General features: G+C 44.6%; 2 protein-coding genes across 2 annotated transcripts in view; one reads left to right on the top strand and one right to left on the bottom strand.

The window, feature by feature from the left end:
- The first annotated feature begins 6439 nt into the window (after positions 1 to 6439).
- LOC106552065 (uncharacterized) lies at positions 6440 to 26135 on the top strand. The gene is made up of 3 exons (XM_014070255.2): positions 6440 to 6492; positions 10101 to 10946; positions 25378 to 26135. Exons 2-3 carry the CDS (start codon positions 10102 to 10104, stop codon positions 25517 to 25519), a joined length of 987 nt encoding a protein of 328 aa, XP_013925730.2. The 5' UTR covers positions 6440 to 6492; position 10101; the 3' UTR covers positions 25520 to 26135.
- A 31426-nt stretch (positions 26136 to 57561) lies between these two features.
- GDF15 (growth differentiation factor 15) overlaps positions 57562 to 60948 on the bottom strand; it is a 7228-nt gene continuing 3841 nt past the window's right edge. The window contains exon 2 of the mRNA XM_014070256.2: positions 57562 to 59802. Coding sequence (XP_013925731.2) covers positions 59021 to 59802 — 782 coding nt within the window. The 3' untranslated portion in view covers positions 57562 to 59020. The remainder of the gene's footprint in view (positions 59803 to 60948) is intronic.

Here is a 60948-nt window from a genome sequence, read left to right as displayed (position 1 = left end):
CATGTTTTTTTAACCACAGTTCAATTAATAATCATTCTTTAAATTCAAGTACAGCACCATATACTCTGGTGTTGTCAGTCCTTCAAAGGCAGTCGTCCCAGGATCTGTTTTCGCTGGCAGAGGAACCATGGGCTAGTCCAGGGGTGGGTTTCAACCGGTTCATGGCGGTCCCCACGAACCGGTTGGTCGGCGAACCCGGAAGTAAGTAACTTCCGGGAACGGTGAAGGGCCTGCCCACCCGCCCGCCCGCGCTCCTTACCGGTCTTTGAAGGCTTCTGCGCTTCCACGCAGGCGCATGGCACATACAGCGCCTGCGCGATTCTCCGCGAGCAGCTGGATGGCACATACAGCGCCTGCACGAGTCTCTGCGAGCAGCTGGAGCATCGCGCAGGCGCTAAGACGCATGCGTGAACTGCGCGCGTGCACGAGGACACTGCCGGCCTCGGTTGGAACGGGATTAGCAACCCACCCCTGGGTTAGTCCTTCACTTTTCGCTGGCAGAGGACTAGTAAAACAAACGGAAAAACAAGACAAAAGGAGAAATGTTTCCCCTTTTGCATTTCAGCATCCAGGAAGGGACAGGAAAGGAGAAAGGGAAAGAGGAAAGACAGAGAAGGAAAGATGGGAAGAGAGCAAGGAAGGAAAAAGAAGGAAAGAGGAGAAGGAAAAGAAAGAATGAAGAGGGAAGAAAAAGAAGAAAAGGAAGGAAGGAGATTATAATGAGAGGGAGGGTCCCGCCTTAGCACTTGATCACCACAGATGCCTCCGACACAAGTGATGTCAAGCTGGCCACGCCCAGCCCCCCCCCCCAGGTCAAACACAGCCCTGATGCAGCATTCAATGAAATCGAGTTTGACCCCCTTGCTCTAAGCCATAAACAAGAGAATTGCATTTGGGATTAATGATTGGTATGTCTACAGCCATTCTTTTATTCCCTTGCTATATCTTGTGGGATTTTTATTTTCCATTCAATTGTGTCCTAGTTTTGGAGAATGCCTGGATAAGTTCCTGAATTTCTCTTGGCAAAGTTTTTTGGAAGTGGTCTGCCATTGCCTCTTTCCTAGGGATGAGAGAAAGTGACTGGTGCAAGGTCACCCAGCTGGTTTCATGCCAAAGAAAGGACTAGAGCTGACTGTCTCCCAGTTTCTAACCTGATCTCTTAATCTCTTAACCATTGTATCTGTCCGCCCCGTGCCAGCTCAGTGAAGCGGTTGACATGATGTGTCAGTGCCTGGAGGATGTTAGGGTCTGCGATTGTGGGTACGCCTCGGTACACCCACCTTACACCTATCCTCCGCGAGCTGCACTGGCTGCCTATTGGTCTCCGGATATGCTTCAAGGTGCTAGTCGTCACTTATAAAGCCCTACATGGTATTGGACCTGGGTACTTGAGAGACCGCCTGCTGCCGATTACCTCCAACAGACCCATTAGATCCCACAGATTAGGCCTCCTCCGAATTCCATCTACCGGCCAATGCCAGCTGTCGACCACCCGGAGGAGGGCCTTCTCTGTGGCTGCTCCGGCCCTTTGGAACGATCTCCCCGTGGAGATTCGGACCCTCGCCACCCTTCAGGCTTTCCGTAAAGCCGTTAAGACCTGGCTGTCCCAGCAGGCCTGGGGCTGTTGAGTTCCACCCCTACTCGAATTGGTTGTGCTTGTTGTGATTTTTAAATTGTTTGTATTGTGGTCTTGTTTTTGTCTTACTTTTTTGTATTTGTTCCCCTCCCCTTGGCTTTTGTTCAGCCGCCCTGAGTCCCTTCGGGAATAGGGCGGCATACAAGTCGAATAAATCCAAATCCAAATCCAACCACTACACATTGTATCTTGTGGTAAGGTAAAAGATAAGGTAAAGGTTCCCCTCGCACATATGTGCTGGTTGTTCCCGACTCCAGGGGGCAGTGCTCATCTCCGTTTCAAAGCCGAAGAGCCAGCGCTATCCAACAACGTCTCCATGGTCATGTGGCTGGCATGACTAAACGCTGAAGATGCACTGGACGCTGTTACCTTCCCACCAAAGGTGGTTCCTATTTTTCCACTTGCATTTTTACGTGCTTTCGAACTGCTAGGTTGGCCGAAGCTGGGACAAGTAACGGGAGCTCACTCTGTTATGCAGCGCTAGGGATTCAAACCACCAAACTGATCTTTCTGATTAACAAGCTCAGGGTCTTAGCCACTGAGCCTCCGCGTCCCTTTATCTTGTGGTAGAACTCCCTAAATAATTTGAAGAATCTCTTCTGCCTGCTATGTAGTTCCCTCAAACTAGAAGTCTGGATAAAAATAGAGCTTAGCAACTCAGCTATGCCAAACGTAAGGGATAAACTGCTGTCTTGCAGAATAGCTCTACGGGGCCCAGAAAACATTACTAAACATGAATTCTTCCTCTCTCTTGCAATTCTGGAATTATGATGCACGCCTGTCTTTTCAGTTCCAGTTTGCATCTATTTCCTGTTGATCAACTGATGGGTACATGAAAGAGCAAACTCGGGCTTGTAAGATTTGGTCTACCTGGATTAAAAACATTGTAGAAAGCTAGCACCTGCCCCTCTCCCAGAAGAATGAAACCTTTTGAGAACTAGTAGAAAGGTAGACTATTATATTTCTCTAGATGAGAAATGGAGAAACACTCTCTTGGAAAGCAGCCCCCACCTTTCTTAATAATAGCCCCCAGCAGATATTGTTTGCCCATTAGGAAAGCGTGGGCCATCCTATATACAAAACAAAAGACCTTCAACTCCAGGTGAACAAAAGACCTTCAACTCCAGGTGAACTATTCTCCAAGGCACCTGAGGGTAGAACAAGAAGCAATGGGTGGAAACTAATCAAGGAGAGAAGCAACTTGGAACTGAGGAGAAATTTCCTGACAGTTAGAACAATTAATCAGTGGAACAGCTTGTCTCCAGAAGTTGTGAGGTCTTCTTAAAGACTTCCAAGATGTTGGATAGCCATTTGTCTGAAACGGTATAGGGTTTCCTGCCTAGGAAGGGATTTGGACTAGAAGACCTCCAAGGTCCCTTCCAACTCTGCTATTGTATTGCATTGTATGATGGGATTAAGACATGCCCCCCACCCAGGAGATAATAGGATTAACCCACTAGCAGCAGAGCTCACCACATTGCACAATCTCCTAAGGACAATGCATCATCCAGCAAACTTCAACCAAACCTGGGACAACCTATAGGAGTAACTATGATCCCTACCATAGCCAATAGAATACACATGTTCCTGACCAGGAACAGGAAGTTCCTGGTCAGGAACATATTTATTGTATATATTTATACCAAGAGATGGTATAAATATCCCTCACTTTCAACTCCATGAGGTCATCTACCCAGAATCACATGTGCTTGGTGGTTCTGCTTCACCATTAAACCATCTTTCCAATCAGCCTCCATGTTTCCACTGTCTTTCTCCCAGCTTGGAACTGAACCAGATGGATATTTCTTCCAACAGCAAACATATTTGTTTTTGATTTTCCCAGCATTTCTGTTGTGTCTGAGAAAGGCAAACTTCACTCTGAACTAGAACAACCTAGAACCTTGATGGCGAACCTATGGCGCAGGTGGCACGTGGAGCCCTCTCTGTGGGCATGCGAGCCATCACCCCAGTTCAGTTCCACTGCGCATACATGTGCGCCTCCCGCCAGCCAGCTGGTTTTTGGGCCTCTGCTGTGCATGAGCGAGGGGGGCACATATGGGAGATGTGCATGCATGTACGGGAGGGCAGGGGTCATGCGTGCATGAGGAGGCATGTGGTGGTAGAGTCATACGTGCATGCGTGGCGGGCGGGGGAAGCATGGGAGTCACATGTGCATGCACATGGGGCCAGGCCCATGCAGGGTCATCTGCGCATGCGTGGGACAGCAGGGTCCACGGGGGGGTGTGTGCGCACACATTGCATTATGGGGTGTGTGTGCATGCACTTTTGGCACGCAACAAAAAAAAAAGTTAGCCATCACTGACCTAGAACTAAGGAGAAGTTTCCTGACAGTGGAACCGGTTTCCTCCAGAAGCTGTGGGTGCTCTATCACTGGAGGCATTTAAGAAGAGATTTTCTGGAAAATGGGAAGTTACCTAGAAGAAGTGCTCCCTGGCTGCTTAAAAGCTTAGCCAAGGAGCAGGTGCTGAGCACGAAGGAGGAACCATCTCCACATTGTTCAAGGGAAGCTCTGAGGCATGCTAGGAAATAAAAATGGAAGCAACACGTCTACAGCATTCAGAGTTTCCACTTTTGCTTGGTCAGCAACCCCCAAAAAACAGGAAGCCATGCTTAAAATAGGTGACAGGTGTGGTGAGAGGTTGTGTATTGCAGCTGCAGAGAGATTCCTGCTTCATGGCAATATTGTACCAGAGGTGGGTTGATCCCGGTTTAGATTGGATCAGGCGAACCGGTAGTAGCAGAGGCGGGAGGCTCTGCCCGTGAGCGCACCCGAACCGGTAGTTAAAAAATTGACAACCCACCACTGTACTGTACCATCCTCTCCGTTACAGGTTGCCCTCAATTAGAGACCCTAATTGGGACTGGAAACTCCATGGCTAAGTGACAGAGTCGTAAAACAAAATACTCACCAGACCGTGTGGATTTGCAATGGCAATTCTGGCAGTTCCAGTTCCAGTCTTTAAGTGCATGGGTCACAGTCGTTAAGGGCCAGGTAATGACCGTGACTTGTGATTTCCTGTAGGCTTCCCCACTGACTTTGCTTGTCAGAAGCTGGCAGTGAGATCACAAATGGCAATCACATGGGATGCTGAATCTGTCGTAAACGCGATTTAGCCACCACGTGTCCAAATGGCAATCACTTTGTGACTATGGGGACACTGAGATGGTCACAACTTTGAGGACCAACTGTAAGTCTTTTTGTTCAGCACCATCATCACTTCAAATGGTCACAGAAGGAATGGCAACGACATGTATTAGGCTGATAACATTTTCAAAGATGGTATCAACTTCACAAGGGATCGGGCCTGTCGCAGCCATCTTTCTGTTTCTCAGGTTGCCGCACAGTATAGGAGGGCGGAGAGGCTGGAATGTAGACCAGGCAAAGCAATCTACTATCCCGTGAGAACCAAGGTCATCCCAACAGGTGCTGGCCAGAGACAGAAAGAGGCTGCCAATGAGACACCAGAACACCAAATTGGACAATGTGACATGTGACAATGAGGGAGGGAATTATCCATTATACCGAAAGCACAGGAAATAGCCAGAGGTGGTTTTGTTTTCAATCGTGCCGAAATGAGTCACTCAATAAAACAGTTCTTTGAGAAAGTAGGAAGGCTCAGAGTTGCTGAATTGGTGGGTTCATTAGTTGGAACCTTGACAGACGGGTTTAATGCCCATCTTTAGAAGAAAGCTAAAATTGTATTTAACAGTAACCACTTCAACAGCTGACTGGCAGGAGGAAATTCCCAAGTGCAGTGAGAGGGGGACTTACATGCATCATACAGTTTCCCCCCTACATATTCAGTGTTAGTCTCCCTGTAGATTGGGCCTGACAATGGACTGCCCCAAATTTGAGTGCATCTTGACCCCCACCCCCAATGTGTTCTGGCTGCATCCTCGCCTCTCATCTCTCAAGCTTCCATTCTTGTTTTTTTCCTGATTTCTGATCTGAAGCTGCTGTTCCGACCCAGGCTTCCCACGAGCGTGAAGCAACTCCTTGTCCTGAAAAAAAAAATCATTTTAATAATTGACTGTGAATTCTGCCCATTCACATCCAGTAAAGTCTTTCAAGGGAGGATTTACAGTCACAGACCTTATCTGGCTTGGAGAGCTGCCAGGCCGATATCTGCAAAACTTGGCAAGGAGTCTCGGAGGGTCACGAACCAATTAAGCGAACTAATTGCCTCCTGCAAACTCCACTCCCCTTTCTCTCCTCTTTTATTTCCTCTGGGAGGGGCCATTCATCATTCACCTGTGGCCTTACTCCCAAGTCGACCCCTGTTCTTTAGCTGTTCCCTTCATCTGGCAATTCTGCACATGCGCACACCGTGAACAGGCTCCAGCTGTTCGTCTGCCTCACTGATGCCTGACTCCGAAGGCAGCTGATAACTGGCACATGGCTCTGGCCCCCTCTCTGCCTCTGACACAGAGCCCTCATCAGAGCCTTCCCCAGACTCCAGGACTGGTCCATGTTCCTCCCCAACCTCCTCCCTGTCCGAATCTGCTGCCAGCTCTGCTGGCTGCTGGCGGGCCACAACAGCCGCTCACCTCCAAAGAACCAATTCATATTTTAGGAAACTTGTTTGCAAAGATGTGACCAAACCCCAAAATGTTAAGTTCAGCCCCTTGACAATGGCCGACACTTCTCTGTGCTGACTTTTCAGGAGGTTGAGTAACTGGGCCTTTCCCCCCCAGCACTTCCGTTTCTTTCCTCCCACCCTTCACAGATTTTTTTAAAGAAGGAACTTTTACTGCTTCCCTTTTTTTCCTCCCTTCACAAGCAATGCCAACAGCGCAAGAGAGCAAAGCTGACAAGACCTCTGGAAGACGTCAAGGTATGGTGTGAGCAGCGTTGGGGTGGGTGGATAAATAACTCCCATGTATCTTGTGGACTAGTGCCTTGAAAAGCCTTCCTCAGGTAGCAGCTGGAATAAACTACTGGGGGCAGAATGGGAGTGCAGTTACTGTACAATAGAAGAGGATGGGAAAGCAAAGCAACGGAACGGGTGGGTTGCAGTTTTAAAAGTTACACCGGATTAGATTCAACTCCGCTCTCAACCTTTCAAGCTTAATGAAAGGTGACTTGGGGTCCTTCACCATCTCTCAGATCAACCTGCTGTAATTGGTAGGATTGTTAAGAAGTTAAAACTACCACGATCACCTTGAGGTCTTAGAAGAAAAGTAGGATATAAAGTTGATTGCATATGTGTATAAATCATCTCTCAACCATCCAGTCTGTGGATGTTACTCCTTGACTCTATTTTCCCATAAAGAAGCTTCAACTTTATTTCCGCAACAAGGAAGGTTTGATGAGAGAAGTAGCCAGTGAGTTTCCATGGCTGAGGATGAGTTGAAGGTGTGTCTTCCTAGTCTGAGTTTAGATATTACGCACATTCCAGGCAGCTTATTTAATTAATTCCTCCCTCCTTTCCCCCTTCCCCCATATTATCCTTCAACCAACTTTGTGAGGTAGCATGTCTTACAGAAGTATTAACTGACACTAGTCAACTGTGATAGTTGTGGCTTAATAGGAACTTGGATCTTTCCGGTATTGGTCTAACGGTTAGACTCGAGAATGGGACTGTTCGCCTTGTTCGCCCCCAGGGTTCCACCCACAGGCATTAACCTCTACCATTTCTCCTCCGCTGAAAGGACCCTAGCTGTTCACCCTGGGCAATGGGACCCAACCTCTTCAGTCCCAGGCCCTTTGTCATGGGCCATTTGGCGAAATACTGCTCACCCCAGCCTTTTGGGCTCAGGAGCCAGTTCACCACCACCCAATTGGAGGAAGGGAAGGGAGAAAGAGAGAGAGGGAGGGAGAAAGTGTTACGTGTCGAGTTTCCTCGGGGGGTGGTGGGGGGGTTGCCAACCCTGGAGGCGAACAAGGGGTGGTGAAGTGTACGAAGTGAACAGTCCTAGACCCTTAAACTCTAACCCCTTGATCAGTAACCCTTTCCATTCTGTTCCTGAAGGCACAAATGCTTCTGTAAACAAAATAAAGTTGCTCGTTAGTAAATGGTTCACAGTAAAGGAGAGGCCAATGTATGTCTTTTGGACATGACTATAGAGGTGAGCAGGGATGGCTTTGTCAGTAGTAAAATTGTTAGTGAAACATGAATGCCCAGGAATGAAGAAAAGTGTGAGAAACACTCTCCAGATTGCCCTGCCTTGATTTTCTTTGGTATAAGATGGAGAGGTGACTTTCAAGATTCTACTATTATGATCTAGATTAGTAAAGTTTTAGTAAGAGAGTCAAGTGGAGTAGTTCTGGCTAAGATGCAAAGCCAGCTGGCTGACTTTGGGCCAGTCCCTCTCTCTCTCAGCCCCAGGAAGGAAGCAATAGTAAACTATTTCCAAGAATATGCCCAGATAATTGCCAGGAATCAAGACGGACTTGAGGGTGCAAATTTCATTTCAAAGTTCTAGTATGTGTTTCCTGACATTAATAGCAAAATGGAGTTTTTGTATTCAACAGCAACTGACTTTCCCTTTATGGCTTTTATTGGCCTCCTAAAGACATCTGATTGGCTTTCATTGGAATCTGAGGGCAGGGCTTAATGACTTGATCTAGATCTTTTTTCGAGCATGTTAGCTATGTGGGTCCACCTCAGGGGTGGGCTTCAAAAATTGCAGCAACGGGTTCACTGCTCTGTTGCTGGGTGGGCGTGGTCTAGTCGGCCTCCTGCACCACGGGGGGCAGGGTTCACCCTTCCCAGGCTCCGGAGGCTTTCCTTGAGCCTCTGGGAGGGCAAAAACTGCTTCCCCTGGGCTCCAGAGGCCTCCGGAGGCCGGAAACAGGCCCATTTCCAGATTTCCCAAACCTCCAGTAGGTCCATTTCCCCCCTCCCCGAGCCTCTGTGTAGGCCCTGCACTTACCTGGCATGATGAATGGGAGAGTCCTGGGAGGAGTGGGATGAGGTGGGCGTGGCCAGCCAGGGGTGACATTTGGGGGTTTGCCGAACTGGGCAGAATGCTAGCTAGAGGATCGCCTGAACCCATGCAAATCCTCCCACCCCTGATCCACCTTATTCCCAGGCAATCTATCTTTGAACGCCAATCATGTGCCAGACCATTTTTGGAAACGCACGAAAATGTGATTAATCGACCTTTGGTCTCATTCAGTTGGTCAGTCTTTACTTAGCCACTGTGTGGTTCCCCATATTCCATTTTCTTAAATCATGAATTTTTAGCACTCCAAATCTTACAGATGTGATATAAAAATCTAAATTTGTATTTCTGCCAAGAAATGGCCACATAAAGGTGGAATAAGCCTCTTCCTATTCTGCCCATAATAATGTCAGGGTTCCAAATAGCACCCAAAAGTGGAGGAGGAGCCAATGTCCCTACGGTACGGACGTGCGGTCTCGATGCTCTGAGACTGCAGCCGATACTTTTGACCACGTCTTGCTGATATCAGGGACAAAGCAAGTCTCTGATTGATACAAGAGAAGGACTTCAAGCTGGCGACAAAAGACAGCCTATAGGCTGATGAAGTGGGGACGGCTAAGGAACGGAAGGAAACAGAAAGAGAAAGTGTGAACATCTGGGGAATCCTTTCTGTTTTGAAAAAAAAAACCTGCCCAAATAGCATCCAAAAGTAAATCAGAGTCCAAGGCAAAGGATTCCTCAAAGTTCCAATTTATTAAGAGAGCCACGATGGCACATCTGGGAATCCTTTGCTATTTGGAACCCTGACAAATAGTGCTACCCACTGCATTTTTCACCACATAGAAATAATGATGATAATCCATGGAAAAGCAGCTTCAGCTGGAAAAGGCTTAGAAAAGCTTCCTCATTGCAACCAATTGTGCCATGTGAATACAGTTACAGGATCTCTTGTACACTTGGCTTAATTGTTGTAAGAATCCTTATAACATAATGAAAAAATAAAATAATGAAAATTGAGAAGGGCTCCTTGGCTGCCAAATCAAAACCATGATACAGAATGATCTAGCCTTTTTGCCATGTTATTGTTGAGGTTGGAAAGACATTTAGAAGGATTTAGATGCAAATTCATTTTTAATTTTTTTTAAACCAAAGCATGAAGTGACATTCAGATATCATTCAAAATGTGTATACTGTTTTTTATAAATATTGTGGCACTCTTTTCTTTAAAAAAAGTGAAAATTCATATAGTATAACCCGAAAAAGCATTATATTGGGAAATTCTTTTGTATGGGGTTGTGGGGAGGGAAATCTGCAAAAATTAGGCAAAATTGCAAAACTAACATACATACATTTTGAGATGCTGGGCAAAAAAACCAACATTGGGGTGCTGACTTTTGTAAAAGACCATCAGGTTTAGCAGAATTGCATAAATGAGAGAAAAAGAGAGGAAATTAGGACAGCAGATTTGTAAATCACGGGAATTAGGATGGATTAGAATTGACAGATTCACCCATTTGCCACATACATGCCTCCAATTTGCCTTTATGCACTGTAGGATGTGGGGACTTCTGGCCACTCTGCTGTTTTTCCCCCTTGGATGCCTCGTGGATGGTGCATGTCCCAGGACCGTTTTTAACCACTTCAATGAGACACCGTGCCTGAATTTGAGTATCCAGAACCCTTATCCCAAAGTTAATTTCACTATGTGGAAACTAGTGAAAGAGTTGGATCTATCCAACAACAACATCCCAGAGTTATCAGAATTGGAGTCTCCAAAAAAGCTGGAATCGTTGTTTCTTCACAATAACAAACTAAAGAAACTTCCTTCTGACTTCTTTGACAAAACTCCCAAGCTGAAGGTCCTGCATTTGGAGAAGAACCAACTTGGCTCTCTATCCATTGAAGTGTCCTATCACTGCCTGAAAAAGCTCCGTGTGGACTGTCACTGCATGGTGACCTATGGCATTTTGGATTATTGCCACAACTGCTCAAACCAAGGCACCCAATGCCAGTGCTTCACTTCTGGAAGACTGGATAATGTAACGGATTACCACAAGAATTCCTGCTTTGCTGGCACTGCTAGCACTCCGTATGGTCTCTATGTTGGCATCATCGTACCAATTTTGATTCTGCTCCTGTTGGCCATCCTGGCTTTCTTAGTAATCCGAAGGAAGAAAGGGGCCACCATCAACCAAGAAAAACGACCTTCCAGCGCATCTGAAGGCACTTCTGGACAATCGAGGTACATCAGCCGCTTACCTCAGCCCCGGGAGACATGCCAGGACGCGGAGTTCCAAAAAAACTATGAGAACGTCCTGAATGAACAATCCAAGGGCAAAGCGGGCAAAATGAAAAGCGGGCATGGCAACCACCCGAATCGGAAGCAGGCCAAAGCCAAAAGGTGAGCAACCGGGAGGCAACATGTCTTGGGAAAGCATATTACGTCAGCAACAAACTAAAAAAAAAAAACCCTCACTGCTTTGCTTGGTGCTTGCAAAGGGATGCCCCCCAAATAGGTGGGTGGGGGTTCATCATGGCCCATTTGGGGCCAGGTTTTAAGAGTTTTAAAGAGTGAAGTGGGTGCCTTAAGCAGCTTCAATGTATTTACTCTATTCTGGCTTGGCCAGACTGTATCTAGAATATTGTGTCCAGGTTTAGCCCCAAATTTTAGAAAGGACGCTGACAAACAAGAGCATGGCAAAGGACAACAAGCTGATAAGGGGATGGGAAGGCAAATGCATGAAAAATGGTTGCAATAGCAATAGCAATGGCAGTTAGACTTATATACCGCTTCATAGGGCTTTCAGCCCTCTCTAAGCGGTTTACAGAGTCAGCATATTGCCCCCAACAACAATCCGGGTCCTCATTTTACCCACCTTGGAAGGATGGAAGGCTGAGTCAACCTTGAGCCGGTGAGATTTGAACAGCCGAACTGCAGAACTGCAGTCAGCTGAAGTAGCCTGCAGTGCTGCACTCTAACCACTGCACTACCTCGGTTGGAAGAGTTGGATATGTTTATCCTGGAGAAAACAAGATGTGGGGAGGCACAATAGTGCTGGAGGGCATCAAGGGGAATTTGGAGCAGAATAGTTGAGAGCAAGTATGTCCAACTTTTTGGCTTGCCTGGGCTGCATTGGGTAATGAAGAATTATCTTGAGTGGCATATAAAATATTACACACGCACACACACACACACACTATATATATATATATATATATATATATATATATATATATATATATATATATATATATATATATATATATATATATATATATATATATATATATATCTGTGTGTGTGTGTGTGTGTGTGTGTTGTATTTGTACATATATATAGTGACATTAGGCAGTTATATTACCCACTAGCCACAATATATATATTGTGACATTAGGCAGTTATATTACCCACTATGCCACAATTGCAACACAAATGTAACAAGGCAACATAAAAAAATGGCTTTCTGCCTGCATGGCTCCCAGAGTGAGCCGATAGACAGAAAAAGGAAGCAGTATGCTCCCTCCCTTATTTGGGCATACCAGGGGTTGGGACACAATACATACCTATTTCCCTGGCTTAGCTGATAAAGGAGGAGAGCCTGTGGCTTAATGGCTAATATAACTGCCTAATATGTAATACAGCCCAGGTTCAATTCCCGGTAAGGGTATGGCTAGCTGATGAGAGCTAAATAGCTTGAAATAGATCTATACTAGTCTCCCTTTATTTATTTATCAGCACAATTGCAACATATATATATAAGATAGCGAGTGAGACCTCGCTGAAACATTGCCAAGATAATCTCAATCTTACATGGGAAAAGACCTGAATACAACAAGACCAGCATACCTACACCCGTGAAAATCTACAAAAATGTGTGTGTGTGCGTGTGTAAATATATATATGTAAATATATATAAATAGAGGGATAGAATCAAGATCATGTGAAGTGTTAATACCACTTTAAAGTGCTTTGATAAGGCCACCCTTGGAATCCTGCATTCAGTTGCCACGTTGTAGAAAAGATGTGGAAACTCTGGAAAGAGTGCAGAGAAGAGCAACAAAGATGATTAGGGGACTGGAGACTAAAACATATGAAGAACAGGGTGTGTCTAGTTTAATGAAAAGAAGGACCAGGGAGACATGATAGCAGTCTTCCAATATCCAAGAGCCAAGGTGGCGCAGTGGTTAAATGCAGCACTGCAGGCTACTGCTAGATCAGCAGTTCAGCGGTTCAAATCTCACCGGCTCAGGGTTGACTCAGCCTTCCATCCTTCCGAGGTGGGTAAAATGAGGACCCAGATTGTTGGGGGCAATATGCTGACTCTCTGTAAACCGCTTAGAGAGGGCTGAAAGCCCTATGAAGCGGTATATAAGTCTACTGCTATTGCTATTGCTATATTGCTATCTCAGGGGTTGCCACAAAGAAGAGGGAGAATAGTTTATTCTCCAAGGCACCTGAGGGTAGAACAAGAAGCAATGGGTGGAAATTAATCAAGGAGAGAAGCAACTTAGAACTGAGGAGAAATTTCCTGTTAGAACAATTAATCAGTGGAACAACTTGCCTCCAGAAGTTGTGAATGCCCCAACACTGGAAGTCTTTAAGAAGATGTTGGATAGCCATTTGTCTGAAACAGTATAGGGTTTCCTGCCTAGACAGGGGGTTGGACTAGAAGATGTATATATGTATACACACACACACAGACACACAGACACACACACACACACACACACTATAGCATAGGTTGTCCTCAATTTATGACCACAACTGAACCCAAAATTTATGTTGCTAAGTGAGAAATTTATTAAGTGCATTTTGCTCCATTTTACAATTTTTCTTGCCCCATTCATTAAGTGGATCATTACAGTTGTTAAATTAGCAATACTGTTGTTAAGTGAATTTGGCTTTCCCATTGATTTTGCTTGTCCGAAGGTCACAAAAGCTGATCACAGGACCCCGGGACACTGCAATCTTCATAAATGTGAACTAGTTGTCAAACACCCGAATGTAAATACACATGTCCATGGGGATGCTGCAATGGTCATAAGTGTGGAAAAATGGTCATAAATCATTTTTCCAAGTTCTGTTGTAACTTCAAACAGTCACTAAATGAAATGTTATAAGTCGAGGACTACCTGTATAATACAATATATAATATAGGAACTATTGCTAAAAAAAATCACATAATAATGTTTAAAATGTAGTCTTATGGGCCGCATTAATAGCTGTCCAGGGCTGAGCGTTGGACACACCTGGTTTAGAGGCGTCAGGTGGTTATTCAGGAGGAGTATAGGGTGCCTTTACCTTCTATGTTTTTATAGGTATGCATTTGTTTGATGCTTGTTAGCTGCCCAGATATATTTGACTAAGATGAGAAGCCATATATATTTGCAAAATAAATAAATTGGTCCAGGATGCTGTGGGAATAGATTCTTGCACCACGGAGAGGATTGAATTATACGGTCTCCGAGATCACGCTCAATCCTTACCTTCTAACCCCCAAAACAAAGAAGCTGCCAAATTCTTCAAACAATTCTGGAACTGTTTGAATACTTTCAGTATCCCTTCTGCACCTATTAGGCTGTCAAACAGGGCCTAATAGGTGCAGAAGGGGTGTCAAACTCAAGACCCGCAGAACATATCTGGCCCACGGGGTGCTTAGATCTGACCCGTGGGGCCACCCTGGGAATAGCGAAGGGCTGGAAGGCGGTGCCTCCGCCAGTGAAAATGGAGCTCACGCGGCCTTCCCAGGCTCTGTTTTCGCTGGAAAGAAGGCACTGTTGCTTTTTGCTGGCAGCGGGTTAAAAACAAAAGAGAAGGAGAAATGTTTCCCCTTTTGTATTTGAGCATCTAAGAAGGGACAGGAAGGGAAAGAGGAAAGACAAAGAAAAAGACAGAAAGATGGGAAGAGAGGAAGGAAGGAAGGAAGGAAGGAAGGAAGGAGATTATAATGAGGGGGAGAGGGTCTGAGGGAAGTCCTCCTTAGCACTTGGCCACCACATGTGCCCCTGACATGAGTGACATCAAGCTGCCCCACTCCCCCGAGGTCAAACACAGCCCTTATATAGCAGTAGACTTATATACCGCTTCATAGGCCTTTCAGGCCTCTCTAAGCGGTTTACAGAGAGTCAGCATATTGCCCCCAACAATCTGGGTCCTCATTTTACCCACCTCGGAAGGATGGAAGGCTGAGTCAACCCTGAGCCGGTGAGATTTGAACCGCTGACCTGCTGATCTAGCAGTAGCCTGCAGTGCTGCATTTAACCACTGCGCCACCTTGGCTCTTATGTGGCCCTCAATGAAATTGAGTTCAATACTCCTGCTCTAAAACAATAGATATTCTTTTAGAAGGGTGAAAATGCATTTCATCTCACAAAGCAATATATACCCAATTTAAACAGGACAATTACATTTTTAGGAGCAAAATAAGTTAGAGACTTTTAAACCAATGGGTTTTTGTTTTCTTTTAATCTTGGCCATGTTAAGGCGTGTGGACTTCAACTCCCAGAATTCCCCAGCTAGCTTAAAGCTGCCAAAATTGAAAAGCTCTGCGTTAAACCTATCGGTCTCCCCTCCTAAACAAACGTAAAGACTCAAAACACCCCTAGTGACCCCTTCTTAAGAGTCAAATGCATGCAACTTTGTTTTCACAGCTCATTCCAGTTGTATAGAAGAAATAAAAGGGGACTTCTATAGCAGCCTATTGGTCCAATCAGCTGCCCCCAGAATGTTAAAAAAAAATTAAAAGAAAAATAACAGGCTCTATTAAAAGCAGCATCAGTTCCTTGTCTGTCAGAGAACTGGAATTGAACTTTTCTTTTGTTATGTTCTGAGCAGTGGTGGGTTTCAAAAATTGTTATAACTTCTTCGTAGGTGTGGCCTGTTTTGTGAGAGTGGCTTGCTGGCCATGTGACCGGGTGGGAGTGGCTTGCCAGCCATGTGACTGGGTGGGCGTGGCCAACTTGTAAAACGTGGTGAAACTCACTTAACAACGCTCTTGCTTAGCAAACAAAATGTTGGCCTGGCATTTAGCAATAGCAATAGCAGTTAGACTTATATACCGCTTCATAGGGCTTTCAGCCCTCTCTAAGCGGTTTACAGAGCCAGCACATTGCCCCCACAGTCTGGGTCCTCATTTCACCCACCTCAGAAGGATGGAAGGCTGAGTCAACCTTGAGCCCGTGAGATTTGAACCGCTGAACTGCAGATAACAGTCAGCTGAAGTAGCCTGCAGTACTGCACCCTAACCACTGCGCCACCTCGGCTCTTATTTGAAGCAAGCAAGTCTTAAAGCTGTCAAGTTACAAGACCCTTGCTCCCCTAACCCTTTAGAAAAAAACAAAACCCCAGGGGTGTTCAAACTTGACAGCTTTAAGACTTGTGGACTTCAACTCCCAGAATTCCTCCTCCAGTCATGTTGGCTCAGGAACTCTGGCATTGAAGCACGCAAGTCTTAAAGCTGTCAAGTCACAAGACCCTTGCACCTCTAGCCCTTTAGGGAAAAAAACACCCCAGGGGTGTTCAAACTTGACAGCTTTAAGACTTGTGGACTTCAACTCCTAGAATTCTTCCTCCAGTCATGTTGGCTCAGGAACTCTGGCATTGAAGCACGCAAGTCTTAAAGCTGTCAAGTTACAAGACCCTTGCACCCTAACCCTTTAGGAAAAAAAACACCCCAGGGGTGTTCAAACTTGACAGCTTTAAGACTTGTGGACTTCAACTCCCAGAATTCCTCCTCTCGCTCTTCATCTTGATGATGTGCGGACAGGCGGGGGGGAGGGAGCTGGAACCGGCTCTAAACCGTACGGTAGATTTGTGGAACCTCTTCTACAGAAGAGGTTAGAACTGGCAGGAACCCACCCCTGGTTCTGAGTGATCCAGAGTGACACCCTTTTGGTCATATAATCTGCAGCTATCTACGATTCTGGGTCATATACAACTGTTGCTTGACTTGTGTGTTGCAACTTCAGCATAAACGAAGGCCCAATTCTGGTTTGAAATTTGTAAACAGCATGAGGAATAAAAGGATGTAGGGCGGGTGGGTTTGTTTTATTTTAAATTGCTTTTCATCAAGGCGTATCTTGAAGTATCCTTTTAACCTGAACTTCCCCCTTTCTGAATTCCTGTTTACATAAGGGAAGTTTGAATTTTCATTTCAGAAATAGATTGTGCATATTACAGTTTGTTCCATTTTTTCAGTTAATTTGCAATTCCGTTTTTCCTAATATTCCCTATGGGTACATAGATAAAACACTACAAAAAGGGGGTGGTAATTTGATGATACATATAACTGCATCATCATTTTTTGTGTGTGTGTTTTGCATCTTATTGATGCACAAATAATGGTAAAGATGCAGATACAGATAGTCCTCATTTTACGGTCCCCCACAATTGAGGCCTTTTATGTTTTGGATTGTTGGAAGAAATGTCCATCCGGGTTCAGTTCCAAGTGGGGGGTGGGGGAAAGACACTGGAAACATGGTGGCTGCTTGGAAAGATGGTTTTAATGGTGGACAGGACCACATGCTTCAAGATCTTGTGCGAAGGGGAAAAAAGGAAGAGATGCTGAGAGTGCCTCGGTTTTATGCCCCTCTCTGGGATTTTGAATTTGAGCTTGTTATTCTGATTGGTTGTCAGACTCCCATGTGGCCACGCAGGGCCAACTCTGTAGGTTGTGCCGAGTCCCAAGCTTGGTTGACTCTTGCTATGTGATGATGTAATGAAAGGGCTTTGGGATTCTCATTATGGCTCTGCCTGAAGGAGGTAGATCTTTGTTATGTAGAATAGACTGGCTCAGGCCCATTGACAAAGATGGTGGTGGAGGGCTGAGTTTCTGCCTCCCTTTCAGGGGAAATATTCTGCCCTTTTAATATTTCCTAAAATATTTCATTTTTCTAGGCCGGGGGGGGGGGGGGCTAACTTCCTACAGGATGTGAATCCTAATCAGATCCAGTTAGTTTGTCCTGTGGCAGTGGGTTGTGGGATTTGTAATCCAAAATATCTGAAGGATATATTGGCCGATAACCCCATCTAAACTGGCTTTCACGTAGTCTTCTCTAATCCAAAAGCCTCCTTCCTCTTCTGGTTGAGAGATTGGCCAATTTCCCCAAATTTCCAAATACCCGTAAACATAATCTGAATGAGATTAATTAAGAGATAACAGCAAGGCAAAAGAGGATGTATAAACACATCTTGGTGTTTTTTTTCCTTCTTCTCTGGGTTTGTATAACCTTCAGTGAGGTCAATCAAATTAAAAACGGAAGTCAAAATGAAGAGCCCAATAAAAAGTAAAAAGAAAAGGACAGATGGTAGAACAACCGGCTTAAGGATGGAGGAACTGAAAGAGAAATTCATCTGTAGCTTCTGCTAGAATAGGAGGGAAGGAGCAAGGACAAGGCTTGGAAACGCATCCTCCTCCAGGGTTGGTTTCACACAACACATTACATTCTCAAACTGAATTGCTTTAACACCAGACTGCAGGGGTCTCCAACCTTGGCAACTTTAAGCCTGTCAGACTTCAACTCCCAGAATTCCCCAGCCAGCTGGCTGGGGAATTCTGGGAGTTGAAGTCCGCCAGGCTTAAAGTTGCCAAGGTTGGAGACCCCTGCCATACTGCAACCCTGTAGCATGTTTTACCCAAAGAAGTATGTCATATTATGGCTAAACATGATGGGTTTGTTCACGTTACACCTTAGGATTGCTTGGGCCCTGGCAGATCAATCAGTTTATAGACCCACAAACTACCAAATGCCCCATTTTAGTCTAAATGTAGGATGTTGTATGAACCCAGTCAATGTCCCAATTTACCTGAGTCTTCTTAGGGCTTCTGGGAACTGTAGTTCAGCAACAGCTGGCAGGCCTCTAATTTTCCTCTCCTACTAAAGAATATAGAAATGCTTCAACTTAACAGCAACAGTAACGAAAGCCCTGTTTTCCTCGATCTACACTGCAGGATGAACAAGAGAATGAAATCCCAGAAGAAGGGGGTGGGGGGGAATTGCGGATATGGTCTTGGACTGAGGATAGAGATGGAAAGGATCTTTGCTGCCGAGGTGGCGCAGTGGTTAGGGTGCAGTACTGGAGGCCACTTCAGCTGACTGTTATCTGCAGTTCAGCGGTTCTAATCTCACCGGCTCAAGGTTGACTCAGCCTTCCATCCTTCCGAGGTGGGTAAAATGAGGACCCGGATTGTTGGGGGCAATATGCTGACTCTGTAAACCGCTTAGAGAGGGCTGAAAGCCCTATGAAGCGGTGTATAAGTCTAACTGCTATTGCTATTGCTTCTGCCATTTAGGTCGCTTTGCATTTTTCCAATGAAACTTTATAACTATCACAATATCAACAGTTATGTATAATGTTAGATAAACACACTATTCCTAAGAGAGGGATGCAGTGGCTCAGTGGCTAAGACGCTGAGTTTGTTGATCAGAAAGGTCGGCAGGTTGGCGGTTCGAATTCTTAGCGCCGCATAACGGAGTGAGCTCCCGTTGCTTCTCCCAGCTTCTGCTAACCTGGCAGTTCGAAAGCATGCAGAGTATAGTCTGTACAAAATAAATACAACGAAATTGGTTAAAATGTAAAAAATGCATGTAGAAAAAATAGAGACCACCTTTGGTGGGAAGGTAACAGTGTTCTGGCCACCTTCGGTGATTATTCATGCCAGCCACATGACCACGGAGACATCTTCGGACAGCGCTGGCTCTTCAGCTTTGAAATGGAGATGAGCACCGCCCCCTAGAGTCGGGAACGACTAGCACATATGTACGAGGGGAACCTTTTTATCTATTCCTAAGAAGGTTGTAGGTACATAGAAGGACAGCTCGATAGAACTATGGGGCATGTGACTTTCTAAGTGATTACAAGCAATTTAAAGAGGAATGCAATCTTTTATTTTTAAAGGCTGATCAGGATACATAGGCAAAACATCCATTACTTGTACAAGTTTGTGATGGGCTGCTGTACAAACTTGAAATCTCTGGGGATCCATAGATTAAAATGTAATTATTGAAGTAAATGTAATAAGCAAAGTCCATTACATCTAATAACCCAAGTTCATTACATCTCAAAGACTCACATAAGGGTGTATTGATTTATGGACACACCCTAACTGCAATGAAGTCATTTGTTCTATAAATGGCCGAATTGCACAATTTCATGAATCGTTTTAGAGACTTGTGGCAATGCAATGTTTGAGAATTTCTGGGGAAGTTAAATTAAGATGGTAGTCCCAACACACATTAAAAAGGGGAAGGCTTTGATTGTCCAGTTGTGGTCACCTTGTAGACGACAGTATTTGACACACACACACATAGATACATACCGTATTTTTTGGAGTATAAGAGGCACCAAGATTTTGAAGAGGCAAATTTTAAAAAAAAGTTTTTGCACTGCAGGCCTTCGCAAAAACGGGCCCATATTTTTTTTTTGTCAAAAAAAGGTCATGCATAGCCTTTAGGAGATTTATAGAGTGCTCCTTGGGGCTGGGGGGGGGCAAAAACGGCCTGCTTTTTGTTCATTTTTGCCCTCCCCAGCCCCCAGGAACACTCTGGAAGCCTCCTAAAGCCAATGCACGGCCATTTTTGCAAAGGGGGCGGGTTTCAGGAGGCCAAAAATGCTGTATTCAATGTATAAGACGCACCCAGTTTTTCAGCCTCTTTTTTGAGGGAAAAAGGTGTGTCTTATACTCTGAAAAATAGGAATGGGCTTCAAAAATTGCAGCAATGGGTTCGCTGCCCCGTTGCTGGGTGGGCATGGCAATGGTGGGCGTGGCCTAGTCGGCCTCCTGCACCACAGCATGGAGGGGGCATTTTTGCCCTCCCCAGGCTCCGGAGGCTTTTTTCAACCCTCCGGGAAGGCGAAAACTTCCCCCGGGCTCCGGAGGCCCTCCAGAGGCCAGAAACAGGCCCGTTTTTGGACTTCTGGAATCTCTGGTAGGCCCATTCCTCCCCCTCCCCAAGCCTCCCTGTGGGCCCTGCACATACCTAGCATGATGAATGTGGCCAGCCAGGAGTGGCATTTGGGGATTTGCCGAACTGGGCAGAATCCTAGTTAGAGGATCTCCCGAACCCATGCAAACCCCCAGCAGCCCACCCCTGCTACAGACGCACAGACAGACACACAAACATCCTTGGACATATTTGGGTTGTAAGGATCAGTGGAAGCTCTAAGCAAAGTGGCTGTGTGATGCCATTTATTTCTAAAATAAAGAGATCCATCTGGAAGGAGCCCTCTTGAAGTTGTGCTGCATATCTTCCACCCTTTCCCTAGAAGTCCACATTCTTAGCAGGCTGAAAGAAAATTTATTTTCAACATTTCCTAAGATGGGGGTAGGGATGGGAGAGGAGAATTTCCTTTAAGATACCCAAGTTTGTAGTATCTTTTTAAAAAAAATTGGTTTGTGTGTTTGGCCTCCCTGTTGACTGCAACCTAATTTCTCCAGGGTTTCCATTAAATCTCGAAAAACAACCAGAGGGGGGACCCCCTTCCTTTGAGGCTACTCTAAGTATAAACAGCCAGCGAGCTTTAGAGAGATGGAAATGTGTGTGTGTGTGAGAGGAAACTACAACTTCAACAGTAAAGCCTTCCACAACTGCCAACAATCAAGTCAGCTCAAAAATGTGTCAAGACAAAGTTGATAAACTCAAACTGAGTTGCCAGGTTCCCTGAGAAAAAGATAGCATTTACTGCAGGGGAAGACCACTTGCAACATTGTACCGCATATTACAGGAAGTCCTTGACTTATGACTGCAGATGAGACCTGAAATTTTGTCGCTAAGTTACGTGGTTGTTAAGTGAGTTAGCACAAGTCCATGCCCAGTTTTATGACCTTCGTTGTCACAGTCATTACGTGAATCCTGCTTTCCCCACTGACTTTGTTTTGTTGGAAGCTGTTTGGGAAGCTTGTGAATTGCAATTGTGTGACCCCGGGTGACTACGGGAATGCTGCAACCATTGTTAAGTGCAAGGGCTGGTCATAAGTTACAGATAGGGGTATTCAAACTTGACAGCTTTAAGACTTGTGGACTTCAACTCCCAGAATTCCTCTCGCTCTTCATCTTGATGATGTGCGGACGGGCTGGGGGAGGGAGCAGGAACCGGTTCTAAACGGCACGGTAGATTTGTGGAATCTCTTCTATAGAAGAGGTTAGAACTGGCAGGAACCCACCCCTGGCCCCGACGATCAGGTGGGTCGGCCTGCCCGCCCCTGCGCTTTACTTATCCATATCCTCTCAGCTGATTCACGTGGCAGACCAGATTGCCGCGCCTCAGCTGTGTTACTCCCCAGAAGTAACATGGAAGGTAAGTTTTGTTAAAACTGCGCACGTGTGTGAAGCACATGGGATCACGCGAAGCACGCCATCACTGAACTGGTTATTAAACCAGCAGGATCCCACTACTGTCTGTAACAGTAACAGAGTTGGAAGGGACCTTGGAAGTCATCTAGACCAACCCCCTTGCTCTCACAGGAGACCTATACTGTTTCTGATAAATGACTACCCAGTCTCTTCTTAAAAGCCTCCAGTGATGGGGCACCCACCACTTCTGGAGGCAAGCTGTCCCACTGGTTTATTGTTCTAACCATTAGGAATTTTCTCCTTAGTCCTAGGCTGTTTCTCTCCTTGGTTAGTTTCCATCCACTGTTTCTTGTCTTGCTTTCTGGTGCTTTGAAGAATAGGCTGTTCCCATCTTCCTTGGGGCAGCCCTTCAAGTATTGGAAGACGGATACCATGTCACCCCTGGTCCTTCTTTCCACTAGACTAGGCATACCCAGTTCCTGCAGTCGTGCTTCGTATGTTTTAGCTTCTAGGCCCCTAATCATTTTTGTTGCCCTCCTCTGAACTGTTCCCAGAATCTTGATTGACCCAAGTCTGACAATTTGACCTGGCTGCAGCTCTTCCTCCTGTCTCCCAGGGTTCTTCTCGCAGCCCATTACAGTTAGAAATGCCCACTGCAAACATTCGCTTTGCAAAAGCTTTTTTTAAGAGTCATTGAGCTGTGCCAGCATCCACTGGTCATGTGTTTCTCAGTTTTTTCTCTTAACTAATTTCCGGTTGGGCAATCTGTCCCCACCCCCCTTTCTCTTCCTACCCCACCCCCCCTTTCTCGCTCTCCGCTTTGAGTAATAGCCAGGAAAAGGAATGGAGAAAGTCCCCAGTGAAACACTACGCCTTGTTCCCAGCAGCAACTTCCAGGGCAGAAATGTGCTTCTTCAATTGTGCTTAAAATAGTCCACCACAAGAGAATTTTCAAGCTCCTCTTTTCAACCCTGAATCATTAGGGCCAGCTTCCCCAATCAATATAATGGGTGGCCATTACTGGTAATCCTCAGTTTACCATCAAAATTGAGCCCAAAATGTTTGTGGCTAAGCAAGATAGTTGTGAAGTGAGCTTTGCCCCGTTTTGCAAATCTTCCCCATCTTTCCTGCCGCCGCCACTAAGTGAATCACTGCAGTTGTTAAATGAACAGCACAGTTGTTAAATGAAACTGGCTTCCCTGTTGACTTTGCTTATCAGAAGGTCACAATATGGGGTCACGTAACCCCAGGACACTGCAACCGTCCGTCATAAATATAAAACCAGTTGCCAGCAGTCCGAATTTTGATCGTATGACCATGGGAGTGCTCAAATGGTTGTAAGTGTGAAAGATTAATCATAATGTGATCGTGATGGGAGTAGCCCGCTCCACTTGTTTCAGTGGAAAGAGCCTATTTCGGCCAAATAATTTTGGCTGCATTGGTCCAGGAGAAAACCTTTGGCTGTGCTAATTCACCTGGGACCTCAACAGAGGACTGCTACGTTGGGGGTAGCCAACCAGGTAGAGAAGATCTCCAGGCTGCCCCAACATCTTGGTTTCTAACTTTTCTATTCAATTTTTTTCTAATTTTATTTATTATTTTAGTATTTGTTTGTTTCTTGAGCCACCCATTTCAGCAAAACGACTCTGGGTGGCTCTTAATTGTATTACAATTAAAAGCATCTTAAAGCAATAAAAACAGTAAAAAAACATTTAAAACAGTGAAAACATTAAAACTTGTAATTTGAAAAATATACAAAGCAAGGCGTCTGGCCTGTTAATGATATAGCCAGGAGGTGGGGCCCGTGGTGCATGTAACGCCCCAGATTTGGGTGCACAGCCAAAATTTGTAAAGCTTTATGGAAAAGCTTTACATTTTTATTATATCATAAGCCACTGAAAGTCGCTGTGTCAGTGACATAGCCAGTTAGAAATTTAATAAATAATAATTGTTGCAAATCCTGAAACACCTATTCAAATACAGGCAGAAACCAAGAAATCCATCTACACGTAAAGAAATAATTAGCTTTCTACGAACACCATAATGCTTTCTGAACATATGTCTCTCTCTCCATTATTTTTAAATGAGGGTGAAGCACCTTTCCACTTTTTGGGAAGTGTGTGAAGCATCTCTCCATGATGAATTGCAGATGGCAAGCCTCAAAATGGGATAAAAATGCATTTCTTGTCGTTAGCAGAGGAAGGAGGATAATTTGGAAAATAATTAGTCCTGCAGGGAGCTTAAAGGTGAGATAAGTTGGAATATACTGTATATCTTCCAACCTTATGGGTAGACTCCATCAAAAAGACCTCTAGCTAGTGATAGATGATAGATGATAGATAGATAAATAGATAGATAGATAGATAGATTGATAGATGGATAGATGATTGATAGATAGATGATAGATAGATGATAGATAGATAGATAGATGATAGATAGATGATAGATAGATAGATGATAGATAGATAGATAGATAGATAGATAGATAGATAGATAGATAGATAGATAGATAGATAGCACTTAGACTATATAGCACTTCATAGTGCTTTACAGCCCCATCTAAACAGTTTACAGAGTCAGCCTATTGCCCCCAACAATCAGGGCAGTGGTGGGTTCCTACCAGTTCGGACTGGTTCAGCTGAACTGGTAGTGATTTAGCAGCCTGGGTTGCTGGAACCAGCAGCAACCCAGGCCTGCCACGCCCCTGAATGGGTCTCCAGGCTGCCATCTTGTTTTTCGTTTCTATGCATGTACAGAACAATTTTTATTGTCCTGCGCATGAGCAAACCAGCAGTAGTGCCTGCCAGAACCCGCCCCTGAATCAAGGCCCTCATTTTACCAACCTCAGGATGGAAGGCTGAGTCAACCTTGAGCTAGTGAGATTCAAACTGTCAAACTGCAGACAGCAAGCAGTCAACAGAAGTAGCCTGCAGTACTGCATTCTAACCACTGCACTATCACAGCTTGTGTCTGTGTGTGTGCGTGTGTGTGCGTGTGCGTGTGTGTGTGTGTACTGTACATTCAAATTTTCTTTAATTTTAAATATTAATGGCTTCACGGAGAGCTTCATTTTCTTGGCCATTCTGGTGTTGTTGTTTTTAAACATTACTCACTAATTTGAATGTAAAGAAGTTAATTTCTCTATATCATGAGTCATTTGATCTAGGGCCAATGTTTTTCAACGAGCTGGCTGGGGAATTCTAGGGGTTGAAGCCCACTCATCTCAAAAGTTCTACGCTGCTCTAAAGACTCCTTACTTCATAATGTGATTTAACATCTCTTTGTATTATGTTTGTAATATTAATTGCAGTTTTTATTCTAGGTCTAGCCTGCGCTTAGTTACAGGTGCATAATGAATAAATTTGCTATACTAACAGCTCCTTTAAAAGCCCTCAAAATGGTCCCCAAAGGAAAATAAACCATTTAAAAGAATAATACATACTGTATTGGATCAAAAATGATAGGAGGATCAAAATGATTCCATAGGGAGGAGAGGCATGATAATGATCTCTTTTCTTTGGGGGATTTTGGGCCCTCAGGTCTCCATCGGAAGGTGAGAACGGAGGTTCTTCTGAAGGCCATCAGCCCGTCTATGCCAATACTCAGGAATTATATTACAACTATGGTGGGCAGCCTGTCCCGGAAGCAGTAGATGATGTCTACATTATTCCAGACCAGTGATACCTTGGCTCCATCAACATTGCTGTGACCAAGGATGACCCAAAACATCTCCTGGGCCTTTCCTGTTGCAATGCCCGTTCTTCAGAACACCATATCCCAACTCATTTGGCCCCAACTTGCTGGCATTTTGTAAATCACCGAAGAGCTAGGTATGACCTACAGATTGGGTGAAGACCATCACTGTGGCTTTCTTTAGCATGGTGATGGTGATGTGGTGGAATGGATTGTCTTCAGGCACCATTATGTTATCTTCTCCTTGTTGTTTACCTTGATATTCATTAGATTTGTTTTGTTGATTTGGATTACCGTATTTCTAAGAGTATAAGATGCTCTGACGTATAAGACACACCTAGCTTTTGGGGAGGAAAACAAGGGGGGAAAAATCTGCCTCTGCCTCCCAGCAATTTGCCTCCTTGCAACAAACAGCAAACAGTACCGACGATACACACTGTTTGTGGTGTTACATTTCAGAATATACTTGTAAGATGCTGTTAAAATTGATGTGGCTTTCTGGAAGTATATGTTATTTTCTGCTATTTAAAAGAAGGTACAATAGCACTGGGCCTCTTCAGATCAAGCATTTATTTTAAAAAGCTCTTCATTTTATAAGTTATCTAGACCAGTGTTTCTCAACCTTGGCAACTTGAAGATGTCCGGACTTCAACTCCCAGAATTCCCCAGCCAGCATTCGCTGGCTGGGGAATTCTGGGAGTTGAAGTCCGGACATCTTCAAGTTGCCAAGGTTGAGAAACACTGGTCTAGAACAATAATAAAGCAGTCTTTAAAAAATTAGTCTAATAATTTGAACATTCTACAGGCATTTATAGTTATTGACTTAGCTCCTTTCAGCAAACAGCTTGATTAGCACAAGGGGGGAAAAAATCTGCCTGGGCCTCCCAGCAATTTGCCTGGTGCAGCAAACAGCAAGTTTCACTATCAATTTCTGCAGGGGCCCTCCCCATCATCAGCTGTTTTAGGCTGCAGGGATTGCCATAGCCTGTTGCAGCCTCTGCAAGCCCTATTTTTCCCATTTGCTGCAAGGAGGTAAATTGCTGGGAGGTAGAAGCCAAAGGGTGGCGCAGTGGTTAAATGCAGCACTGCAGGCTACTGCTAGATCAGCAGTTCAGCGGTTCAAATCTCACCGGCTCAGGGTTGACTCAGCCTTCCATCCTTCCGAGGTGGGTAAAATGAGGACCCAGATTGTTGGGGGCAATATGCTGACTCTCTGTAAACCGCTTAGAGAGGGCTGAAAGCCCTATGAAGCGGTATATAAGTCTACTGCTATTGCTATTGCTATAAAGGGTGGGGGCTGGTGGGTGGGTGGGGCTACATTTGGTATATAAAACACACCCAAATTTTCACCCTCTTTTAGGCGGGGAAAGGTGCATCTTATGCTCCAAAAAATACGGTACCTATGTTTGCTACCTATGAGATAGGAGACCTTCTCTGATGTTGCCCCACACTCTGGGGCATGTTAATCCCCAGAGGCAAGAGGAGCCCCAATATTTCGAGTTGTAAGCCGCCCTGAGTCCCCCCAGGGAAAAGGGCGGCATATAAATAAACTTTCATATAAATAAACTTTCATTTCTGGTTTTCCGGATGAGTGTTAAGACCTGGCCCAGCCAATGAGGATGGGAGCCTAAAAAGATGATGTAGACCTAGGGATGGGGTATGGCTGGAGGACACTCCCCCCCCCCCTTGTTAACCTGAATTCTTTAAACTTTGATTTTCTCTTTGAACTTGTAAATTTTAACCTTGTTCTTAATTCGATCTTTAACCGTGTTTTTAACCATGTGTTTAAATTGTTTTATGATGTCGTGGTAAACTGTTCAGAGTGATTTAGGGTAGATGGGCAGTATACAACTGTAATAAATGTAAATAAATAAACAAATCTAATAAATGAATAAATGGTCATTTTGTGATGGTATTTCATTTCCATGAGGAACCAGTTTGGTTTAGTGTCCTGGCCTAGAAACCAGGAGGCTGGAGTTCTAGTTCTGCCTAAGGCATGAACGCCGGCTGGGTGACTTTGTCACAAATCACCAGGAGACTGGGAGTTCTAATCCCTTCTTAGGCACGAATGTCGGCTAGATGTGACCTTGGGCCAATCACTGTCTCTCAGCCTAACCCCACTCACCTAGTTGCTGCTGTGAGGAAAATAGGAGGAGGAACATTAAGTGTATCCACTGCCTTAAGTTACACAGTGCTTATAAAAAGCAGGATAAAAATCTAACTAGAACAACAGTGGCATATGGGGATCGTGAAACACACTTCTCATGGCTCATGGCCTCCTTTCTCCTCCCTTTATCAGAATGAAGTATTTACAAGATCAGCTAATCTACTGCCACCCCTTCCTAGAATTAATTTTATCATAATGAATGCTTTTGTTTAAACCATTCTTTGATAATGCATCATTTTCCCCCAATCCACACCTGTCAGCCCCCCCCCCAATTTCTTTCTTCCTCTGTAGGGGGCAGTGTTGCTCTCCTTTTAGGGCAGAATCAGAAAGAAAGAATGGCTGCGCTATCTGTATGTGTGTTGTTTTATGTAAAGATACATCTGTCTGGTTAATCAGACTTACTCTCAGGTAAGTGTATGCTGCAGGGTTCAATATCTCCAAAGCCCCTGAGAGCAGAGTAACAAGTAACAGGTGGAAATTATCATTCTGTCTGATTCAATCTTCTCCAATCTAGAATTAAGGAGAAATTTCCTGGCAGTGAGAACAATTAATCAGTGGAACAGCTTGCCTCCTGAAGTTGTGAGTGCTGAAGGTTTTTAACAAGAGACTGGACAGCAATTTGTCTGAGATGGTATAGGGTCTCCTGTTGGAGCATGGGGCTGGACTAGAAGACCTCCAAGGTCCATTCCAACTCTGTTATTATGTATTCTGTATTTTATTCTCATCCATAAAGGACTGGCTTAACTTCACCAGCCCTAATACTGTACAGCAGGGATGAAGTGCTACCGGTTTGGTCCGGTTTGCCTGAACCGGTAGTAAAAAATGCTACCTTTTTGGGCAAACTGGTATTTCCGACGATCAGCTGGGTGACGATCAGCTGTGATGCGCGATTTATATTAGCTAGAATCATCGGATTTCCTGCTTTCTAGCTAATCTAAATCGTGTGGCACAGCGGATTCCACCCCCTTGCTGTTCTACTTAGCTTTGCAGACGCAGAAGGCTTCAAAATGTTCTTTTTTTAGTGCTTTGTCAGTGCTCCTCAGGTGCGCATGCATGCGCAAAGCGCATGCTCAGTAGCAGACTCACCAAACCAGTAGCAGACTTCAGAGGATTTCACCACTACCAATTTGATTTATAAAAGGAGAGGTAACAAGGTTTTATTTGTGGGGAATGAGCTAGCTCTACACAGGAACAAATAGCTGGCCTACAAAAGAATCAGTGGTATGAAGGCTGCATGGCAAATGTTTTCTCTTGCTTTACCTTTCACCGATGCTATGTCAACAGGAAAGGGTTAGCCAAGGGTTACCTCATTTGACTGTAATAGTGTCTGGGCGGCTGAAATTCACAGTTGTTAAGTTGCCCAAGAATGTTGTGGTTGACACAAATATCTTAAAAATCCCAAAGGAGCAGTTGGCCAGGGGGTCAGCAAAGATGGCAAATCACCAAGAAGTAAAGAAAAGGGAGAGCTATTAAAGCCCTATTTGGGGATCAGTCTTCTTCAACAAGCGTGTATGTATGTGGTCAGTGGGATTCAGCCAGTTCGCACCTATTCGGGAGAACCGGTTGGTAACTTTTTAAGCAGTTTGGAGAACCAGTTGATGGAAGAAATCTCATTTGGTTTTTTCCCCACTTTATAGGGCTAATCCTACAAGGAAGGCAGGAAGGAAACATTCTGGTGTTGTTTCTAGCCTAATCTTTATTGACCTGCTTACAGAAACTGCCTCTCTGGTTAACCCTTATGACATTGTAACAGCTAAGGTGAAGCGCCCATCAACATGAGTGATGTTGAGTTGGCCATGCCCACCCAGTCACATGACCACCAAGCCCCACCTACCCTGCTGGTCATTAGGGCAGAGAACCGGTTGTTAAATTATTTGACTCCCACCACTGTATGTGGTCCACTTGGACGTCGTGAAGAGCAGGAGAGAAGCTTATGATTCATAAAAGGGTATTACAATACATTTAAGCTTCGAATGTGTTTAATCTCCAAGCCATTTGAATTGTATCAGAGAATACTTAAAGGGGCTTGTGGATGGTCTCACTAAATATCCTTGCATTATCTTTGAGAAATCTTGAAGTTACCAGGTAACTGGAAAACAGGAAATGTCTTCAAAAAGGGAAGAAAAAAAGCAGAGAGACACAAACCCAGGGATGGGATTCAGCCGGTTCGGACAGGTGGCAAACCCATTGTTCCGACAATCAGCTTAGAGCAAACGGGTTTGCTCCAATGATCAGTGGGGGGGACGGGACCCGCAGGCCCCTGCGCTACACTGACCTATATTCCCTTGGTTTGAAGCTCAATTGATAGGCGTGGCAGAGAGGATTGTTGCGCCTCAGCTGTTTTACTCACTGGGGCTGCAGTAGAAGTTAAGTTTTTGAGCTGTTTTCAAACGTACTGTGTGCACAGGGAGTGTGTGCTAGGCTTGTGCATGAGCGAAGCGTGTGTGCTCAGTGAGCCGGTTGTTACACTGGCTGAATCCCACCACTGCGCAAACCATCAGTTTAACATTGAATACCTGGAAGGATTCTGCAGCAGATCATCGGATGAAGCATTTAATCTGGAGAATAGAAGACAGAAGAAGAAAGGGCACGATTTGAGTTTGTGAAGGGATGTCACCCAAAAGGATACCAAATCCGGTTGACTACTCCTTCAATAAGCAAAACACAGAACAAGCTTCTAAAGTACAAGAAGATACGTTTAGTTGAATGTTAAGACTGACTCATCTGTTTCAATCGGGATTCAGGTCTGGATGTAGGATGGAAATGGCATTGGTCCCACTTTGGGATGACCTCTGGGGGGGAGCATGATGGCTGTAGCAGAACAAAATGTTCCAGTGCGGGCAGTTATACGTGCTTCAAGAACTACACACATTACTCCTCTCCTTCCCAAGCTCCTTTGGTTACCAGTTACCAGTTGCTTCTAGGTCCAATTAAAGGTGAAGTTTTTGATCTTTAAAGCCCTACATGCTATGGGGCAAAGTTATATTAAGGACCACCTTAATTGTGGTCTAGGTTGAGGTCTACCTGTAATAGGTAAGCTACTCTAAAGAAACCATTTACCAGGGACTGCAGTTCTGAAAACTATTCATGTCTGGGATACACTTTCTTATCTAGGAACAAATCCTACCTGTGGCAGGTTTAAGGAGGATGCCTAAATTGGTAGGCAAAGCTATCTACGCAGGGGTGTGGTATTTACTTACCTTCCCTACCAGTTCGCAAATGTGAGCTCGCTTTGCTCACATGCGCCACCTCTGCGCATGTGTTAAACACATGTGCTTTTTGCTTTAAAAAAAGAGCCTAAATGGGATGCCATAGAGCTGGGGTGGGTGGGCAGGGCCACCCATGATTTCCGCCACCAATTCAGGTGAATCAATCCAAACCGGTAAAATACCACCTCTGCATCTACAGGATCTAATGCTTTCGTTAACATGGCACATAAGCTTTGCCCCTTATCAGTGGTGGGATTCAGCCAGTTTGCACTTATTCGGGAGAACCGGTTGGTAACTTTCTAAGCAGTTCAGAGAACCGATTGTTGGAAGAAATCTCCTTTTGTTTTTTTCCACTTTACAGGGCTAAACCTGTAGGGAAGGCAGGAAGGAAACATTCTGGTGTTGTTTCTAGCCTAATCTTTATTGCCCTGCTTACAGAAACTGCCTCTCCAGTTAACCCTTATTACATTGTAACAGCTAAGGTGAAGCGCCCATCGACCTGAGTGACCTTGAGTTGGCCACGCCCACCCAGTCACATGACCACCAAGCCCCACCTACCCAGCTGCTCATTAGGGCAGAGAACCGGTTGTTAAATTATTTGAATCCCACCACTGCCATATATATATATATATATATATATATATATATATATATATATATATATATATATATATATATATATATATATATATATATATATATATATATATATATATATATATATATATATATATATATATATATATATATGTGTCACAACCCCTGGTAAGCCCCAATTATGGGAGGAAGCTAACGGCTTCCAACATCTGTCAATCGGCTCGTCACAAGAGTCCATCATGACAGAAACCCAATATTTTTACTGTTGCCTTTGTTATATTTGTGTTTTTATTTGTGCTGATAAATAAATAAAGGGAGACTAGTATAGATCTATTTCAAGCTATTTAGCTCTCATCAGCTAGCCATACCCTTACTGGGATTCGAACCTGTGCTGTATTGCATCTTAGGCAAACGTCTTAGCCATCAAGCCACAGGTCTCCTCCTTATCAGCTGAAGCCAGGGAGGAGACCTGTGGCTTGATGGCTAAGACGTTTTTTTTTTCCTCATTTTATTAATATTTATAGGCCGTCCTTTTCCCTGAGGGGACTAAGATGCAATACAGCACAGGTTCGAATCCCAGTAAGGGTATGGCTAGCTGATGAGAGCTAAATAGCTTGAAATAGATCTATACTAGTCTCCCTTTATTTATTTATCAGCACAAATAAAAACATATATATATATATATATATATATATATATATATATATATATATATATATATATATATATATATATATATATATATATATATATTTGTGTGTGTGTGTGTGTGTGTACACTGATGTATGTACTAAAACTAAAATGCTTGCATTGCATCAGTGTGATGCTGCTTTCATTATTCCATGCCTCCTTGTGTGTGCAAACATATTCACCATGTATCCCATTGTTAACATGGGATAGATTGTAGGTGGCTCAAGGTAAACGTTTCCCCCTTTCCCTTCCATTCTAGAGGCTGGTGCTCACCTCTCTCTTAGCTGAAGATACCAGCAGTGACCGAAACATTTCTGTGGTCATGTGGCCAGCATGAGTATACACCAAAGATGTATGGAATGCTGTTACCTTCCCACCGAAGTGGTACCTATTAGTCTACTTGCATTTGCATGCTTTCAAACTGCTAGGTGGGCAGGAGCTGGGGCAAGGATGGGAGCTTACCCCATTGCGTGGTGCTTGGGACTCAAACCCGGGCTGTTAGCTTTCCAGCTGAGCATCTTTAACCGCTGAGCCATTGCCCCCGCCTCACAGCCCCACTATAGGTGGTTGTGCAGAGTTTAAAAGGCCCGATCATATTTGACACACGCATATCATAATTCCTCCCTCACCCAAATGAAATGGGCTGACATGTCAGGGGAACCTCAGACTCTGGGTTTCAAGGCTTCCAGGTTGGCACACTTTATGGCTGGGATGCACTTGGAAGCGAGGGAGAGAAGTCAGGAGGGTGCCATCACCCGAGCTTTGAACTTGAGTCTTTCGCAGCTGTAATGTGGCTGTAGTATTTGATCGTGCCGCTGTTTACCTAGAGAGCACTTCCTGATGATTCAAACAACTTCACCTACTTTCTCCCTACTTAGGAGCAACAAAACCAAGGATATTTTTCGCCTTTGGATGTTGACGGATAGTTGACTCTCCTTTTAAAGATGATTGCCAGCTTTCCTGGTTAATAGATTTTACAGGAATTTATAGGGCCGCTGAACTCATTCGTGGTCGTTCTGCGCAGCTTATAGAAATAAAACCCCAATACAAAATCCAATAAACCCTCATCCCCCTCTGGCGGCAACAATCAAAGCAACCACTTGATGGACTCCATATCAACCTGGGGTCAGGGGTGGGATTGAAAAATGTTAGCAACCGGTTCTCTGCCCGGTTGCTGGGTGGGCATGGCCTACTTGGCCGCCTGCACCACAGGGGGGCATCTTCACCCTCCCCAGGCTCCGGAGGCTTCCCTTGAGCCTCTGGGAAGGCAAAAACAGCCTCCCCCAGGCTCTGGAGGTCGAAGCGGGCCCATTTCCAGACTTCTGGGAGGTCTGTTTTTCACCTTCCCCAGGCTCTGGAGGCTTTTGTCGAGACTCCAGGAAAGCAAAAGCAGCCTCCTCCGGGCTCCAGAGGCCCTCCGGAGGCTGGAAACTGGCCTGTTTCCAGACTTCTGGAACTTCCGGGAGGCCTGTTTTTCACCCTCCCCAGGCTCCGGAGGCTCTTCTAAAGCCTCCGTCAGGGTGAAAACATCCTCCCCAGAGGCCCTCTGGAGGCCAGAAACAGGCCCATTTCTGGACCTACGAAACTTCCAGGAGGCCTGTTTTTCGTCTTCCCAGAGCCTCTGCATGGTCCCTGCACTTACCTGGTATGTTAAACGGGCCACATGGAGACTCCTGGGAGGGGAGGGTGGGCAGGGCCAGCCAGTTCTAGCAATTACCGGTGTTCGCCCAAACCAGTCCAAACCGGCTGAATCCCACCCCTGCCTAGGGTGCCCAAAGCTCTTCCGGACCTTTTGAAAGAATATCAATGTGTGAGCCAATCTTCTTGCTGTAAGGATGATGTTTGAAAGGGAGGGAACCACCATGGAAGAGAGGAAACCACCCCCCAGATTGACCTCTTTAAGAGAGGGGACTCATAACATGTCCTACCTCCCTGGTTAAGTAGATACCTTGGGAAAAGCAGTCCGTCAAATAACCTGGCCCCAGATCATGTAAGGCTTTGTGGACAACCAACACCTAACTGAACTCAGGAGCAAATTGGCAGCCAGTGCAGCTCCCACAGGATAGGTGGCACCTGTGCAAATGTACACTTGCAAAACCATGTGGGCCACTGCATTTTTTTAACCCATTGAAGCTTCTGGATACTTTTCAAGGCCAACTCTTATGTAGAGCGCAATGCAGTAATCCAGCAACAATTAGTCTGGTTTTACTGGAACATTGCTGATCAAAGTTCAATTTTTGGGCTTCAAGCAGAAGCCCAAAATAGCAGCATCCTCACCAAATATCTAGCTTTAGTCATTCTTTCCAACAACACTTTGGCCAACAGGGATTTTTAAATTGTTAGCTTTTTATTGAAAAGAAGAACTAGAGATAGTGGTGTTCCAATGAAGGAAGGAGCTGCCACAAAGAAGAGGAAGTCAAACTATTCTCCAAAGCCCCTGAAGGCAGAACAGGAGGAAGAAGTAGATGGAAACTAATCAAGGAGAGAATTGAAAAAGGAGAGATTCAACCTAGAAATAAGGAGAAATGTCCTGGCAGTCAGAACAATTAATCAGTGGAACAGCTTGCCTCCAGAAATTGTTGTGGGTGCTCCAATACTGGAGGTTTTTAAGAAGAGATTGGACAAACATTTGTCTGAAATGGTATAGGGTTTCCTGTCTGAACAGGGGGATAGACTAGAACAGTGTTTTTCAACCTTTTTTGTGCAAAGGCACACTTTTTTCATGAAAAAAATCACGAGGCACACCACCATTAGAAAATATTTTAAAAAATTAACTCTGTGCCTATATTGACTATATATAAAGTAATTTTCCTACGGCACACCTTACACTATGTCACGGCACACTAGTGTGCCGTGGCACAGTGGTTGAAAAACACTGGACTAGAAGACTTTCAAGGCAGTGGTGATATTCAATTTTTTTTACTACTGGTTCTGTGGGTATGGCTTGGTGGGTGTGGCAGGGGAAGGATACTGCAAAATCCCCATTCCCTCCACACTCTGGGGCCAGCCAGAGGTGGTATTTGCCGGTTCTCCAAACTACTCAAAATTTCAGAACCTGCTGAATTTCACCCCTGCTCCAAGGTCTCTTCCAGCTCTGTCCTTCTGTTATTCTGTAGTGATGAACAAAGATGCTGCGGAGAAATATTATGTGAGAAGCATCAGTCTCAAAAAAGTGTTGTTGCACTGCATACTATTTGGATCTGTGGGTTTTTTGTTTTTTTTTTGCGATTTGAGGACAAGAGCACCTTGACTCTCACGCAAGGAGCCAACCCACTTCCTATCCTAGGCAGCCGTGATATTACAGTGCTTCTTGAGGTCACAAACCACATCTGACTTTGTTTTCTTCCGATGTTTTTCACCATGGAGCTCCTGTTCCAGCTCAACCAGAAATTCTGGGCTGAGAGGAAGAGGTGATTGCCCCCAGGGCTTCGAAGCATTAAAAAAAAAAAAAGGAGTGTTTTGATTTCCTAGCTTCAAAACACACAACCTAACCCACCCAAAAATAAAAATAAAAATGCACACCCCTGCACCTAAAGCACCAAAAATGTAGCAATTAAGCACATTAAAAATCCCGGAAACTGCCCCTTTTTCTGCTGAAACTATCTTAGTTTATCCGTCTCTTTTTGTCTTAGCTTTATTTTAGACTACAGCAAAATGGGAATAAAGTTCCAAATCTCCCTCTGGGCTATTGCACAAGATGTGGCACTTTGTTTCTGAACTAGCCCCTTTTTTCTGAGTTCACTTCTTGCCTTAACAAAAAAAGAAAAATCTGTGGTGACCTGATTAAAGATGGAGCCATTACGGGTCAAAGGGGAAAAAGGAGAAAGAAAGAAAGAAAGAAAAACATTGGGGGGGGGGGTGTTTCCCATATGACCAAGCCTGCTTCAGTCAGGGCAATTAATTGTGGTGTTTGGAATATTTTGGGCCAGATCCTGACACCAAAACACCAAGTGGCCAACTTTATAAGACACTCCACACCATAAAACGATTAGCCTGTTGTGGCCGATCACGTGGTTTTGATCTTGCCATCATATGCCTAATTTACCCTAAGTTACATTTACAGAACTATGTAATTTTAATTGAATTTTTAAATTTCAGATCTTTATTTATTGTTTTAATGTTTTATTCTTTATTTTATTCACTTATTTAGTCTGTAAGTCTCCCAAACACTCCTTCAATGAGATGGGCCGCATACAATTTTGATAGATAGATAGATGATAGATAGATGATAGATAGATAGATAGATAGATAGATAGATAGATAGATAGATAGATAGATAGATAGATAGATAGAAAGACACCCTGTTTCCCTGAAAATAAGACCTCCCCGGATAATAAGCCCAATCGAGCTTTTGCACGCATGCGCTAAAATAATGCCTCCCCTGAAAATATTACAACACAGTAGCAGCCATGAGGTGACCATGCTCACCATCTTCTGCACCTCAAAAATAATAAGACCTCCCTGAAAATAAGGCCAAGCACTTATTTCAGGGGTCAAAAGAAAATAAGACCCTGTCTTATTTTGGGGGAAACACGGTGGATGGATGGATGGATGGATGGATGCATGGATGGATGGATGGATGGATGGATGGATGGATGGATGGATGGATGGATGATGGATAGAGATAGGGAGGGAGGGAGGGAGGGAGGGAGGGAGAGAAATGATAGATAATTTAGTTACCGAATTAACTCATTTTTTAAAAATTCACACACTATATAAAATCACAAATTAACTAAACATGCTAAGTTGGCACAGCAAGTCATCCTTGTTCCCCATTAAAGGTTAGTACTAACGAGAGGTGGGTTGCTCCCGATTCGGCGCACCTGCCTGGACATTTCTGCACATGCGCAGAAGCATCATGCGTGAGTGTGCACAGGAGCGTGCCCAAACCGGTAGTAAAGAAAATTGGCAACCCACCACTGGTACTAACCTCAGTTATCATATTGTACAAAGATGTCCAACCTTGGCAACTTTAAGACTTCAACTCCCAGGATTCTCCAGCCATTAATTATTTGAATAAACCAATTCCTTGTGGTGAAAGTTGAATAGCTGGAATTCATCTTTTCTCTCTCAAGCAATCCTGCCCCACATGATCTCATTTATATACAGCAGGTGTCTCCAAACTTGGCACCTTGAAGATCCGTGGACTTCAATTCCTAAGGTATTATGTAATTGTATGACCTGATGAAGATACTTGGCCACCTGGTATGTGAGTGTAGAGTTAGCATCCCTTAAAAAGAAATAAACATAAAGTTTATCAGTATGACCCCCACATTTAGAGATGATTGGAGAAGTCAAAGCATATCTTGGAGCTCTATAAAAAGGACACCATATGAGGACAAGAGCAACAGTTTCTACTTCCCTTGATCCACAAGGACAAAGTCTCTGTAAATAAGGAGTCACATGGAATCTTCCCACCAGCAGTACTGATAAGAAAATATTAAAGCAAGCTCATTAAATCCCATTTATATTTGCTTAGGATTAGATCAGGGATCCTCACCCCCTGGTACATGTGCTAGCACCAGGCCGCAGCATGCCAGAAACTGGTCCATGCAAACAAGCGAAGCCCCATCTGTGGGATACCTGCAGCGTGCAAAACCTCTCTACACGGAACTGATCCCTGGTGCCCAAAATGTTGGAGGCCGCTGGATTAGATTATACAGATCAGGTGTCAAACTCAAGGCCCAGGGGCCGGATCCAGCCCACATTTAGATTTAGATCTGGCCACTCTGGAAACAGTGAAGGACCGGCCCGCAGTGCTTCTGCCAGCGAAAACGGGCTCCTGAGCTCCGTTTTCGGCTGCCATGGTCTCCTGCAACACTCTGCCAGTGAAAATGGAGCTCAGGAGCCTGTTTTCGCTGGCCAAGCACTCAGGCCACCACAGGCGCCCCTAGTAGGAGTGACATAGAACTGCCCCCCCCCTGAGGTCAAACACAACCCTGATGTGGCCCTCAATGAAATCGAGTTTGACACCCTGATATAAATTCAACGTAGAAGTAAGCTGCCTTTTTTTCTGACAGCGAGAACAATTAATCACAGCAATAGCTTGTCTCCTGAAGTTGTGGGTGCTCCATCACTGGAGGTTTTCAAAAATAGATTGGACAACCATTTGACCAGGATGGCATAAGGCTCCTGCACAGAGCTTGGGGCTATCTAACATTTGGCGATAGAATTCAGGAGCACTAGTGATATCCCTTTGTTGATCAATGCCCCTCACTCTTTATTTTACTATTGGTTAGACCTTCTCGAGGATTAATTGGCCTAAATATTAAAACCACAAAGTTCTTCTACCTATGGTGCCAATGAGATCAGTAGGCTTCTGACAACAGCAGAGACAAGCATAATTCTGAGTCCTGGGATTAGACTCCTGGTTCAGACGTAGCCTTAATATGTGACATGTTAGCTTAAAGCCTCCAGATTGTATTAAGGGTGCATTTTGAGGTGCCAGCAAGAAGTCCTAAGGAAATTTGATTGATTGGTTTCATAACCCGTTAAGTTTGTATATGGGCCAAGTTGTATCCCATATAATAGCTGGGCAACTGTTTTAGCCAACTGTTTGATTGATGCTGGGATGTAAATTTGCCTCCTGTTGCCTATAAAATTTAGTTATTGTTACAGCACTCTTTCGGCTAGTAGAAGTGCCATAATTTACTTGGGCTGTTAATTACCTAGTGGCCTGAAATACAGCGCCCAAGTATTTAAAACATTTGTCTTGCTTTAACTCATGGGAATCAATTGTCCGCTTCAGGGCTTGTGTTTTTTTTGGAAAAAACTAAAACTTTAGAGTTATTATAGTTGATCACTTCCTCATTACAGTAGAATCTTGAGGTTCTTAGTGCCCATTTCATGACTATAGAAGACAAGAACTGTTATCATCAGAGTACAATTGCAACATGTTTATCTGTTAATTTAGAAGCATGGATATCAACTCTTTGAAAGGTTTTAATCTGTGTGTGTGTGTGTGTGTGTGTGTGTGTGTGTGTGTGTGTGTGTGTGTGTTACACCCTCTCTCCAAGGAGTAATAAGTAACTAGTTTAGCTAGGCTGTTTATAGCTACAAATATCAGAATTGCACAAGCAGTGTATTTTCTTGTGACACTGCATGGATGTGAAAACAGGATAAAAAGAGTATTGGTGCTTTTGAACTTTGGTGTGGAAAAACTCTCCTGAGAAAGCCAAGGACAGCCAAGGGGGTGGTGATGATTTACTTTAAACACACATTGAATAGATCAGTGCAGAGTTCTCACTCAGGGCATAAATGACCAGGCAGGGTCACTTTTAATATGTCGAATACATCATGTGAAGGCTCAAAACCCAGTGCAGCTTGCAAAGCAGAGGTATCCCATGGGTGGCCCTGACCCATGCCCCTCACTGTCCATGCCGTTCAATTCTGGACCGGCGAAAGCAGTGATGGCGATCCTTTTCAGCGCTGAGTGCCAAAAAGGGAGTGTACACGCACGCACACTTATCGGGACACTCCTCGGAAGAGAAGCTGCCAAGTGGGCATGTGCATGCCGGGATGCGCTCTACATGGGGCAGCCCTTGAAGAGCATTCGGGGACTTCAACTTGTCCAGAATGCAGCCGCGCGAGCGATTGTGGGTGTACCTCAATACACCCACGTTACACCTATCCTCCGCGAGCTGCACTGGCTTCCAATCGGTCTCCGGATACGCTTCAAGGTGCTAGTTATTACTTATAAAGCCCTTCATGGTATTGGACCTGGGTACTTGAGAGACCGCCTGCTGCCAATTACCTCCCAAAGACCCGTTAGATCGCACAGGGTCGGCCTCCTCCGGGTTCCATCCACCAGCCAATGTCATCTGGCTACAACCCGGGGGAGGGCATTCTGTTGCAGCTCCGGCCCTTTGGAACAAACTCCCCGCGGAGATTCGGACCCTCACCTCTCTCCTGGCTTTCCGAAAAGCCGTTAAAACCTGGCTGTGTCGGCAGGCCTGGGGTTGATGAGCTCCCCTCCCCTCTCGACAGGTGTGGTTGTTGGTCATTTTAAATGTCTGTCTTGTATTTGTATGCTCCCCTTCCCGTTTGAGTTGTTCGCCGCCCTGAGTCCCTTTAGGGAATAGGGTGGCATATAAATAAAATAAAACTTCAAACTTCAAATAAACTTCTAGTTTGCGATATGCGCATGCACACCTGCCAGCTTGTTTTCTGGTTACTGGTGCACATGCACACATGACGGTCATCTCGCCGGCGCACATGTGCACAGTAGAAACCGAAAGACCAGCTCTTTCAGTTTCCGGCACTGCCACATGCGCAAAACCCAGTGGATCGTTGCATGTGCATGCGCACCAAAAACCCAGAAGAGCAACGGATGGCACCACGCGTGCCAGCCGACATGCCCCCCCTGTGCCACTTTGGGCAAGCATGCCATAGATTCACCACCACGGAGCTAAAGCATCCAAGTAGCTTTCAAGGGCAGCCCCATGTAGAGCACATGGCAGTAGTCAAGATGTGAAGGGGGTGTGAGCGACTGTTCGAAAGGCTCCCAGTCAAGGAATGAATGCAACTAGCATGGAAGCTGTGCAAGGCCACAGCTGACAATTGTTCACCAAGCAAGTACTTGTGAGCTCAGGAACACCCCTTTTGTCACAGGAAAACTGAGTCTTGCTTCCGGAAGATTTTTTTTTTTTAAATAATTTATTTTATTTTATCAATTTCATATATACATTCACAATTATATGATCTCATAACTGTTATTAATAATATGCATTTATAATAATTTTTCCCTACTGTTGACAATATACTTGAAGATTGCTTTTTTATCATCCCATAGATCCATCTTATCTTACAACGTCCTACTTCTTCTTCCCTCCCTCCTGATCTCCTTCCCTCCTTCCTTCCCTCCTTTCTTTTCTCCTTCTTTCCTTCCTTTCCCCCTTCCTTTCCTCCTTCCTTCCCCCCTTCCTTCTCTCCTACATTCCCTCCTTCCTTCCTTCCCTCCTTTCTTCTCTCCTTTCTTCCCTCCTTCCCTCCCTCCTTTCTTCTCTCCTTCCTTCCCTCCTTCCTTCCCTCCTTGCTTTCCTCCCTCCTTCCCTCCCTCCTTCCTACTCCCCTTTCTTCTCTTTCTTCTCTCCTTCCTTCCTTCCTTCCTCCTCTCCTTTCCCTTCTCTCCTTCCCCTTCCTCCCCTTTACCCTTCCCCTCTTCTTCCCATTCCTCCCCTCTTTCCTACTCTTACATTCCCTCCCATTCTTCCTCTGCCTTTCCCTTTCTCCTATTCCTCTCCTTTCTCCTCTCCTTCCGGAAGACATTTGGCCAACCCACAAGGACCATCCACTACAGATTCCAGTCTCAAACCTTGTCAGTTGCTCACAGTAGCAGTGTAAACCCTTAAATAGAAAGAGATTCTGGCACAACTATATAAGCATGGTGAATGGCTATGTCTGATGAATGTGTCTTGCTCCATTCCTTTCCAGCCCTAAATAAAACTGATCGGAGTGCACGACAGTTCCTAGAAATTCAGCCTGGCTTCAGAGAATCAGCCCTCGGGGACCCCTGCCCAGCTGTCTATAATTTGCAGCTCAAAGAATACATTGCCCATCCCATCGCCAGCAGCAGTCAGGAGAGATACGATGCAAGATAATTGCAGAATAACAGAGTCGGAAGGGACCTTGGAGCTCTTCTAGTCCAATCCCCTGCTCAAGCAGGAGATTCTTTAGCAGTGGTTCTCAACCAGGGGTGGGATTCTACCGGTTTGAACCGGTTCAGGTGAACCGGTAGCTCCAACGATCAGTTCCCTTTTCACATCCAGGGAAATGTAATATTCTGCCTTTTCAATATTTTCTAGGATATTTCATTTTTCTGGGAGAGGGCTGGGTGATAACTTCCTACAGGGGCCAGGAGGGGTTGAGGTGTACTTGTCCTTTGAATGACTTCCTGGAAGCCACTGTTGAAAGAAATGTCCTTCTGGGTTCAGCTCCAAGTGGGGAAAAAGACACTGGAGACATGGAGGCTGCTTGGAAAGATGGTTTATTGGTGGATAAGATCACATGGCTTGAGTTCCTGAACAGAAAAGGTGATCACATTCTTCAATGTTGATGGAGAAGAAGAGAAGGGTTGAGGAAGGGGCTTGCTAGGCTTTTTATACCCTGTTTAGTCCCACCTCTCTGTTTCCTGATCCTGTGTAAGAAATGTATTCTGATTGGTTGTCAGACTCCCATGGTGCCATGCAGGGGGCTACTCTCTAGGCTGTTTTGAATCCATAGATGAGTTCTCAGATGCCATGTGGAGAGTTGAGTAATATCCCTTCCCCCTACAGCTGCAGTGGAGAAGTCTTTATTATGTAAAGTGGGCTAGCCTGGCCTTCTCAATGGCCTATTGACAAAGTGTGGATGGGCAGGAAGCTACAGGCAACTATTCTGTCTTTTAAAGCATGTTTCTTTCTTTTCACATCCAGAGAAATATTCTGCCTTTTCAATATTTCCTAGGATATTTCATTTTTCTGGGAGAGGGCTGGATGATAACTTCCCACACCACCCAGCAGTGGGCTTCAAAAACTTTCGCAAGGGATTCTCTGCCTGGTTGCTGGGTGGGTGTGGCCATGGTGGGTGTGGCCTAGTTGGCCTCCTGCACCACGGCCGGGAAGGGGGGGCGTTTTTGCCCCCCTCCCCGGCCTCCGGAGGTTTTCTTTGAGCCTCTGGGAGGGCAAAAACGGCCTCCCCAGGATCCGGAGGCCCTCTGGAAATAGGCCTGTTTCTGGCCTCCCTGAACTTCCAGTAGGCCCGTTTTTTGCCCTTCCTGAGCCTCTGTACATGCCCTGCACTTACCTGCATCCAAAACGGGCTGCGGAAGGGCAGGGTGGGGTAGGCAGGGCCAATCAGGAGTGGGATTTGGGGGTTCTCCAAACTGCACAGAATCTTAGTTAGAGGTTCTCCCGAACTCCTGCGCACCCCCCAGCAGCCCACCCCGGAGTCGCCACCCTTCCCAAAGTCAATGCAAAAAAATCAGATTTATTTTATCTCATTTCCCTGCAATCAAAAAGTAACTGAAATTCAGTTCAGTGGATTAACTGTGGCTCATGGGATTCCCCAAGCCTTTCACCGTTTCCCCTTTTCTTCACACCCAACTGACCTTGGTTGCTTGGGGGAAAAAAAGCAAAGTGGGGCCAGCTTTCAGATATCAGACGGCAAAGGAATCCTGCCGTTATAAGCTAAGGTTGGAAAGTAAACAAAGAAAAAAGACAACGGCAAACCACTTTCATATTTTTGTCAAGACCCTCTGGAACGAGCTCCCCGTGGAGATTCGAACCCTCACCACCCTCCAGGCCTTCCGCAAAGCCCTTAAAACCTGGCTGTTCCGACAGTCCTGGGGCTAAAGAGGTTTTGCCCCCCCCCCCCCATGGTATGGTTGTTGTGTGCTTTTAAATTGTGTATTGTCCTGTTTGTCTTTTTTATCCCTTATCTGTACCCCCTTCCCTGACTTGGATTGTGAGCCGCCCTGAGTCCCCTTCGGGGAAAAGGGTGGCATATAAATGCAATAAATTCAATTCAATTCAAAGAAAGCAATACAGTGTGCACATTTCCACAAAGTCACAGGGAAGAAAGCTTGACTTGAAACAAACATATTGTTGAAATTTTAGTCCTTCCCAAATTCATTTCTTATCTGGGATTAAAAAAAAAACCAGTCAGCTATATGAATTAAATTCTTTATTTTTCACTCAAGAGCAATGACAACAAGCCGTTTTCCCAAAGACCCCTTCCCTCCAGTGCAGGTTATATACAGGTAGTCCTCGACTTACGACCAGAATTGAACCCAAAATTTATGTTGCTAAGCGAGACAGTTGTTAAATGAGTTTTGTTCCATTTTACGATCTTTCTTTTCACATTTGTTAAGCGAATCACTGCAGGTGTCATGTTAGTAACCCAGTTGTTAAATGAATCTGGCTTCCCTATTGACTTTGCTTGTCAGAAGGTTGCAAAAGGTGATCACATGACCCCAGGACACTGCAACCGTCATAAATATGAGCCCGTTGCCAAGTGTCTAAATTTTGATCACATGGCCATGGGGATGCTGCAGTGGTTATAAGTGTGAAAAGTGATCATAAGTCACTTTTTTTAACGCTGTTGTAATTTTGAATGGTCATTACATGAACTCGTAATTCAAGGACTGATTACTTGAACATTACAATCAGTTCCTCCTATAGAATATAACCCTCTTACTCACTCACCCATTTCCCATTTCATCCTTACACTCCTCCGCCTAACGAATTTCCTTCCTTCCTTACCAAGGCCTCTAACTTTATTGAGAATATATTTATCTAAAGAGAAGCTATCTTTGGAATGTATGCCTTATCTCATTCCCTGGGGAAGCTATTTTCCAGGTCTCTGAACAGTGGAGAGTAAGGAATCCATTAACATCTGAAAATCAAGCATGGTTTCAGAGTCTTAATAAGAATACAATTGCTGTATTTACATTTCTAATTCTAAAAAAATAATATACTCACCCTAATTCTTGAATTATAGTAAAAATTAGAGTAGTTTTAGAACCATCAATTTTAGTACAGCATTTACATCCCAAAGGTTCTTTTCAAAAGGCAACTGGAATTTCTTGGTTTTTTTTTTCTTGAAAACATTTCACTTCTCATTCAAGAAGTTTCTTCAGTTCCGACCTCCATAGACATACAGCATTTATTAAGATCACAACTTGGTAACTACTTCAGTTGGGGCCAGACAGATGGCCCCTAAGCCATATAGTGAGTATATTTGGGTACATGGAGTGCATGGCCGTCCAACCTTTTGGCTTGCCTGAGCTGCACTGAATGAAGAGGAATTGTCTTGGGCCACATATCGAATATATAATGCAGTGGTACCTTGGTATTCGTTAATTGGTTCCAGGAGGCGCAAAGAGTTCCAAAAATGATGAATACAAAAAAAAAAAAAGAATTCCCATAAGGAAAATGAAGTATATTAGGAAATATTTAAAAGGCAGAATATTATATTTCCCCTAAAAGAGAAATAAAAAAATATTAAGGGAGACAGAAACCCTCTCCCCAGCAGATATTTTGTGCCCATTGAGAAAATTTGGGCAAGCTATCTACTGGATTAAGAGCCATAGTGGTGCAGTGGTTAGAGTGCAGTACTGCAGGCTACTTCTGCAGACTGTTGGCTGTCAGCTGTTGGCAGATCGAATCCCACCAGCCTCAAGGTTGACTCAGCCTTCCATCCTTCCAAGGTGGGTAAAATGAGGACCCAGATGTGTAAACCGCTTAGAGAGGGCTGTAAAAGCACTGTGAATCGGTATATAAGTCTACGTGCTGTTGCTATTAAGACATGATCCTTCAGGATATAATAGGATTAACCCACTGCCATCCAGCAGCAGAGCTCACCACATTGCCCAACCTCCTAAGGACATTGCATCACCCTCCAAACTTCAACCAAACTTAGCTCAGACAACTTACAGAGCCAACTATGACCCCTGCAACAGCCAGTAGAATACATGTTCTTGCACAGGAACAGGAAGCTCAAGTTCAAAGCCCAAGAGAAGGTATAAACCACCCCCGCCAACACTCTCATCTCCATGTGGTCAGCTGCCCAGAATCACATGTGCTTGGTGCTTCTGCTTCATCAATAAACGGACCCTCTTTCCAATAAGCCTCCAGCCTCCATTTTGTCTCCAATCTTTTCTCCCAACTTGGAACTGAACCAGATGGATATTTCCGCCAACAAAAGTCTATATATGATTTGCTCATAAGTGTATTATGGGGAGCTTTGAAGACTTCAAAGGTGGGCTTGTTTTGTTGATGTCAACTTTTATTGTTTGTTTTTACCATTACATTATTTTATTCTTCCATGCAAATCGCCCAGAATCACTGAGTGTTGGCCACTGTAAATTTTTTATATATAAGCAAATAAATTTGGAACACTAGAGAGTTTTGTAATTTTTCTCTTTCTACATAGGCCAACTCTGTGCAATATTTCTTACATATTGTTGGAAGGCAAAGGTTTCCAGTCCGTTCCCAGCCGGGAGTCACCACTGACACAAAAAGAAAGTTTCGTGAAGACAGCTGCCTGGAAGTTATGAGTTTTTATTGAAGGAAGAAAGAAAGGGAAGGATAATGCAGCACCCCATATACAGTTTGGTTTTCCTTTTTATAAAGTTTTTCTTGCTTCAGGCTATTGTGTAAATTCGGATTTTATCAAGTTCTTTTATTCCGGATGATTGCTCTGATCTTGATTCTCTTGTCTTCGGATTTCGTTCCTCCGGTGTCTTGTCCTTGGGCTAATCCTATCATAAGACACAAGGAGGGTGTTTTCCTGTTTGGGCACTTATACAAAGGTGTCTCCTCTATGTAAATAGTCATGATGTTTGTGTTATCTTGGAATTGGATTTTGTGTTTTTGTTATTCTGACTGGTCATTGCCAGATTCGGGGTTTTCCCCAATTTCCTAATCCTATTATCTGTTTCTTTGTGACTGAGTGTAACCTTTTCCTGGCTACGTGTGTGGCTTTCTGTGGCTATGGCTGCTGGCTGCGTGTTTATTAATTTTTCTGTACATGCCTTCTGGGTTATTTCTGCTACCTAGTCTTTCAAAATCCAGAGAAGACAACATTTATTTCAGATTGTGAGCTGTGTTCATTTCACCCAGCCTGTACTGATGGCCTGCTTCCTTCATTCCAGACTGGGGAGAAATTATTGACATCTTGCTTTCACCTTTTGAAAACTAAACACTTTTTTTGACCCTGGCATGATGTCACTGCTGTGTAATTCCTTGGTTTGTCTTATCCTGTCATGTGGTTTATTTAGAGGGTGTTACTTTAATGGTTTTAAATGTTATTCTGTGACTATTTTTTTATGGGTTTGTTTTTTCACAGGGTGAATGGCTTTGGAAAACATAACAGAAAGTGGCATTTGTGTGCATGACTGTATGAGAAGGAGAGAGAAAAGGAGGAAGGTAATGTAGGAAGTTAAAATCCACCCTTTTCTTAGAAAAATGAAATATACTAGGAAATATTAAAAAGGCAGAATATTATATTTCTCTGGACCAGAAATGGAGAAACGTGTTTTTAGGCAGGAAACAGACTCATTCTTAATGGCCCCCACTTTCCTTAATGGGCCATTAAGAAGCCCAAGCCAGTCTATTCTACATACTACATAACAAAGAGTTTCCCCCTTCAGCTCCAAGGCGATGGGATTAAGGCATGAAAGTATTAGCCCTTTACCCATCTCACCACAGGGCACCTGGGAAAAAGCAGTGCTCAACCAAACTTGACTCAAAGCACAACCTAAACCATGGCCCCATGGGAGTCTGACAACCAATCAGAATACATTTCTTACACAGGAACAGGAAACAGAGAGGTGGGATTGTCCAGAGTATAAAAAACCCAGCCAGCCCCTTCTTCACTATCTTTCTCTTCTTCGCCCAACATCTGGAAGCATGTGACACACACACACACCCTTTTCTGTTCAGGAACTCAAACCATGTGATCTTGTCCACCATTAAACCATCTTTCCAAGCAGCCTCCATGTCTCCAGTGTCTTTTTCCCCATTTGGAGCTGAACCCAGAAGGACATTTCTTCCAACAGTAGAGAAAAAGAATTTATTCTTCTGGTCTGTCTATGTCTATGCGTGCACAAAACTATTTGCAAAATAGGGAAATAAAATGAAAACAGCAAACTTTTTGAAAAGAGTAGCATCAAATTCAGAATGTACTAAACACGTAAAGGAAACTATTTAAATAGGCAAACTCTCTGGACTGGGGGCATGACAGAGGACCTCTGGGCCTGCAGAAGATGTAAAATTAAGCTTTACCATCTCTGCACGATCAGAGCCAATCGCTGGTGATGGGGAAAGCGCTTCTCTGCCCGAGGAGCTGCCAACTGGAATAGCCCACGCAAAACTCGATCCAAGCCTGATTTGGTTTAAGGCAGTTTCTTATGTTCTTCAATAAATTACACTGAAATAATTTCTGAATACAGGCCCTGGGTGGGTTGGCAATTAATTAGCATATTTATTGGATTTCTATATTGCTCTCTAGCAAGCGCTTAAGACTGGCCTGCAGACAGTTTGCTCCTAAGCCAAGAAAACAAAGAACAGGAGACAGCCAGGATGGGGTGGTGCAGTGTTGGAATAGGAGCACAGGCAGGCCAGATTCAAGTCTACTTGTTTTTGTTCTGTGGGAAATTATCATCCAGTCCTCTCCCAGAAAAATGAAATATCCTAGGAAATATTGAAAAGGCATAATATTTCTCTGGATGTGAAAAGAAGTGTGTTTTAAAAGACAGAATAGTTGCCTGTAGCTTCCTGCCCATCCACACTTTGTCAATAGGCCATTGAGAAGGCCAGGCTAGCCCACTTTACATAACAAAGACTTCCCCACTGCATCTGTAGGGGGAAGGGATATTACTCAACTCTCCACATGATATCTGAGAACTCATGCCTGTATTCAAAACAGCCTAGAGAGTAGCCCCCTGCATGGCACCATGGGAGTTTGACAACCAATCAGAATACATTTCTTACACAGGAACAGGAAACAGAGAGGTGGGACTGAACAGGGTATAAAAAGCCTAGCAAGCCCCTTCCTCAGCCCTTCTCTTCTTCTCCACCTACATTGAAGCATCTGATCACTTTTTCTGTACAGGGCTCAAGCCATGTGGTCCTGTCCAACAATAAACCATCTTTCCAAGCAGCCTCCATGTCTCCAGTGTCTTCTTCCCCACTTGGAGCTGAACCCAGAAGGACATTTCTTTCAACAGTTCTTTTAAAGAACCAAGAAGAACATTAACCAAGCAGTAGCATGTCTTGAGAATCTGTTGTCTTCATCTCATCTGAGTGAACTATTTTTTTCCCTTCCTTCCAACTGGGCAAGATGGGTGTTGGTGCTTTCAGACAATGGTCTCGAGGATAAACAGCTGTCAGGCCTGGAAGCTATATTTTGTTTTGGGCCTTCAGGCCTGCCACATTTACTCTCTGGGGAAATGGGAGGTGGGATTATATGGAGTGTATGGTGGATGGGAGTAAATAAATAACATTCCTTTCTCAGAGAGTCAAGGACAACTCGCCCTGCACCCGGAGTGGTGTGACTGGGAGGCATCTCCAGTTGGGACAGGGTCTGATTGGACCATGCGATGGGCCATGTGCTGGGAAGGGGCTTGGACTTTCATTTGGGTTGGCAAAACCTGGAAGCTTTCAGATTCAGGTTGTCCCAGATGTGCCAATATGACATCCTTAATAAAATGGAACTTTGAGGAAACGCAAGCCTCGGAGTCTTCTTTCGTTGGGGGTGTTACTTGACAACAGCCTTCCCTAGATAGTCTGAATTTGGAGGGGGGGCGGGTTGACAATGCTTCTGTGGGAAGTTATCATCCAGCCCTCTCCCAGAAAAATGAAATATCCTAGGAAATATTGAAAAGGCAGAATATTTCTCTGGATGTGAAAAGAAATATGTTTTAAAAGACAGAATAGTTGCCTATAGCTTTCTGCCCATCCTCAGCTAATGGGCCATTAAGATGGCCAGGCTAGCCCACTTTACATAATAAAGACCTCCTCACTGCAGCTGTAGGGGGAAGGGATATTACTCAACTGACCACAAGGCAACTGAGAACTCATCACAGCGTAGAGAGTAGCCCCCTGCATGGCACCATGGGAGTCTGACAACCAGTCAGAATACATTTCTTACACAGGAACAGGAAACAGAGAGGTTGGACTGAACAGGGTATAAAAGCCTAGCAAGCCCCTTCCTCAGCCCTTCTCTTCTTCTCCACCTACATTGAAGCATCTGATCACCTTTTCTGTACAGGGCTCAAGCCATGTGGCCCTGTCCAACAATAAACCATCTTTCCAAGCAGCCTCCATGTCTCCAGTGTCTTCTTCCCCACTTGGAGCTGAACCAGAAGGACATTTCTTTCAACAGTTCTTTTAAAGAACCAAGAAGAACATTAACCAAGCAGTAGCATGTCTTGAGAATCTGTTGTCTTCATCTCATCTGAGTGAACTATTTTTTTCCCTTCCTTCCAGCTGGCCAGGATGGGTGTTGGTGCTTTCAGACAACGGGCTTGAGGACAAACAGCTGTCAGGCCTGGAAGCCATCTTTTGCTTTGGGCCTTCAGGCCTGCCACATTTACTCTCCGGGGAAATGGGAGGTGGGATTATATGGAGTGTATGGTGGATGGGAGTAAATAAATAACATTCCTTTCTCAGAGAGTCAAGGACAACTCGCCCTGCACCTGGAGTGGCGTGAGTGGGAGGCATCTCCAGTTGGGACGGGGCCTGATTGGACCATGCGATGGGCCATGTGCTGGGAAGGGACTTGGACTTTCATTTGGGTTGGCAAAACCTGGAAGCTTTCAGATTCAGGTTGTCCCAGATGTGCCAATATGACATCCTTAATAAAATGGAACTTTGAGGAAACGCAAGCCTCGGAGTCTTCTTTCGTTGGGGGTGTTACTTGACAACAGCCTTCCCTAGATAGTCTGAATTTGGAGGGGGGGCGGGTTGACAATGCTTCTCATCAATGATGAGGTCAAAAACAGGACCTACAGCGCAGAGGCCTCCAGAGGCCAAAAATAGGGCCATTTATGGCCTGCAGAGTGCTTCTGGACACCGGGGAGGGCAAAAACGGGATGCACAGAGGTTTGGGAGGCCAAAACCACGCCTGTATTTGCTCCATAAGACGCACAGACATTTCCACCCACTTCGGGGTGGGGGGGAGTGTGTCTTATAGTCAGAAAAATATGGTACTTTGTCAAAGATCCTTAATTCCCTGAATCATGTTGGATCGGAGCAATCAAGCCACACTTGGAACAAACCTCTTCCAACCACTTTTGGAACAGTTTCGAAGTTTCCCTCTACATTCTTTTCTACAGGCTTGAGAATATGTGGCTCTCCAAGGTTGCTAAACTACAAGTCCCAGCAATCCTGGCCACCCAATAAAAAGGCAAGGGATGCTGTTTTTCTATCGGTATTACTTTATTTACCGGTAGTTTGATTTACATTGATATTATTTCTTTTATTTTTATGTGCTTTCTAGAGTAGTTTTGTCTGTACGGCAAGGGATAGGAATCTTTTGAATGGAGAGGGGCATACATAGTGTTAAGTTCTGGGTGAAGAATAGAGGTGAGGCCAGAGTGATTTCTAACAGCTCTTTGTTCAATACAGCCTGTGAGGTAACTGTTGCTCCCTGGCTAACACAGCTCCTTTTATAGGGAAGCTGATCAACCCACAACCAATCAGGAGAGAGTATTTTCCCGCTCCAACAGAGGACCAGACTGAGAACTTCAACTGACAACTATATACAATACATAACACTTAGCATTTTGGGAAGGGCTTACAGATGTAATAGGTAGGCTGATGAGGCAAAGTGTATGAGGCAAAACATTTTAAAGTTGCACACTCTTCACATTGTCTTTCTTCCCAATCGCTACCAGTCCCACATTCCTGACAGTGTAATGGGTGACAAAACTTTTAATCCTCTTCTTATATGATATAACAGGAAGGAAAATGCCATTTTAACAAGAGCAGAACTGAGGATGGCTCAATGTTCTTCATTCAAGGTCTGGAGACCATCTGAAAGCTACATTACAGAGATGCGCACCAAGTTGTGCTTTTGCAGTGGTTAGGTACAACTGAGAACAGTCCTAAGTTACTGTGAATCAAATTACTCCTAAATTAGCGCGCATTAGCTTATTGAAAGCCTAACTTTTGCTGTTCCGGGATATGCTGCTCCGTGGCACGACATAACCGCGAATGTCAAAAGCGCGCCGACAAAAGCGCGGCACTAAAACCGCGATGTCAAAAGCGCGCCGACAACAGCGCGCTGACAACAGCGCGCCGACAGAAGCGCGATTTAAGTTAAGGTAAGGTTTAGGGTTAGGTTTAGGGTTAGGTTTAGGGTTATGTTACAGCGCGCTTCTGTCGGCGCGCTGTTGTCAGCGCGCTTCAGCGCTCATTCGTCTCCGCGGTTTTGACGGCGCGGTTTTGTCACCGCGGTTTAGTCACACACGCTTTTGTCGTACGCGCATTTGTGGTGGAACCATGCTGCTCTATCTTCCTCAGACATTTAACCCAGTCCTCTACAGATCAAGTACAGTGTTCCCTTTTATGAAAATCATTCTATTTCCTGCTCTTGATTCCCTGACCTCTGGCAAAACGTGTGAGGCAGATGCTGGGAAATGAGGTGGAGTAGAGTCCATGAATCCAGGAGATACCTAGGTGGAACTTTGGAGATGTTCCTTGCTCTCTGAGTCAGCGTGAAAGCCAGCCAAGAAGATGAGCTGGAAGGGACAGGTGATATTACCATCCTGACGACAGGAGATCAAAGAATGATGGCCTAAGCAGGGTCCTAACCCACAAAGGTCATGGCTGCTGATGTACCGGTACTTCACCTCTAACTCTTTTGGAGATGCTTTGGTTAAGGAAGGAAAGATGAGAATGGATAACATTGGAAGGACCCAAAATCAAATCCTCAGTCAGCTCTGTTAGTCCTTACACCCATAACGGCGAACCTATGGCATGCGTGCCACAGGTGGCACACAGAGCCATTTGTTAGGGCACATGAGGAATTGCCCTATTAGCTCCAGTGCACAAGCTGATTTCAGCTTTCATTTTCAGCCATTTTTCGCCCTCCAGAGGCTTTAGGGAAGCTCCTGAAGCCTACAAAGGGCCTCCAGGGGGGGTGAGGGAGGCTGTTTTCTCCCTCCCCAGGCTCCTAGAAAGCCACTGGAGCCTGGGGAGGGTGGAAAATGGGTTTATCGCGTGCCAAAAGCATGGTGTGTGGGTGTTTGTGGGTGCATGCACGCGGGGGGTAGCACGCATAGAATTATGGGTGAGGGCACACCCGCGCACAGCCCCCATGCCCTCCCCCTGCTTTTGGCACGGGATGGGAAAAAAGTTAGCCATCACTGCCTTAGAAGATTTTAGGCTGATCATTACAGGACAAGGTAAACAATCATACAGGATTGTTCTAAGGGTGAAGTGGAAGAGGGGATCGAATCCTGTATAGTGCCTTAATTTTTATTTTTTTAGGAACAAAATTCATCAATTTCCTGGCATAACCACATATTCTTGTCCAACACCTCTTCCTTGTTCAGTCATACCAAGAGTCCTGAGATCACAGAAGTGAGATGATAGGGCAAATGAAACCCCCCAGACTCTGTTGAATCAAGGTACCAGAATCCTCATGAAATGAATTTGTCCCTGCCTGGTTGCCTCATTCACAAAACACTGCACAATCCTTCCCATACAGAGTGTGTGGTTTGTTTTAATAAACAAATCCATAAAAAATTCTTTATGGCAGGGATGATTGCTTTATTGTAAGGACGTCTGGCTAAATGCCACCAGAAATCATTGCTTTTGAGTCCAGAGTTTCAACACAGTGGCCAGCGCCAAGAATATCTATAACCTTGCCTTGACTCCTAGGTTCAATCACTTCTTGTGCAGGTGAAGGTTTTCTTTGAAGTGATAGCATCAAGGCTGTGGAGATATGACCTGATTATTCCAAGGACAGCAGGGAGGCAAAGCTCTGGTATCACCCCATCCAAGGATGCCTTATGACAATTAGCTTGGTTCGATTCCATCCTAGCTGAGATTCAGCCTCCAAAGCACCTGAAGGTAGAACAAGAAACAAAGGATGGAAACTAATCAAGGAAAGAATTAACCCAGAACTAAGGAAAGATTTCCTAACAGTGAGGACAATTAATCGGTGAAACGGCTTGCCTTCAGAAGCTGTGGGTGGTCCATCACTGGAGGTTTTAAGAAGAGATTGGATAACCATTTGTCTGAAATGGTTTAGAGTTTCAGGCCTAAGCTGGGAGTTGGAAAGATCCCATCAACTCTGTTATTCTATTCTATTCTATTCTAGTTTGCAAATAATATCCATATGTACATCTCCATCCCAGATGAAGTAAACAGTATTGTGGGGGCCTGGTTGGGGGACAATGGACTTCAACTGAACCTTGGTAAGATTGAGATTGGTGGCGGGGGGGAGTTACCATGTTTGTTCTTGGATGGGATAGCACTGCCCCAGACAGACCTCATCCGTAAAGTGGTGAGCCTTGTGGACTCATGCCTCATGTTCAAGGAGCAGGTGGTAGTCATGGCTAGGGGGGAGCCTTTGCTCAACTTTGGGTGGTGCACCAGTTATACCCTTCCTAGATTGAGAAACTCTCCTTTCAGTCACTCATGCTCTGGTCCTTCTCCTGGGTGGCGCAGTGGTTAAATGCAGCACTGCAGGCTACTTCAGCTGACTGCAGTTCTGCAGTTCGGCTGTTCAAATCTCACCAGCTCAGGGTTGACTCAGCCTTCCATCCTTCCGAGGACCCGGATTGTTGTTGGGGGCAATATGCTGACTCTGTAAACCGCTTAGAGAGGGCTGAAAGCCCTATGAAGTGGTATATAAGTCTAACTGCTATTGCTATTGCTATTGCTACTGCAATGCGCTCTACATGGGGCTATGCTTGAAGAGTATCCTGGAGCCGCAATTGGTGCAGAATACAGTGGAGCAAGGAGTTTTGAGCCCCTCTTGAGTGACGCATGTAACACCTTTCCTACATGAGCTGGACTGGGTGCCAGTTCTCTTCCAGATCCAATCAATGGCATGGCACTAGGATACCTGAAGAACATCAAGCCATCCCAACCCAGTCAACCAGGGAGAGCATGCTGCATATCCCCATCAGTCAAAGAATTTCAACTGACAGAATCTAGGAGAAGGGCCTGCTCAGCTGCTGCCCCCACCAGGGGTGGGTACCAGCTGCTGCTACTGCCAGTTCGCTTAGAGATGTGCTGTGTGTGCATGCTTGCTTCACGTGCACACATGTGCAGTACTTAAAAATGTTTCTGTGCATGCACAGAAGCAAAAAACAAGATGGTGGCACCTGTGACAGCGCCAAGGGAACCAGTCAGGGGCGTGGCAGGCCAGGTTACTTACCTACTCGGCCAAACCGGCCCGAACAAGTAGGAACCCACCTCTGGCCCCCACCCTTTGGAACATCCTACCCCCAAAGGTGAGATGAGCCGCCGGCTCTTCTAGTTTTCCAGAAGGTCCTAACAGTATGGTGCAGGCCTGGGGATGACCTGGTGGTTTGAGGACCAGATTCTCACTGCCTTGCTGACCTTTAAGCCTTCTGAATTTTTAACTTTGATTTTTATTTTTTCTTTAGGTTTTAAATTGTTCTTCATTCTGTTTTAATCTATGCTTAGATTCATGTGTTTTTATACAATAGCAGAGTTGGAAGGGACCTTGTAGGTCTTTATACTATTCTGGCCAAATGGTCATTCGGTCTATTCTTGAAAGCCTGCAACTAAATTAAACTAAAAAAGGAGAGCTAGACTAATTTGTGGAAAATGCAAATTGTCAACAGTTATGGATATGCATAATGTCAGCAGTATATTCCTTATATAAGGAAGCATAAGAACAACATTACTATATTATTATATTTCTGCCTTAAGCATCCCAAAGACAACTGGTCTAGATCAAAATGTTAGACGGGAGGAGCCTTTGCTCACATCCAGGATAAATTCTTGATATAGATACAATACAATACAATAGCAGAGTTGGAAGGGACCTTGGAGGTCTTCTAGTCCAACCCCCTGCCTAGGCAGGAAACCCTATACCGTTTCAGACAAATGGCTATCCAACGTCTTCTTAAAGACTTCCAGTGTTGGGGCATTCACAACTTCTGGAGGAGAGCTGTTCCACTGATTAATTGTTCAAACTGTCAGGAAATTTCTCCTTAGTCCCAAGTTGCTTCTCTCCTTGATTAGTTTCCACCCATTGCTTATTGTTCTACCCTCAGGTGCATTGGAGAATAGTTTGACTCCCTCTTCTTTGTGGCAACCCCTGAAATATTGGAACACTGCTATCATGTCTCCCCTAGTCCTTCTTTTCATTAAACTAGACATACCCAGTTCCTGCAACCGTTCTTCATATGTTTTAGTTTCCAGTCCCCTAATCCTCTTTGTTGCTCTTCTCTGCACTCTTTCTAGAGTCTTCACATCTTTTCTACATCGTGGCGACCAAAACTGAATGCAGTATTCCAAGTGTGGCCTTACCAAGGCATTATAAAGTGGTATTAACACTTCATGTGATCTTGATTCTATCCCTCTGTTTATGCAGCCTAGAACTGGGTTGGCTTTTTTGGCAGCTGCTGCACACGGCTGGCTCATATTTAAATGGTTGTCCACTAGGACTCCAAAATCCCTCTCACAGTTACTACTGTTGAGCAAGGTAACACCTATACTGTACCTGTGCATTTTGTTTTCCTTGCCTAAATGTAGAACCTTACTCTTTTCACCATTGAATTTCATTTTATTAGATAGTGCCCAATGTTCAAGTTTGTCAAAATCCTTCTGTATTTTAAGCCTATCTTCTGAGTGTTGGCTATTCCTGCCAGCTTGGTGTCATCTGCAAATTTGATGAGTTCCCCATTTATTCCCTCATCCAAATTATTGATGAAGATGTTGAAGAGTATTGGGCCCAAAACTGAGCCTTGAGGTACTCCACTACATACTTCCTTCCATGAAGATGCAGTTCCATTGAGAACTACATGTTGAGTGCGTTGGTCAGCCAGTTACGAATCCATCTGGTGGTGATGCTGTCCAGTCCACATTCTTCTACTTTATCTAGTAGTAGGTTATGGTCTACCTTATCAAATGCCTTACTGAAGTCTGAACTACATCAATGGCATTCCTCTGGTCCACTAATTTTGTCACTTTGTCAAAGTGTTTTTGTTTATTATTGTCAAGCCTGAAGAGGACTTGACTAAAGCCATTTTGAAGCTTCAATGTTGCCACACTGGAGCTGAGGGATTGGGAGTGGGGGAATAGAGATAGCTGGGGTTTTGTAGCCAAAACAAAATACTTTCTCCTGGGAACCAAGGGTATTCTCACACCTGGTCAGAGAGAGGAAGAGTGATGTTACTAGGCAACTGGATGGTTCCTTGATTGGACCATGTGACTGATTGTTTGGGGAAGGGGAAAAACTTTTACTTTTAATTAGGTGAAAACTGTAGGAACCTTCAGAGTTGGTTTTCACCAGAACTGTGCCAATATGATAGACCCAATAAAACTATTCTTTGAGGAATCTACCTGCCTTGGAGTTTTATTTGCTATGGGTGTATTACTTGGAATCCTGACAATTATTTTATTAAACCGCCAAGAGTCACTTAGGTGAGGTGGGAAGTATAGACATTTAATAAATAAAAATAAAAAGGCTGTTGGCCCTCCAAGCTTTATATGGATATTTTTTTTGGGGGGGGTGTGACTGTCAGAGAAAGTTTAAACTTTATAAACCTATGTACATTCAATGTTTCTCTTATTAGTGAAACATCCAAAGCCATGGTTTTTACTCAGCTGATCCCTTTGGAAGAAAGAACACAAGACCTCGGACCTATTTCCTGATTTACTAATTTTATTGCCTGCTTAATTAACTTCCCGCTCCAAATAAATCTTCTCTTATAAATAATATAAACTAACAACAAAATCATATTGATATAAACAAGAATAAGTTAAAATAAATAAGACAAAAGGATAAAAACGTCAGAACAACGAAACAAATTGAATTTCCTCAGGGGTGCTTAGAAGGCAGAGTGACAATCAGCTTCCACTCCCCCCAAAGCACATTAAAATCACACAGATTTATTCCTTATGAACATTATTACTTAATATTTTGGTTGGTAAAGTGCGTGTTCCTTAGAAATCCAGGAGGAGACTTGAAATTATCTGTATCCCTTCCTACAAAATACGTGACCTACTTGTGATAATAATAAAAGGAAAGAAACAGAAAGAAGCATTTTGGGGGCATTCAGTAATGGCATATGGTGGAGGAATTCTGTATTACAGAACAAAAAAGATGCGACTAGGGAAAAAACATAAATCCAGGTAGGAATTTTAAATCATAATTCTGAGCTACGGCCCAGGACTTCTTCATGGCAGCTCCCTGTATTTGCACAGTCCTTTTTAAAAAAATATAATCCTCCAGATCTTTTCTTCAGATTCAGCACCTGAAGATGCCATTTCCATTTCTATCATTCACTGATAAATGATAAGTGGAATATCATCCTGTGATCCAGGGGTGGGTTGCTACCGGCATTACTACCTTTTTTTTTTGCTCCGCGCATGCGCATTTACACCAAAAAAGACCTGCACATGCGCAGAATGTTAGAAAAAGGGGTGTGTGTGGTTACATTTCTGCAATGGAGATTGTTCTGCGCACGCACAGAACCAAAAATCAAGATGGTGCTGCCGACAATAGAACCAGTTCGGGTGTGTGGGCTACCGAGTTACTACCTACTGAGCTGAACCTGGCCAAACTGGTAGGAACTCACCTCTGTTGTGATCTTTGATTGGCCTTGCAGGGTGATGATCCCTGATAGACTGAGATGATTGGCTGGGAGGAAGATGTCCCAGTTTTCCAAAAGAAAAAAAAAAGGTGCTAGAGGAGCAGCTGATTTGGGCCTTGAGTAATTGCTGTGTAAGAATGAAAGAGGTTCGCAGGGAGGATAGCAATAGCACTTAGATTTAGACAGTGGTGGGATTCAGCCAGTTCGCTCCACTTCAGGAGAATCGGTTGTTAACTTTCTGAGCAATTTGGTAAACTGGTTGTCGGAGGAAATCATTAGGGCAGAGAACCGGTTGTTAAATTATTTGAATCCCACCACTGCTTATATACCGCTTCACAGAGCTTTACAGCCCTCTCTAAGGGGTTTACAGAGTCAGCATATTGCCCCCAACAATTTGGGTCCTCGGGATGTGCAAAAGACACTTATTCTTCCGAGAAAATGTCCACTTCCACACCAAAAAGGGCTCAACTCGATATGTTCATTATTTTTTTAAAAAGTCCATTATTGCTTTTGCACATCTTGAGTCCCCCTCCCCAACTTCATGCACAGTGACACCGTGTAACAATCATGTCATCAAAGAGTTGCGTGGCCACATTCCCATCATTGCCGTAATGCATCAGCACCATCGGCTCATAGGCGGCGGGAACACAACACGGTGCTGGAGTCTCCCCAGAAAGGCTGTGCAATCTGGCCTTGATCTGGGCATGCATGCTGGCTGGTTTGTAGTTGTGCGGGCAGGAACCGTCGCAGAACTTCATAGAGTAGCTTCGTGGGGCCACCACCCAGTCCGACCACCCAATGGCCTCGAAGGAGACCTTAAGGGACCTCAAACAGCACTTCCCATCACCCTTCCTGCATTCTTCCTCATCGAGCTGCCTGGCCTTCCTTACTGTCTTTCGAGATTCAGCCTCTATGGTCAGGGATGGCATCCCTGTCCCTTCCTCCGTGATGCTAGCAGCCAGCCACGCAGCCTTGTCTGACCTAAACTCCAGGCCCAGATTCAGCTTGGGCTCCAAACTTCCTATCCATTCTTCTACAACACCCTTCAGACTGAGGCTTGGTAAAGTTCTTGAAATCTCTTGGGAAGTGAGCAGCTCGGGGGTTACTTTCTCCCTTTTGGACAGTCGGTAGAGATTCACAAGTACTGGCCATGTTACATTGGATGGAGAGTTGCTGGGAGAATCTAGCCATTCTTTGAAGAGAGTCAATTCAGCCCGGAGAATGTTGAGGTTCTGATGAAGTTCTGATGTCCTGGAGAATTCCAGATGCACATGTGTGGCAGCCTGAAGATTTCCAGACGTGGACTCATTCGTGTGCACAACTGTACAGAGAGGAAGACAGATAGAACAGGTTATCTTTAGTTGCTAAGTTACTGTTGGTAACCCAGCCGTGTGGTTCATATAGCAGTGCTTTTCAACCTTGGCAACTTTAAGATGTGTGGACTTCAACTCTCAGAATTCCCCAGCCAGTGAGAGTTGAAGTCAACATGTCTTAAGGTTGCCAAGGTTGAGAAACACTGCCCTAGAGCAAACTACCACCTCAATCACCATTTTATATTGCTATTTTCTGAAATGGATAGACAACCATTTTGGAGCTTAGATTACTTGATCTTCAAATTATATTCTGGCTGCTACATGGTCAAAGCGACTTTCAATTTGTTTTTAGTAAAGTTAAGTGTAATGCACTATATTAAAACAATTAAACTAATTAATTACACTATATTTATTTATTTATTACCAGTGGTGGGATTCAGCCAGTTCGCACCCATTTAGGAGAACCGGTTGTTAACTTTCTAAGCAGTTCGGAGAACCGATTCTTGGAAGAAATCTCATTTTGGTTTTTTCCACTTTACAGGGCTAATCCTGTAAGGAAGACAGGAAGGAAACATTTTTTCTAGCCTAATCTTTATTGACCTGCTTACAGAAACTGCCTCTCCTGTTAACCCTTATTACTTAGTAACAGCTAAGACAAAGCGCCCATCGACATGAGTGACCTTGAGTTGGCCACGGCCACACAGTCACATGACCACCGAGCAGGGGTGAGTTCCAGATCCTGTTGCAATTGGTATGGTGCAATGGGGCCCAGCGTCCATCACACGCGTACTTACTGTCTGCGATGCTCCGCGACGCCTCCATCACGGAGGCATCACGCTCCAGCTGCTCAGCGGAGTGTCACGCAGATGCCCTACGCTACAGTCTGTCACTCCTTTCATTATATCCTTGTGTAATTAATAATCATCCTTTTGGTGGGAAAACAAAAATATAGTTTGATAGCAGAAACTGCAGCGAAGGTTTTTGGGGGGGGAGGGCTACGTGCAGTCCAAGAGATACAAGATCAGCCCCCTACCCTAAAATTAATCCATTTCATTGCTGCAGCCTCCTTAAAGGATGCTTGAGAATCAGGAGTGATGAGAGGTAGATGGGGTAAAAAAATTTTTTCGAGATTTCTCCAGGTTTCCTTCATATTA

The sequence above is a fragment of the Thamnophis sirtalis genome, unplaced genomic scaffold (assembly GCF_051295495.1).
Source record: "Thamnophis sirtalis isolate CommonGarterSnake01/CBP01778 unplaced genomic scaffold, rThaSir2_p1.2 scaffold_1, whole genome shotgun sequence".
Lineage (NCBI taxonomy): Eukaryota > Metazoa > Chordata > Lepidosauria > Squamata > Natricidae > Thamnophis > Thamnophis sirtalis.
This window is presented reverse-complemented; position numbering and strand designations above follow the sequence as displayed.

Bases quoted from the DNA above. Each gene is read 5' to 3' on its own strand.
- LOC106552065 (XM_014070255.2), top strand. From the start codon at position 10,102: ATGTGGGGACTTCTGGCCACTCTGCTGTTTTTCCCCCTTGGATGCCTC. The intron at 10,947-25,377 runs GTGAGCAACCGG...TTGGGCCCTCAG, and splicing joins AAGCAGGCCAAAGCCAAAAG to GTCTCCATCGGAAGGTGAGA.